Source organism: Chenopodium album, chromosome 18 (genome assembly GCF_948465745.1).
Source record: "Chenopodium album chromosome 18, dcCheAlbu1.1, whole genome shotgun sequence".
Lineage (NCBI taxonomy): Eukaryota > Viridiplantae > Streptophyta > Magnoliopsida > Caryophyllales > Amaranthaceae > Chenopodium > Chenopodium album.
In genome coordinates, this window is record NC_137851.1 from 21,382,901 (window position 1) to 21,454,989 (window position 72,089).

Below are 72,089 nucleotides of genomic sequence, written 5' to 3' on the forward strand. Positions count from 1 at the left end.
ACCAAATAATATTTGGATCAAAATTATAGGCTCACAAAATCAGTTTCTCTCGGTTTTTTGATGTGGAAAGTAAGTTATGGTTTAGGTAAATGGGCTAGGAATTGGGTTGATTTATGAAATGTATTGGTATTGAATATTAATTTAAGCACTCCAAATATTAAATACTCAACCCGACCAGTAACGTAAGTTTCGAAAACGATAATTAAAGTAGTCGATAGGGACGGAGAATGATTTAAGATGTTCCGTGATCCTAAATCACTCTTTATAGCTGATACCTGCAAAAAAAGTTAGTTCCACAGATAAAAGAGTAAAGGGATATAATACGTATCTAACACAAGTGTATCGGTGGCAAATAAATTTTGTTGTTTAATATGCCTGAAGAAACCCACCGGATGAAGAATATTGTGATATTTCCATGCTTGAGGAATGTTGATAGATGATATGATCGCTAACGGATAGCTTGTCTGATGATGAGATTGCAAGTCTCTGTGTATCGAGAACCTTACGCCGTGAATCGTCTTCGCCTGGGAGATGGTCACTAAATATTTGAAAAATGATAATGGTTCGATTGTTCCCAAACGTGGGCTGTAAATGGTTCACTTGTCCCCGAACGTGGGCCGTAAATGGTTCGCTTGTCCCCGAACGTGGGCTGTAGATGAGACTTGCAAAATGAAATCTGCCAAGGGACTCGCATATACTGTGATTTACTAGACCAACTGACTTGACCAAGCTTGACTTGACATGACATGAAATGTGTATGACTTGTGATTTTGTGTGCATAGTTTGATTGTGTGTGCAGACACAAGCAACCGAAAATGCAAAAGCAAAATATTTCCCAAAAAATTTCCATCATTTTTATCATGAGTGGAGGGTGCCGATTTTCTCCCGAAAAAGAAAGACGTGAAAAATGAAGTATTATTTTTGAACTTCCCTCGATGAAAATTTTGAAATTTTTTTTGAACTTCCCTAAAAGAAAAGACATGAAAACGGGAAGAAGTTTTAAACTTCCTCGTTGAGCAAAGCGAAATGAATCGCATGGATTTTCTTCTTGTCGGATTGAACAACTCGTCTTGAATATAATGTATGCATGATGTATGTTCTTAGGCCATGAGGCTAAGGACAACTACATCAGGTTACACGATAGAAGAATGAATTTAGGTTATGGAGCTAAGTATCGTATATGGTGTAAAGAAACGATCTTGAACGTCACTTAGGTTTGGAAGCTACACACGTATGTAGATGAAGTGATTGCTGAGTATTACATAATGAATGTTGCTTAGGTCAAGGAGCTCAGAACGATATGCGATGCATGAAACAATGAACATTGCTTAGGTCTGGAAGCTAAGCAAGTATACAACGTTTATTTGGATGTCATCTTGAAAGATGATGAAACATGCAAAATGTTGAAACAAGATTTCATGAAAAAGGGCTCCTAAAGGGAAGGACGACGATATATGGCCAAGTATGTGTGAAAGAAGTGTGTGAAAGTGATACTAAGGTGAGGCTACAAAGGCTATGGTGTTGGAAAGAGGTGTGAGAAGAGTCGAGATGGTGACTTTTTAGGCTGGGTAAGATAAGTAATGTGGGTTCAAGCCCCTAAGTCTAGCTCTAGATGGATAGGGTCATAGGGATAAGCATTGGATATTTTTTAACTCGATCATGCATGGATATGAATATGAATGTGGCTGCACCTCGATGTGAGGTTGCCTACGTATCCGTTAGGAATCAGGCCAAACGTAGCTCTAGTCGAACTTTGCACAAGTGTATGTACCCTTAAAAGAGGTCTTTCAAGGGTTGTGATGTGGTTAAGCTGATGGTTTAAGGAAGAAAGGGGTAAAAGGCTCAAGACCCGAGAGAAGCCCCCAAGATATGCAATTGTGTATTTGAAAATTTAGACTTTGCAAGTTTTATTATTTATATATTTTTTTCTTTGTTTTGAATTTTTTTTTTCATTCTTATTAATTAATGTAGGCAATCTCGGATCATGCGGTCCATCACTCACTTAGCATTCATGTTTCTCAGGCATGGTACCAAGTACTCGATAAGAAACACAATTCGGGACATGTTCATATCCAAGACATTAGAACACTTGCCTTTAGACATTGTTTTTTATTTTCTTATTCTATTTTTATATTAAAGAGAATATGCTAACAAAATTCCCGTCCCTTCAGGTGGTAAGAAGTGACAAGCAGCAATAAAGGCAAGGCGCAGGGCGAGTGTAAGGAGGGTGATCCCATCGTAGGGGGTCCTTCCTTAGATGCCCACGGCCATTTAAAAGCCTAGGACTTTATACTTGTTAGGGTGTATAAGGATTTGAATTCCTGACTATTTGGGGGACCTTGAATTAGAATTGATTCTATCATCACGCTTTTTTGTAAGAAACAAGTAGGAGTCGCCAATGAGTTTTGGGAAAACCCATAAACCTCGTTCATGCCTTTCTCCCATGTGAAGTTCATGGGATATTTAGCACAAATCATAAGTTTACCCATGCCCAAATTGGTTTACATAAACCAGAAATGAGTTTGGGAGCGAGGGTACTAAAATAACGTTCCCTTTAAAGGAGAATCGCTATTCTAGCCCTAGTGCAGCCTCTACTAGCTCTTCCTTTTTTTACAATTTCATCACCAAACAATATATGCAACGCGATACCTAAAACTAAGTTAGTTGATTTTATTTACAAGCATTAATCACGTAGGAATTACATTGCAAAGTTGTTATTCTTTATTTAATTCAAATTCGTGAAAGGAGCAAAAAATGAGCAAGATTCTCCTTGCCTTAGGTGATCAATCAATCAATTAATTATTCAATCCTAATCTTATTTAACACAAGATACTACGTAGAATCGATTAATTAAATGTCCTTTTAAAGTGGTCAAACAACACTATTTTATTGATTAAAGTTCTTTTAAACAAGAAAAATAATTGTGATTTATCTAAGTGCTCAGGAATTTACCACTTCTCTTTGCTAAATCTCCGTTTAGAACACTTATGAACTCCTTCTTGTTCGGGAACCTCCACTGTAGTAACAAAGATTAAGAGGGGTGAGTGTTTACGACGAGAGGGTTTGGAAGCCAGGATTTTAGGTTAATTTCTATGTCTTTAAGCCTCGTATTAAGTCCCTATTTATAGGGAATGGGTGCAATTAGGGTTTTAAGCATTCTGTCGCAGCAGGTGTCGCGCACATCTGGTTGAGTTGCGCGCGGCATCCCAACGCAAGTGATTTAGTTGTGCTGTTATAGGCAGCGCAACTGAATGTCTTGCGCACGGTTTTATGGTAAGATTCGATCCTATATTTTATAAACTTCTTAATCTTTCGCGAGCGCATCTATAGAAGTTGCGCTGGGTGTTGTGCGCAACTGAATTAGTTGCGCGCGCTAGACTAGCGCGACTCATTGTGATGCGCGCAGATTTTTCTGCGGCAGCTTTAATTTTAACCTAGGTGCCTCTAAATCCGTCATTATTGGGTCTTAAGCACGGGCCTAAGCCTAATTATGATCGGGTTTAGTTAATTGGACCTTGTTTTGTATTTTTTTGGGTTAGGCTAGTCTTTTTGTGTCTTTGCGGTTTAGCTAGTCATCCATAAGCATTCTTCACTTTGATCCAACACGAAGATGGTTTTATTTATCGTCATTGCGCTTCCTGTCGGGACGGGAGGCCAAAAGTAGATGTCTATAGTTAGCCCCCACTTCGATCGAGTCTAGGATAGATGAGGATCAAAGTAGCCAAGGAAATAAATCCGAGACTTATTCTGCAAAGTTCTCAAAGAATAGAGAATCTTTAAGAAATGTTTAAGGATGTCAAAACGATCCTTAATTCGTTAAGTGTTTGAAACAAGTACCTATTAAGGATAGAAAAAGTATTTTCTATGTCTTAACGCGCTAAAGAACCTAGATTGATCCTTTTCAAATGTAGAACGCTTTTACAAGTAAAGGCATTCTGGGTGATGTCATGTCATGAGAAGAGATCGGTTTAAAAAGGATTAAAAAGGGGATGATTTCCTCCCAATCATGTCATCGTTGGTGTAAAGTCCCTCAATATGTCATTGAATCTTTAGCTTGATTTTAACAATTTGAAAAGATAATAAAAGAATGTTTCGGCTTTTGCAGCTTTTCGGCTTTCACAGCCTAAAAATTTCGGCTTTCGCAGCCGGAATATAGTTCTTGACGATTCGCTTATCAAAACGCAATACTCGATGTCCACAAGATAGAAATACATGTCTCAAGACTGGAGGCATATATCAAATCCAGTGAGAGAGAAGAAAGTCGGCAACTCTCTCAGTAGTTTTGTCCACAAAATGAGTACACGTGTCTCAGGACTGGGGGCACATGACTTCATAGGTGCGACATCGTCTCGTCGCTCTTTATACAGGGGGTGGACGACACCCTAACTGTCCGGTAAGCTAGTAAGCGCACTTAACTACCGTATTTGCTTCTAATCAAGAAGTGTTTATTCCTAAATGGTTCGGCGTGCCTGTCGACTCGTGAGCTAACGCCTAAAGAAAAGTAATTCTCTACCTTTCAGTTCCGAGAGGTAGATCTCATAAAGCTGAGGAAGAAGTGAAATTTTACGCAACACCAACGCCATACAATTTTACGTTGTATGATAACGCCTTTCATTTTTACGTTGCATAATGACGCCTTCCTTTTTGTCGTGGACGTGAAAAAAGAAGAAAAGTCGGACATTTATAACGTTAGTACAGTAAAATGACAAACCTGTCTATGGGAGCTTTTACGTAAAGCACTACCACGGAACGTCTTAAGACACTTTTATGAAAAACGTTCAAAACGTATGCTTTGGGAAGGCACAAAGCATGGTGCGCATGCGAAATGATGCAAAAAACTATCAAAGAAGAAAATAAACTACCAAATGCAAAGCAATTTTAAAAAAGATTTTGATAATTTGCGCGACATTACGTCTAATAACGAGCAAAAGCCTTTGGAAAATAATCAAATAGATCAAAATCTGGATACCGGTCATTTTAGTGACCAGTATCCGCGTACAACTCAGTGGGTCGTGCTGACCTGGCGTGCGCATCGTTCTAAGTTGTGCTGGTCAGTCACGCGCAACTGTTTCAGTTGCGCGTGACATGTAAGTCAGCAAAAAGAAATCGCTAAGTGCGATTTTCATTTTACTCTCTTCTTCTTCTTCCTTCGCCATTTTATCCCTTTCTCTTCTTAAAAAGCTCGGTTTTTTTGCGATTTTCGAAGCCAAAGGAAGCAGATTTCACCCTTAATTCACATTTGCCACAATCCAATGTAAGTTTTTTGTTTAAATTTGTTTGTTTTTGCCAGAATTTGGGTGTTTTTCAAATCATTAAACCCTAATTTCGAATTTTGGGATTTTTTATTCAGACCATTATTCTTGAAATTGTTTGTTCCATGATATTATGCTATGTTTAAGGAGTATTTTGCAACAAATTTAATGAAAAATGGCTAAGTATTGAACCTTGTACGAGCATCTCTTTGTTTGAGTACGTTTTTTGCACTTTCCTTTGAATTTGGTTTGTTTCTTGTTATTTTGCTTGCTCATTTTGGCTATACTTATTGATTATGAAGTAATTATAGTATTAGAACTAGTTATATCTTCATAAACAACGTTTTGAAAATTTTGAATCTGAAAATTGGCGCGAAGTGTATACTTAGCTTATTTTTGCCATGTTCGAACTTCAAGATTGTTTGGTAGACGATAATTGCATCATTGTTACTATTATTCACCTAGGCACAGTTGATTCTTTGAGATTTTGAAATATAATCCATTGAATGCTTAGTTGAAATTGGTAGAGGATGGCTTTTATGGGTGTTAGAAGCCCCCATTTACTGAGTTTAACTGCAGGTATCGTAGCCCCCTAGCATGGGTGACATTCGATTTTTTGTGTTTTGCCCTTTCGGTAGGCGTTATGCTGCCGAAATGGGTCCAAAACATGTATATTAGCTTAGTTTAGAATAAACTAATAAAGAAACTTTGTCCATTCATAGCATGGACTCGCCTCCATTTGTTGATGTTGAGGAGATTCTAGGAGATCCCGTGCCTGACGAGGCGGTTCGCCCTTGAAAGAGGGTGACCCGTCCTCGAGAGGAGGTTCGGGAGCGACGCGTCGGAGCTGATCGTCGTCGCCAGGAGGATGTTGTTTGGGAGGCTCCTCCTTACTGGGACCCTGGGGTCTTCAAGTGGGACCCAGACCATCACGTCTCGATCAGGAGTTGACGCGGCATCGTGAGTCTTTTGCGCCTCATTTTTTTTTCTTTTTTTCTTTTTTCTTTAGAACAAGTTTTTCACTCTCTTTTGTGCTTTTCCTTTTTTAGAGTGAGCCTAGCATGCGCCTATACGGCTCTGGTGATCTACGAGGTTGTTTTAAGAGTTTGCTCGAGGTGGCAAAGGAGGTTGTGGAGCTTTCGGGGATCAGCTCCCAGCTGGCGGCTCTTCGGGATTTATCGAGTCAGCCTGCGTCGTCGGCTTTCCTTCGTGGATTGTTGGAGTTTTGGAGGGATTCCACCAACACTTTTCAATTTCCATGGGGAGAGATGACGGTTACCCCTTACGATTTCTCTATGATTACGGGTTTTCCTTTCAGAGGTGAGCCCGTGGTTATGGAGGTCGTTAAGGGGTCAGACGAGAGACTGCATGACCTCGTGGGGGATCGTCTTGCGGCGGCCCTTCAAATGTATGCGCTGTCTTGTCCGTACTCGGTTCTTGCTGATGAGTTGTCGGCTGACGAGGTTGATCGGCAGTGTACACCTCAGCAGCTGGCTCGGATATACATTACTCACGTTCTTTCCGTCACTATCTTGAGTGATCGGGGAGAGCGTTTTGCCATTAGGTTACTTGTCTGCCTTAGTGATTTGGGGCAGATAGGTAACTTGAGTTGGGCGGAGGTGTTGTATGCCCGTATGCTTACAGCTATGGGCAAGGTGACCCCGGTGATGGATTTCGCGGCAGCTGTTGAGGTGCCTCGGATCTCCCTTTCATGGCATTGTCGTATCCTTGAGGTACGTACTTATCCTTTTTTCTTTTCTTTTAATCGCCATTTTTGTTTTCTTTTTTCTTATTATTTTTTGCTTCTTATAGGCTTGGGGATATTCGTACCTGCCTTTCTTGAGCCCCAGGATGCTCGGGGCTGCTCGTTTTCCTATCGGCCATCGACCGGTCACGATTAAGAAGAGACGAGAGCCACTTCAGCCGGCGACTTTCGCCAGAGGATCCTTTCAGCGACTCGTGCGTCGGTGAGTATTTCTCTGATGATTTTTCATATGGCGGTGTTTATAGATCGATCTCCGTCCTTGGAGTTTGATCGTCAGAGTCCCTGAGGCTGTCAGGTCTGGCATGATTCATTGCCGTTTTCGGGCCCTTTATTAGGGACTTTAATCCTCCAGAGGACAAACGCTTGGTTTTTACGCGAGCGTGTTCTCTGGCAGTGTTCATTCGAGGAGCCTGTGGTTCCTGCGGATCCTCCGATCCGGATGTTGCGTCCAAACTTGCTGTCTACCGAGGATCGAGCTCAGGCGAACCTCGGTTATCCAGCGGAGCAGCTGGTGCTCCCAGATGCATCTTACCAAGCTTTCATTGCATCCAGGCTGACTCCTTTCCCATCTTTTGTTCCGGTTAGTATTTTTCATATGTTTTTATATTTTTGTTTTATTTTCGGAACCTTGACTCTCTTATTTTGTTTTCAGCGAGTTGAGCTGGGTGGTTGGGTGCCTCCCATGGCGGAGGTCACGTATACGATGCTTTTGGATCGGTAATTCACGAGATTCACCCAGCAGCGGAGGAGGAGGAGGACATACCGTATATTCCTGAGACGGTTGAGTCGGTATGTTTATTTCGTATATGTATTTGGTTTTATATTATTATTATTATTATTATATTTTTTTTTCATATACGTTTGTTCGTTAACTATCCTTGTATTTGGAACAGGTACCGCGAGAGACCGTGAACGGCATGGTGAGGACAATACGTGCTTTCCGAGCTGCTCATCGGAGAGCACTCGTGGCTTTATCATGCCGTGATCATCGGATGGTCGCGGTAAGTTTATTTCTTTTTCTTTTATCAAAGTTATTACACAGTTTTGTGTATTAATCTTTTTTTTGGATTTTGCTGGATGTACAGCAGCCGTCTGGGAGTCGCCGAGCATCCTGACTTCCTTTGTATTTATATATATTTTTTGGAATCATTTGTACATATACATTTTTTTTATTTTTTTGTACATATACACATTTAATATATATGTCATTATTTTTTCTTTTGGTTCCATGATTTTTTTTTTTTTTGTTTAAGTAAAGTAAAGGTTATCCCGTGGGAGGGAAAGGGTTCCTGACTTACCCCCCTTGAAAAAATAACAAAAAAAAGAAACAAGGAAAAGAGAACACAAAAAGTAAAGTAAAAATGAAGGGAAAAAAAAAGAAAGAAGGAGAAAAGGAAAATAAGAAGAAAATAAGAAAATAAAAGAAAAATAAAATAAAATAAAGCATAAAAAAGGACGCAAGAGTGAACAAAATTTAAGCGTATGATTATTCATAAGATTTCGTCAATATTCCGTTATTATGGAGTTCAAAATACGGAAATAAATCAAAACGAAATATCGCGACAGACCAGACGCGCGCAACTGTATGTCTTATGCGTGGCTGTCGCGCGTGGCAGGCGCGCGCAACTCCTGAGTTGCGCGCGCCACCTGCGGGTGAACTTTCCTTAGAGAAAAAAGTGCCGAAAATTTGCCCCTCTTGGGTCTATTTAAGCGTGGTTTTGTGTAGGCTTTTGATCATCTCGTATTCATTCGCTTGGTAGTGTTATAAAGAATTAAAAAGAACTAATCTTTCTAAATTCTTCCCCTCTCCCTTTTTTTTTACATTGATCAATGGCAAAAACCTTTGAATAACGGTTGAAGCAATGGGTCACTTCCCTTTCAACTGAGGATAAACTATCCTTCAAAATATACCACCTTGACCCTCTATTGAATTATATGCAACTAGTTATAAACTTTGATTTTCTCCATGCTGCTGTCAATCATTGGGACTCGAACCACCATCTCTTTCTTTTTAAAGGGGATGAAATTGTCCTATTACCTGGCGAGTTTGAGGCTCTACTAGGCTTCCCTACAAATACACACCCTGTGACATATGCCCCTAACTTATCGGATCCCAAACCTGTTTTTCAACGATTTTTTGGTTTGAGTGACAATGATATGGTTCACATTGGAAAAGAAGAAGGCGTGGATTTAGTTCAATTCATAGAACATTTCGTAGCCCCTCGTGACAACTTGACTAAACAACGCTTTAAAATTCGTGCTTTATGTTATTGTCTTGTTGTCAATTGTTTACTTACGACAGGTAAAGAATATGGAGATTATTCCATGGTGTCCATAGTAGAGCAAATAGAGGGATGTCATTCACCCGCTCCTTTAACTTTGGCGGAAACCGTTCTATACTTGAATCGCCTTAGAGGAGACCCTAACGAGAATGGTTTCACGGGAAGTCCACTCCTATTACACGTACGTTTTTTTTTTCCTTATCGTAAAGCATCGCAAGTTAGGAAGTTGCGCTGGCCTTACCAGCGCAATCTTCATTGATGCGCGCAGATGGCGCACGCAACTGATTTTGATTCGCGCACCACCTGCTCGTGGAATGTCACAAATTAATTTTCTTCATTTTTTTTTTCAGATTTGGCTCATGGAGCGCTTGCAAATTATTGAATAGCCAGAAAATTTTGGGGCTCATGCAGTGAGAACATTCCCCGGACGTCGAATTCTCTACAAACACAAGAATGAAGAAGAATGGACGTCGTTTTTCTGTCATGGGGTTCCAACATACGCTTTGTGATTCGTTGGTGGAACATAAGTAGTACGGTTGGAAATAGTTTTAATTGTCCCTATATTAGGCTTTTAGGCTTATCTAGTACTACTTACATTTTTCCTTGTAGGTTGATGAGACAATATGGAATGAAACAAGTTATCCCCCCTCAGGATTGTGATGCCCCTAAAGATGTGACTTTTAAACCTGAAAGGATCCCTCGTTGGATGGAATATTGGTCAAGTCTCCCTAGGTGGGTAGTACAATTTCCTAATGCGAGCATTGTGTTATCCTCTTTCTACAAGGCTTGGATGAATGCGGCGGACAAGGGTGAGCTAAACAAGGCTCGATCACAAAATCGAGTCGCCTCGGCTCGCAATCCACTCAAATCTTTGACGCATTCGGCCACCACTACTCCTCCTAGTGGCCAAAACAAAGGAGTGAGAAGAAAATTAGACTTCTCATCTCCTAAGGCTCGTTCGAAGGAACCAAAGAGAAAGGCTCCTCCTAAACATGCGCAACAAGGGGTGAAGATTAAAGAACCTTCACCAAATACTCGCAAGAAGGCCCCAACAATTGTTAAAGGAAAAGGAAAACAGGTTGCAAAGGCCCCAATCCCTAAATTGAAGAACAATGTTTGGGTTAAAAAGAAGAGTGAAGGGGAAAGCTCTAAGGTCGATGAAACTACTGCGATGGAAACTACTCCTCCGTCTACTGTGACAATTGAGGATATAGTAAAACCTTAGAGTGTTACACAAGATGTCATTAGTTTAATTCGAATAAAGTGTAATCACTACTATGTTTTTTTTTTCTTTTTAATTTATTATCTAGTTCAACAATGCCTCTTGTTGTTTTTTTATTATTTTTTTTAATTTTTTTAATTTTTTATTTTATTTTTTTATTTTCAAATGGAATAGAATGAGCTTTATTATGTATATATTATATGACCGAATCATAAAGATTGCCTACGTATTCGTATTCGAAATCAGGTCATTGCGTAGTTCTTTGCAATGTTTGTATTATTTTTTTTTTTTTTAAATATTTTTTCTTCAACCTCTTATGTAGAATTTGAATGAAAAAATTAATCAAACTTTGTTTAATAATTTAAATCAAAGCTTAATTTTTATTTTTCGAGTTTATGTTATTTTCGAGAAACGACCTCTTTTTTATCGCAAGTAAAAATCACAATTTTATTCTTGCACAAAAATTATGGGGTCATAGTTCGTCATCAGGTGGCGCGCGCAACTAATTAAGTTGCACGCGGCACCTGTGCTACGAGTGTTAAAATTTTTTTTTTTTGCATTATTACCCCCCCAAGTGTGAAGAGTTTTTCGTGGTGTTCGAAAAAAAATCTAAACACTTGAATGGCATATGTTTTGTTTTTAAATTACCCCCCCAAGTGTTATGAACTTTACCGTGTTATTCGGTAAAGTGCGTAACACGTAGAATCTTTTAATTGAATGCTAAAAAAATGATTTATTTAATGAATGAACGAGTTTATCCGGATTTCATATGTAATATTTAATGAATCGATCAATGTTTATTAGTTGGCGAATTTCATCACCTCTAATATCCATTAATCTGACAGCTCCTCTGGATAGAATTTCAATTACGCGGTAGGGCCCTATCCAATTAGGTTTGAATTTCCCTCTTAAATCGGTTGGTGGGCCTCTAACCTCTTTTAGTACAAAGTCACCTTCTTTGATATTTCTAGGTCGTACCCTTTTGTTAAAATGTCGTGCAATGTGTCGTTGGTAGACTTGTACATGATGCAAAGCTCTTAATCATCGTTCATCGAGGAATAACAACTCTTCATACCTCGCTCTTACCCATTCAGCTTCCGGTAGCTTACTTTCAAGTACGATGTGTAGGGATGGTATTTCCAGTTCGACTGGTTGAACTACGTCCATTCCAAAAACTAAGGAGTATGGAGTTACTCCTATTGATGTTCGTATGGACATTCTATAACCTCATAGAGCAAAGTGTAGTTTATTCGGCCAGCCTTTATAATTTTCTGCCATTTTATTAATGATGACTGTTATGTTTTTATTTCCCGATTCTACAGCTCCATTCATTTGAGGTCTATATGGGGATGAATGATGGTATTTTACTTTATAACGAGTTAAGAGGGTCTCAACTTCAGTTTTGAATTGAGATCCCTGATCACTAATTAGTTCGTGTGGAAATCCATATCTACAAAATATGTTTCTTTCGAGAAAATTTGCGACATGTTTAGAAGTGATGTTCGGGTAAGAAGCGGCCTCGATCCACTTAGTAAAGTAATCGATGGCTACTAATACGTACTGGTGTCCTCCTGCTCCTGTTAGAGATATTTTTCCAATTATGTCAATTCCCCAAGTCGAAAAAGGCCGAGGGGAAGTAAGATTATATAGTTTGGATGGTGGAAGGTGTTGCAAGTTAGCGAACATTTGACACTCTAGACATTTTTTAACATACTGTATGCAATCATGTTCCATGGTTGATCAATAGTACCCTTGTCGTGAAATTATTTTAGCAAGCATTTTTCCATTCATGTGAGGAACATAAACGCCATTGTGAGTATTTTCCGTAAGGCGTGTGGATTCAGGTTGGTCTATACACAATAAGCTTTGATTGTTAGGCCCCTTTTGCATAATTGACCATTTAATAGACCATATTGGGCCGCAAGTGTTCTTAGGGCTCGTTGGTCTTTCGATGAAGTATTTTCAAGATATGTGCCATGGGTAATATATTGGAGGATATGATCATACCAAGGATTGTCTCCTTTAATGTCATTTATTTCCTCTATTGCGCTGCAATATGCTGGTTCTTCTCTTCTATCAACGCATAATGGCATCATATTTAAATGATCTGGAATGTTGATCATTGAGGCTAATTTTGCTAGCGCATCGGCAAATTGATTATCATCCCTTGGGAGGTATTTAAAATCAATATGTTCAAAATGCTCGATGAGTTGCTCTAGGTGTGCTTGGTATAATATCATTGTGGAGTTCTTTATTTTCCATATTTATAGTATATGATTTATAATTAAACTAGAATCTCCATATACCTCTAATTTTTGCACACCTATGCCAGCTGCTACTTCTAATCCAATAATACACACTTCACATTCCGCGACATTATTAGTAACCTCAAAGTCTAGTTTGATAGAGATTGGAGTATGTGCTCCCTCTGGACTTATGAGTAACACTCCCACGCCACATCCTTTCTGATTGGATGCACCGTTGAAGTACATTACCCATTTGTCATCTTGTGTCATGAGAATCTCTTCATCCGGAATATTAGTAGTTTCTGCATGACTTGTTTGAATAGGATGTTGGGCCAGAAAATCTGAAATTACTTTTCCTTTTATTGATTTTTCAAGAATACATTTTAATTCAAATTCGGCCAACATCACCAACCACTTGGGTATTCTTCTTTGTATGGGTGGTTGTTCAAACAAATACGAGTAGTGTGTGGTAACATATAATGTCGTAGTTTTTTAATTGCCCACACTAATTCTAAACTTGGTTTTTCCAAAGTGCTATATTTTGTTTCATATTGAATGAATTTTTTACTTAGTAGTATATTGCACGCTCGACTTTCTCTACCTCTTGTGCTAGCATGGCACCTGTGGCCATGTTTGTAACCGTGAAGTATAGCCTAGGAGGTAGTTTGGGTACTGGTGGTGCTAAAATTGGTGGACTTTTGAGATAATCTTTGATTTTCTCAAAGGCCCTTTGGCATTGTTCGTCCCATTCATGATTTTCTTCTTTTTTCAATTTTTTGAATATTGGCTCACAAGTCATAGTCAATTTGTTGATAAACCGACTAATGTATTGTAGTTTGCCAAGAAACCCCCTAATTTCTTTTTCTGTTTGAGGGGGAGGCATATCAACAATTGCCTTTATTTTAGAGGGATCAATCTCAATACCGTGTGTGCTTACTACGTATTCGAGTAACTTACCAAAAGTTACTCCGAAGGCGCATTTTTGTGGATTCAATCGCATTTTATATTCTTTTATGCGAGTGAAAAATTTGCGTAAAGCTTTTATGTGTCCCATTCTATCTTTGGACTTTACAATCATATCATCCACATACACTTCTATTTCTTTATGCATCATATCATGCAAGAGAGTCATAGATGTTCTTTGGTACGTAGCTCCTGCATTTTTTAGACCAAATGGCATGACTGTGTAGCAATATGTACCCCAAGGGGTGATAAAGCATGTCTTTTCTTCATCTTCTTTTCCCATTAGGATTTGGTTGTAACCTGCGTATCCATCCATAAAGGATAACATCGCATGTTCAGCCGTGTTATCTACCAATATATCAATATGAAGTAGAGGAAAATCGTCTTTAGGGCTAGCCTTGTTAAGGTCTTTAAATTCAACACACATGCAAACTCGTCCATCCTTTTTAGGGACTGGGAAGATGTTCGCTACCCATTCTGGGTAATTACATACGCGAATGAAACTTGCGTCTAATTGCTTTTGTACTTCTTCTTTTATTTTCAAAGCGACATCAGGTTTCATTCGTCGAAGTTTTTGTTTTACTGGTTTAGAGGTAGGGTTCAAGGGAATGGTATGTTCCGCAATTTCCCTATCTATTCCAAGCATGTCCTTGTATGACCAAGCGAACACGTCTTCGAATTCTTTGAGCGTCGATATAAGAATTGATCGCTCTTCCGGATTTAAAGTTAAGCCAATCTTGACTTCTCTTTTGTTTTCATTAGTCCCTATATTGACTGTATCAGTTTCTTCAATTATATGGTTCTTTTGTTCTCGTTCATTCATTAGTTCAACCAATTTATTAATATTATCATCTTCATTAGATTGATTGTTATAGCATTCAAAAGATTCGAGAGAAGGCATATACTCGGAAATAGAGCTCATATTATTGAATTCAAAAGAGAGTACATTAAGAGAAGAATCCTTTTTGGGATCTTCGTCCTTAGAACTAGAAAATAAAGACTGAGTAATAGCCACAAGGCTCAAATTTTCAGCTTCCTTAAAGTCTAAGCTAAACTCATCATCCGATTCTTTGAACATCTTCCCTTCTCCTGTGATGATATCCAGCTTATCACCTTTATGATTAGTCCACTTGAAATATTTCCTCCATCTATGCTCAAAGGTTTTATTAGAAGGGGTAATCAATGAGGTTGGGTCAAAAGCTTCATCTTGGATGGCATTTTGATTAGTCATGGTAGCAACATGGTTTTGTTCTAGTCCAAATAGCAAGTTGAATGCTTGCCTATCATAGCACCCTGGGTTTTGGTGTTTTGATTCAACGATTTCGAGATCGTTATTCAAGAAGTAGCAATCATGAAATATCTCAAATCCAGGCTTCTTGATTCCTCCCAGAACTAATGGTTCTGGAAAGTCATAGCAAGGGTTTGTTGGTAAGATGGGAGCAAAGTGATTATCCCCTTTTTATTGTTGCCTCTACGTGCTTTGTTTTTAGCATCGTGAGACTCTAGTTCTTCCTTCTTTGGTTTGTATCCCAATCCAAAAGAGAGACTTTTCTTTGGGATAGGAATTAAAGAGATTTCTTCATTCCTATTCCCAAAGGCATCACAGGAAAGTAACTACTCTTAAAAAAGATGTTGTTTACTATCCGGGTGGAATATGGATCAAGCTTGAATGATCCTTCAAGGCTCTCTTCCATTTCGATTGTGTAGATTGGCTAAGCGGCAAAGCCCCATATGTCCTCTTCATCATTATCATGGTTTATTTCTAGAAGTGATTGGTCATTTATAGCTATTTTGAGAGGAGAAGCATGTATAGTCATAGGAAGCCCTTGATAGTTCAACCTAATCATTTGATGAAGTGAGGATGGTATTGCACCAAGCTCATGTATCCTAGGACGTCCAAGTAGAAGGTTGAATATGGGTTTAATATCCATGACATGGAATTTAACCATCTTTTGAATTGGGCTTCTAGTGACCGGTAGCTTAACAGTTCCACACACCGATCTCCTCGAGTTGTCATAGGCCCTAATGCTTTGTGTTGTTGAATGAAAATCTTTTAAGGCCTAGATATTTTGCTGTTAGTAGTGGGCACACATTTACAGCTGACCCATTGTCTACTAAAGTGAGAGGGATATTGTACCCTTTGCACCCCACAATTAAGTATAATGCATTGTTGTGGGTAGTGCCTTTTGAATGCAAATCATCATTAGTGAAAATGATTGATTTGTCGGATTTCTCGCTAGTAAGCAAGCTAACGAGATCCTAGGGGGTTGTGTCTGTACTTACAGATAAAGCCGTTAGAGTGTTCATAAGAGAATTCTTATGTTCTTTAGAAGTACTTAGGAGTTCCCAAATGCTAACATTCGCTTTGGATTGGCGAAGTTGTTTGACCAATGGATCTTCCACATCAAGTGGAGGTAGTATTGGGTTTTGTACTTGACATTGAGTTTGATTCTGTGTAGTCGAAGATCCATTTGGTGGTGCTTGGAAAACTCGCCCAGAACGAGTTAGATGATCTATTTCGTTTGGGTTAGTTGTAGGACCTGTGAACCAACTTTCTTCTAGTGGCTTTGAATGTGCCTCCATTTTAAAATGTTCCATGAGTTGTGCTTGATGCCATTGTTCATCCAAGGAGAGATTTGATAAGTCTTGTGACTTCCTTACGAAATGATCCCAATCAAGCGCTCCATTTGTCTCATTTTGGAGACAAGATGGACGTGGGACGGCGGCATACTTAGGGACATATAAGTCTTAAAAGTCGTCGTCCCATAACCCACACACTTCATTAGTTGCCCCTATGAGTGTTGTGGTTAGAGGTTTCCCTATAGGTGTGATATAGTCCCAAGGATTAAACGTATCATTTCCCATATGGTCCTCATCAATGTTAAATACCCCTAGTGGGGATACATTGTTGTTAGGTTTAGGCGTGGGAATTCTCCCATCGTCTACTAAATCTTGTACTTTGTGTTTTAAGACATAGCAACGTTCGGTATCATGCCCAACGCCCCTATGATAAGCACAATAAGCACTACCATCCCATTGAGCGTACCTTTTTTCCGGTGGAGTGAGTGGTGTTGGCCCTGTTGGTGTAAGTAGACCTTTTTCGCTCAATTTTTCTAATAATTCTTTATAGCTCACAGGAAATGGTGTAAATTTTCTTTCTTTTGTCTATAATCTTCGTGGATCATTACTGTTATTATATTGCGTGGAAGTTGTAAATACATCAATAGAGGATGAAGTATTATCGTTCCCTTTTTTGTAGTTATTCCTAGGTTGATGATGATAAGATTTGTTTGCTTTTTCTTTAGCAAGATCATCTTCAATCCTAGTAGCCACAGAATAGACCTTTTGAAAAGAGTCTAAACCAAGGTAACGTAGATGCTTGTTGTACTTTTCACGACAATTGTCAATGAACTTTTGTACTAACTCGAGTTCAGGTGGCCTTTCGGCAAGGTGAGCCGCCTTTTCTTGCTATCTACCATAGAAAGCAAGGAAACCTTCATCGTTGCCTTGCTTAAGCATTTCAAGTTCACGTAGAGTCGATTTGAACTCCATGTTACTCTCATATTGGGTAATGAAAGCCGAAACTACATCTTCCCATGTTGTTTTGAATTTTGGATCTAGCCCATAGTACCACTCTCTCACGGTTGGGTCAAGAGATAAAGGGAAATTCAAAGCATAAAGCTTAGGATCAACTCCCTTTAATGCCATGGTGCCAGTAAAACACATTAAGTGGTTTTGTGGATTATTGGTCACCTTAAATATTGGCAAGTCTGTAGCTATGAACTTTTCCGGTAAAGCAAGTCCCGGGGGATGAGCAAACTTTTCTGCGTTGAAGTACTTGTTCCCCATGGTGGAAAGAAGAACAAGCTTTTCCAACAACTTTTCTTTGACGGATAATTGTTCCATCTTTTGTTGCAAGGCTAGAGTCTCGGCATTTTTCTTTTCAGCCTTTTCAAGTTTCTTAATTCTTCTATCTTCGGCCTCTTGAGCCTTTTCTTCTCTCAAGCGAGCAATCTCTTCTTGTAGTTGCTCAATGGTTGACATTGTTGTTGGACTAGGACTAGTTGTCGAGGGAAGGTGGTTTGAAAGGGGTGGATTGTTTGATGGTAAACGTAGAATGCGAGCGCCCGGGAGTCTTCGTTCTCAAGCTTGAAAACTAGCCCTAAAAGAAGTACGAAAGGATGAGTAAATCGATATGCTTGTTTCAGAAAAAGAAGGAGAAAGAACGCAAAACATATTCGAATGGATAACATCACCGTTAAACAATTCTTCAATGAAGATATTGTTTGAACGAGCCAATTTGTTTTCGCAAATATCAAAAGGGCTCGTAACAGTAGGCGCGCGCAAGTGACTAAGCTGCGCGTGGCTGGTGCGCGCATCCGAATCACTTGCACTGGCTGGGGTCGCGCAACTCAATGAGTTGCGCGCGCCACCTGCTCGTAAAGTTTTTTTTTTATTCGAGCCCTTTTTTTTATATTTGCCATCATTTTTTCGATTTTATTTTTTTATTTTTTTATTTTTTTTATGTTACCCTTCGAATATGACTCAAAATTATGAAGAGACAACTTCGTAATTGGGAACCTAAACCATAGTAAAACAAAAAAAAGAAAGCTATCCTAACACGTTGCATATAGTCACGTAATCACATAAGCATACCATAAGCCAAGATGCACATAATGCCATTCTAAGGTCAAAGGCTTGGGTGTCTAAGGGTACAATATCTTAAGAAACGATGCAGAAATCAATCACGCAACGTGTTGACTCATGACATCGCTCTCTTAACATTTTGTTGACGACATGGGTGGGATGACTGTTATTGATTTCGGGATAGAAGCCTGGTTTTGGAAGCCCCTAGTCAATGAGCCAATCCCCAAAGGTTAAAGTGTGCTATGATTATGCATGATGCAATGTTGCTTTTTTGGTTTTTACTTTTGTGCAAAAGGAAGATATTATGCGTTTAAGTCTCGCTCTCTAACTAGAGATTATCCAAGTTAATTCCCGTTACAACCCATAGGTAACTTGGTGTTGGAAACCTTGGACCGTAACTAAGAATTAATCATGTAACCTCTAAGTCCCCAGTTGAGTCGCCACTGTAAGGAGGGTGATCCTATCGTAGGGGGTCCTTCCTTAGATGCCCATGGCCATTTAAAAGCCTAGGACTTTACACTTGTTAAGGTGTATTAGAATTTGAATTCCTGACTGTTTGGGGGACCTTGAATTATAATTGATTCTATCATTATGCTTTTTTGTAAGAAACAAGTAGGAGTCGCTAATGAGTTTTGGGAAAACCCATAAACCTCGTCCATGCCATTCTCCCATGTAGAGTTCATGGGATATTTAGCACAATCATAAGTTTACCCATGCCCAAATTGGTCTACATAAACTAGAAATGAGTTTGGGAGCGAGGGTATTAAAATAATGTTCCCTTTATAGGAGAATCGCTATTCTAGACCTAGTGCGGCCTCTACTAGCTCTTCCTTTTTTACAATTTCATCACCAAACAATATATGCAATGCGATACCTAAAACTAACTTAGTTGATTTTATTCACAAGCATTAATCACGTAGGAATTACATTGTAAAGTCGTTATTCTTTATTTTATTCAAATTCGTGAAAGAAGCAAAAAATGAACAAGATTCGCCTTAGCTTAGGTGATCAATCAATCAATTAATTATTCAATTCTAATCTTATTTAACATAAAATACTACGTGGAATCGATTAATTAAATGTCCTTTTAAAGTGGTCAAACAACACTATTTTATTGATTAAAGTTCTTTTAAACAAGAAAAATAATTGTGATTTATCTAAGTGCTCGGGAATTTACCACTTCTCTTTGCTAGATCTCCGTTTAGAACACTTATGGACTCCTTCTTGTTCAGGAACCTCCACCGTAGTAACAAAGATTAAGAGGGGTGAGTGTTTAGGACAAGAGGGTTTGGAAGCACAAGTTCACAAGTGTTTCTGCCAGGATTTTAGGTTAATTTATGTGTCTTTAAGCCTCGTATTAAGCCCCTATTTATAGGGAATGGGTGTAATTAGGGTTTTAAGCATTCTATCGCAGCAGGTGTCGCGCGCATCTAGATGAGTTGCGCGTGGCATCCCAGCGCAAGTGATTTAGTTGTGCTGCTATAGGCAGCGCAACTGAATGTCTTGCGTGGGGTTTTATGGTAAGATTCGATTCTATATTTTATAAAATTCAGAATCTTCCGCGAGCGCATCTCTAGAAGTTGTGTTCGGTGTTGCACGCAACTGAATTAGTTGCGTGAGCTAGACCAGCGCGACTCATTGAGATGCACGCGGATTTTTCTGCAGCAGCTTTAATTTTAACGTAGGCGCCTCTAAATCCGTCATTATTGGGTCTTAAGCACGGGCATAAGCCTAATTATGATTGAGTTTAGTTAATTGGACCTTGTTTTGTATTTGTTTTGGGTTAGGCTAGTCTTTTTGTGTCGTTGCGGTTTAGTAGTCATCCATAAGCATTCTTCACTTTGATCCAACACGAAGATGGTTTCATTTATCGCCATTGCACTTCCTGTCGGGACAGGAGGCCAAAAGTAGATGTCTACAGCGAGCCCTTCCCGCGAGATTTCATGATTTCTTTTTTTTATTAGTTTCCCTTTCCCTAATCCAAGTCTAGCATAGATTTCCCTTTCTGTAATTTGATAATTTTGTTAGCTTATTCACCATTTTCATCAATAAATTGAGTATTCTTTACATCTCGATCATTTTCACAAAAAAAAAAACATAATTTCTGAACTGAACACAAGGTACACCAATGATTTGAGGCACCTTTGCAACCCAGTTTTTCCACTAACCATTCAAACATACACTCCATTTCTTGACACAAACCATTTTGAGCCTCGTCTAACGTTTGGCCTTCATTTATTCATCCCACATTCACCTAACCTTGGGATGGGAAGGTGTGCAATTTGTGTAACATTCAGAATACAAATTTAAATAATAATAAAAAAAAAGAAGAATAAGTAAATAAATAACAATGTCTAAAGGCAAGTGTTCCAATGTTTTGGATACGAACACGTCTCGAATTGCGTCTCTTATCAAGTGCTTGGTACCGTACCTGAGAAACATGAATTCTAAGTGAGTGATGGACCGCATGATCCGAGATAGCTTACATTGATTCAAAAGAATGAAAAAAAAACAAAAGAAATTCAATTAAAAAAATACATGAAAAATAAAACTTGCAAAGTCAAAATTTTCAAATATACAATTGCATATCCTGGGGCTTCTCTAGGGTCTTGAGCCTTTTACCCCTTTCTTCCTTAAACCATCAGCTTAACCATATTACCACCCTTGAAAGACCTCTTTGTCGTGTACATACACTTGTGCAAATTTCGTTTAGAGTTATGTTCGGCCTGATTCCTAACGGATACGTAGGCACCCTCACATTGAGGTACGGCCACATTCATATGCATGACCGAGTCAAAGAATATCCATTGCTTATCCCTATGACCCTATCCATCTAGAGCTAGACTTAGGGGCTTGAACCCACATAGTTTTTCCTACCTAGCCTAAAGAGTCTGATAGGAATGGTGTCCTTCGAACAAGTGTATTATTCCAAAAGAGGGTTCGAAATTATTAAAAAGCTAAATATTCAGTGAGGACAAGTGATCGGAACGCCTAGGTGGAGGCCGCTTCCAATCGGTAATATTAATGAGTAGTTAATATTAAAGCTTAATCTTGACTTAACCCTTCGGGTCACACCTAAGCAACTAACGATCCGACGCGACCAATTAATTCGAAAGGAATTGATAAGTCACTTGAGTATTGAGAACAAAGATGTCGGATTCCGAGCTTAGCGCGTCGAAACCGAATCTTAAAAGTCGAGCCAAAATTTAGGAATTAGCGAGACAGAAAAATGCTTCAAGTAACAAGTAAAAACCCTAGCCACGTGAAGGCTAGGGAAGCGCACCACGTGACAGCACGCCAAGTGGCAGCACACGTGGCATCGCATGTAGTAGCCACTAAGTGGCGGCGTGCCACGTGGCAGCGGGCCAAGGTGGAAATGCAATGTGGCAACGGGCGTGGACCCGAGTGATGGGTCATGGACACGGGCCCAAAAGTGGCGGCCTAACCAAACCCAACTTGGGGTTCAAGGTTGGGTGGCACATGGTTAGCTCACAACGCATGTGAGTTGCCTTGTTACTTTATTATTCCTTGGTTTATTTAACTAAGGATTGAATTAAACATTCTTTCTATGCGGGATCTTTTTGTGAAAAAGTCCCACATTGAAAGATGAGTGGAATTCACAAGGAAGCACTCCTTATAAATAGTCAAGGCATACCTTGGGATTGTTCACTTGAGTAAGGTGTTAGAAAAGGCATCTCCATTGGAAAAACCTTTAAACACATATAATTACTCGAGTATTTTAGTCAGGTTTAGCTAACCTCTAAGCAACAGACCTTGTCGGGGTTGAGTTGTGGGTGGATACCGTTGAAGATTTTCGCCCGTGCGGGACTTAATGCTTTCTCAAGTAAGAGCTCGGGATACGAGCGAACCACGCGTCAAAGGTAATTAATCTTTCTTTAATTCTTGTTAATTAAGTTAATTATGTCTTTTGATTCTATTAATTGTGAGTGTGATCTTTGCTCGGGTTTTCTCCAGGATGAGTTGGATTGATCAAAACCTTACAGTAGTATCAGAGCCTTGTTTTTATGGCTTTATTTTTCTGGTTTTATGTTGCTAATTAGATTAGTAGCTTGGTTTTATTAATTTTAAGCCTGTTTTCGAGCTAATTATGGCCTCGAACCCAGATTTTCGACCAAAAAAGTGAATTTTTGGTGGAAAAGGTGTTATGGAAATGATTTTACCCTTTTAGAACTATGTTTTAGGCTGAAATCCGACCAGAAATGTATTTTTCGAGGGATTTTTCGTTTTGACGAAAAATTTTAAGTCTTTCTAACCTCTTTATGGTGATTATGTATATGGTTCTTTCCTAATATTTCTGCAATTTTGAACCTCTTTAAGCATGGTTACTTGGTAGTAATTAGTGCTTGAAAGATTGGTTTATATTTTCACATAATTGCAAATCCATTGCATTAAGGTTAAAAACCCGGGGATATTGCACGGAAATCGAGGGCAAAGCATCCCTTGGCGAGCCGGGCAGGCTGCTATGCAGCCCGCATGTGGCTGCCTCGAGGTGGTGCAGCCTGTGCGTGGCTGCTCCCCGTGGCTTGCTTGCGCGTGCTCGAGCCTTATGGTGCATGGCATGCTATATATGTATGTATGCATGTTTGTGCTTGATAGGGGTTAGTGTGCGTAGACATTGCTTGCGGAGAAATGTGGTGCAATGAGCTCGCGCGACATGGCCATCATGGGTCACAATTTGGTGTGTGAAAGTTTGCTGATGTGGTCGATGTAACGCGTAAGTGACATCGCAAGTCACTCCCACGTTCATTGAGCATCAATCGATTGTGCGAGTAATGAGCACTCCAAGTCTTGGTGCTAGGCACTTTGACATTTTGGACTACGCAATTTTGTATTCTTTTTCCGTTTTAATTATTTTAATTAATTATTTTGGTTTTAATTATTTAAATTAAATTTTGAGGCTAGGCCTCGGTTTTGAGCGGCATTGGCAAAATATTATTTTGGCAAAATTTTGGGTTTACTGGCTTAATCAATTAGATTTATTAAGATGGATGCAGAATTTAGTGGGAACTTCAATTTTAATTGCGCTAAATTACATAATCGGTTAAACAACTTTGACTAGTTTTAATTAGGCGTGTTAATTGGATTAACGACCTTAGTTACTAGTTTACGCGTGTTTGTGCATTATTACTTGTATATCGTTGTAAAATGCATGGGCCATTCACAAATAGTGAATAGATGAATGGAATGTATATTCTCACACAGGTTTTAAAAATGGCAACTAGTGGGGCCTGATTAGGATAGAAAATATGGATTGCGTTCTGTGATGTATTTTTGTAAATCTAAATACGGTCTGCGAACCGTTGGGTATTTTTGTACCTTAATATTTAGATTATTCATAATCGTAGATACTAGTATTTGCATAACTATGGTCATGTCTTGAAGACGAAGGTTCTTGGAAGACGAAGCCATGAAGTTGTAAAAGACGTCCCTTGAAGACTTGAAGACTCAAGGGGTCATGCTAGCCAAATGCATCTTTATTTATGTTTTTGATATATATATATATTTATGATTATATATATGTGATTTATATGTTAGATGCATGTTTAGGATTTCGAATGTTGCGATGATTAATTAAGTTCACTTAAATCAACCAACATAGAAATCCTAGGTCCCTACAATATTGAGTAAAATTGTCATTTCAAAACAACTCTTATTGACCTATTGATAGTAGTGATGGGATACGCCAAAGCGAGGCATCACTATTACTCCCTAGGATACGTAAGGCATACCGGGTATGCAAGTTGGTTTTGGTTATACTAAACGATATGAGTGATGGAGCCCTAACATGTCGTGGCAAAGTGGATAAGTTGTTGAGAGAGCATTAGATGCGACGATTTATCCAACCAAGAGTGGCTTGGAGCCATTAGCAAAGAGTTGTTTACCTTAGAAGATTGAGTGTTAAGACAAGCCAAAGCATGCTTAACCACTCATTGTTTTTTTGGATCTTGGAATCGCCTTATTCTCGCCAAATGGGGACAAATTTAATGCGTAGATAAGACGCTTAATAAGATTGAAAATTTGCATGAATTCTTTTAAATTTCAAACTTATTATGTTATTTTCTTGATAAATGGTTATACTTTGCACTTATATTTGTAGAATTCCAAATCAAACTATATTGTTTTCATGATTGGTAAAGGAAATATTTGAGAATGGTTCTCAAAGAAAGGAAAGACATTTCTAAAATACAATTCTCATAAATGACTTTTACAAGTCTGAAAGGACGGTTGGACATCATGTATTCAAAATACCAGGTAGTTTTGATAAACATGAAGTATTGTGTTGGAAACTCAAAAAAAATTGTCAATGCTTGATAACTAACATATCTTTTCACTTTATACGCTGGTGTACACAACTCATTGATGTATTAATTCAAGTACGAATTAAAGGAAAAGATGAAACTTTGTTATACGGTGCACTAGATGCTTAGTCATACCTAACAAAGTATAAATGTCAAAGACTCTTAAAGAAATGGTTCTTAAAGATTATGAGATGAAGTATGATAAGAAATATAGGAAATAAGGAACAAAGGAAAGGAATTAGATTCCATTTCTACTAAAGAGTTCATGTTAACTTAGCAAGTCATTATCTTCACAAGTATCAGATACTGCTTGAGTGATACACTTTGAAAGTAACCTCAAACTATTGAAGATAAGCTAAGTTATTGACTTACAAGCTTAGAATGAAGCAAGAAGAGCTACATCAGTTGTAAGGTCGTATGCTTTGTTTAAAGACCTTTTAAGCTAAGGCTAGAACAAATAAATGGTTATTGTGTTCCATAATCAGCAAACAATTCGTTAACACACAAAAAGACTCACATTCAAAGTAAAGAGCAATAGTTGTGAATTTATTTGAATGGCATGGTTGTCTAAACCATGAGTCAAGAATGCTTGATTATAAACAAACATTTCCCTAACATGAAAACTCACAATGTTCAAATCACAGGCATGATTTACGTTCCGAACAACTTTAGCAATGTCACATTAACAAGAACGTACCCAAGGCTATATAGGCTCTTAATAGTTGATCGATTCGAAATCGTTCTAAGACAAGCAATGTAAGTCTTACTTGTTAAAAACCGACAAAGTAAAGAGCCATTGTTCTTGGTATAGACAATTGACTCCGAAAGCTAAAGAGGATTCAATTACTTCAACATTTCATGAAGAATTTGAAAGAATATGGCTATATTCATCAAATGTGAACAAACTTGACCTTGAATAGTTCAAGAGTTCAATGAAGTACAGAATTGACTTGGCAAGATATCAAAACATCTAGATTAGATCAAGCGATGTTTTCTTGAGCCAAGCGTGACCATCACAAAGTTATGAAATTGAAAATTTCATAAATAACTCCATAGATAACATAGTGTGTCTTCACGGAGACCTCGATGCCATTTAAAAATGACTCGGAGAATGATAGATCACATCCCTTCCTATAAAGCTCTTAAAGATTTGCACAAATGACTAATGTTACACTACACAAAATATCAAATCTAAGAAAGGACACCATATTCAGTTTTGGATAGAAATAACTTCTAAACGTCTTTTCAAGTATATGTCTAAAAGTCTTAGCCATAGTGGAAGCTCACTGGCTCAGTAAGAGCTAAGTGACCTAGTGGGAGCTTAATGGCTCATTAAAGGCTAAGATAGCTCAAGTAGGAGCTAACTGTTTGTTTCACAACGATCTTTTACCCAAAGACTATATACATGTCTCTTTGTAAGCATTCAAGTGATACTACGGGAATTACCTCCACAAACTAAATGAGAACATAATGTTTGTTGCTCTAAGTGGTGTCTTTCTGGAAAGTAACACATTTCCAAAACAACAAATGGGAGGAAAATGAACTTGATGACTATCGAGCTTAGCAACAAACTAGAATTGAGAATCTCGGAAGACTCAAAAGGGCTTCATGAGAATGATTGATCAAGAATACTCAAAAGGACTTTACAAGTGCCTTAAAAGAGAATTCATTACTCACAAAACTTCTGAAAAGTTGGAGTACGATCAACATAATCAAAGGGGTTTGAAAGACCCTTGAAACTCAGTGTTTGATGCAATTACCCCGTATAGGTATAGAATTCACCAAAGGCTTGGATTGAATCCTATAAATTTTCTATTAAGTTAGAAATAAACTTACAAGCATATTATTTACTATTAGATAGTAAGGGAATAATGCCTTGTATGATAGCTACGACAAATCAAAATTCCAAATAATGGTTAGAGGCTATAAAATCAAAAACATACTCCATTTTTGAAAATCATGTTTAAAACTTGATTAATTTGCATGAGAGGTGAAAGACCCATCGATCGCAAATAAGTTTTCAAGGAGAAAACTAACAAATATGGAAATGTATATGCATACATGGCTAGATTTGTTGAAAAGGATATGATTAAATTCAAGGAGTTTATTTTAATAAAAACCTATTCACCAATCGGAATGCTCAAGTCTTTTCGTGGTTATTCTAGCAAAATTGCACATATGAAATATGGCAAAATAGATACCAAAACCGCCTTCCTGCAATAGGATTTTGTAAGTGACTATGAAAATAGTCTAAGGGTTTTGAAAATCTAAATAATGCTAGATTTGAAAGCAAGCTCAAGAAATTCATTATGGGATTGAAGGAAGCATTGCATAAAGGAATTGGAACGTGTTTTCTCATAAAGTTAACAAAAGGATTGGCTTATGAAGAAACATAGAAATTCTTATGAATAAGAAGTTTAGTGTGAGCAAGAGTCAATCTTGTAAGGTCCAACAAAAAGTTTACGAAGTCTGTTGTAAATTAACTATCAAATGCTAAATGCTTAGATTTGAAAGTATTTTTGACAATGGCCAAGCTAATGACGATACTTAGTACATATTGGGAATTAAGATTTATTGTATAGACTTAATAAAATGTTTAAAAGAGCAAAGGAATTTACCGTGTTAAACATGAATTGAAGGACTTTGAAAGCCTTTCGACCCGTATGTATAAAACTAAGTAATTGTTTGAACTAAGTATGAGCTAGGCTAAATATTAAGTCAAACAAGAAAGACTCTAGTAGAGACTTTCAAACGTATCACATGGCAAACAGTTTAGCAAGACTCAATGAAACTGGATGAGCTAAAATGTAACGTGCATGGAAAAAGATTAAGAATCATTCTACAATTAAATCAATCATGTACGCTACGATATGGAATCGTCACACGACTTACTTGCTTAGAGCATGTGAAGTATGTATATAGTACCAATCAACCTGAATCTATGTAATAGATCGTTAGATTATGGCCAAAAACATCCAAAGTACTTGGATAAGTATGAGGATGAGTTCTTGATGCATGGAAACAAATATGATTTCACTATTGATGTTGCAAGCACAAACCTTAATAAGGAAGCCGTTTATAAGCACGAGCTAACAATAAGTCGTGGCTTGAGAATGGTAACATGGATGTGCATCCATGTGTAATGTGCGGAAATTTAAGGTGAATTTCCACAATCACAAGTGATTAGGGTATCCCAAAATCATTGTGAGCCGCTTGAAGTGAAACTCAAGCAAAGCATCATCAGGAAGTATACTAAAATATATGTTGAGAATATTGTTGCCTTAAAGGAAATAATGAAGAAGATGTTCTATGGAAATTTCGTTGTTGAACGTTAATGATTGTAGGTTGTCAAGTTGAAGATCTCAATCATGAAAATGAGTGGGAACCATCACTTAGAAAATAAATCCTAAATCACATATAATCCATGACTCTCTCAAATTTATCATCTTATTATGAAAGTGATCAGTAATGAAGATGATAAGATTAGCAAAGTAATTATAACTAAACCTATGCAATAAGTGAACGACAACATTCACAATTGCATGAAAGAAATCAAGCATATTAGATATGGAAGTGATTTCTATAAATGTTTTATAAAGAGTGTTACTCTTAAAACATTCTAAAAAACCAATTATCATAAGATGAACCATTCAGGTTTTGGAGTAATTTAAATTTCATGCAATTTTATCACTTCATTTGCTATTTAATTGTGGGTTAGGATTAAATAATGATTCCATTCAATTCTGAGAATATTCAAATAGGGTTTCGAGACCAGTCTTGATAAGGAAACACCTATTAAGTGAACATTGAATATTATAATCGAGAATTATCCCTAATCGAGGTCATTTAAACCATGAACGATTAATGACCACTTGAGATTAGTGTGTAGTTTGATTTATAGCATCGTTTCTTATGCTACAAGGAAATGATTGTCATAAATCATTTACACAGGTATTGGTTTAGAACCATACTAGATCGACCTATGAAAATACTTTAAGAGATTTAAAAATCGTTATAAGTATACTTTTCATTATGGCTATCAGAACCTATTTCCTCGACCATGAGTATTGTGAGTTCTCTTGTTTGAGTACTAGTCCATTTTGATGTTAGTCAAATGTCTGCAGTAAAAGGGGATTATAACGGCAACACTCGGGCGGCTAGGTTCTCTCAGTAAGAGAAGCTACATTACAAGACTGGGAATGTCCCCCTACTAAAAAATAGGGAAAATGTCTTTGTTGTTTACAAGGCCACTCGAAGAGCGAGAGTGTGAAAATGCATGGCCGTGCTAGAATGGATTTTAGAATCATCTGTTTATCGACGGTCGAACTCGGATATCAAGAAACACTTCTGGACGTAATAAGGATGACGAATAAATCTTACCTTATAGTTCATGAAGAGACATTAAGCGACATAGGAAAAAGGCTATACACTAAAAGCACACTTGTCCGGAAGGACAAGTGAGAGATTGATAGGAATGGTGTCCTTCGAACAAGTGTATTATTCCGATAGAGGGTTCGGAATTATTAGAAAGTTAATCAGTCAGTGAGGTCAAATGATCGGAAAGCCTAGATGGAGGCCGCTTCCGATCAGTAATATTAATGAGTAATTAATATTACAACTTAATCTTGACTGCACCCTTTGGGTCACACCCAAGCAACTAACGATTTGACGCGACGAATTATTCTGAAATTAATAAGTCACTTGAGTATGGTGAACAAAGATGTCGGATTCCGAGCTTAGAGCGTCGGAACCGAATCTTAAAAGTCGAGCCAAAATTTAGGAATTGGCGAGACGGGAAATGCTTCAAGTAACAAGTAAAAACCTTAGCCACGCGAAGGCTAGGGAAGCACGCCACGTGGCAGCGCACATGGCAGCATGGCATGTGGCAGCACATGTGGCATCGCACGTGACAACCACTAAGTTGCGGCGTGCCACGTGGCAGCGCGCCAAGGTGGCGGTGCCATATGGAAACCGGCGTGGACCCGGGTGACGGATTATGGACCAAGGCCCTAAAGTGGCAGCCCAACTGAACCCAACTTGGGGCTTAAGGTTGGGTGGCACATGGTTAGCTCACAATGCATGTGAGTTTCCTTGGGGAGCAAGTGAGGAAGTGGTCCTCACCTAATCATGTGACACTTGTTAATTTGTTATTCCCTGGTTTATTTAACTAAGGATTGAATTCAACATTCTTTCTATGCGAGATCTTTTTGTGAAAAAGTCCCACATTGAAAGATGAGTGGAATTCACATGGAAGCACTTCTTATAAATAGCCAAGCCATACCTTGGGATTGTTCACTTGAGTAAGGTGTTAGAAAAGGCATCTCCATTGAGAAAACCTTTAAACACATATAATTACTCGAGTATTTTGGTCAGGTTTAGCTAATCTCTAAGCAATAGACCTAGTCGGGGTCGAGTTACGAGTGGATACCATTGAAGGCTTTTGCCCATGCGAGAATTAAAGCTTTCTCAAGTAAGAGCTCGGGATACGAGCGAAGCACGTGTCAAAGGTAATTAATCTTTTCCTTAATTCTTGTTAATTAAGTTAATTATGTCTTTTGATTATATTAATTGTGAGTGTGATCTTGGCTCGGATTTTATTCTTTGATGAGTTGGACTTTTCAAAACCCAACAGAGTCACCATCTTGACTCTTCTCACATCTCTTTCCATCACCATAGCCTTTGCAGCCTCATCTTAGAATCACTTTCACTCACTTCTTTCACGCATACATAGCCGTATCATCTTTCCCTTAGGAACCCTTTATCATGAAATCTTGTTTCCTTACCGCGCATGCTTAATTATCTTTCAAGACAACATTCATTAGAAGAAACATTATATACTTGCTTAGCTTCCTGACCTAAGCAATGATCATTGTTTCACGCATCGCATAATGCGTTGAGTAACATTTATATATCAATGATTTGTAATCATACAAAGCATATCGTGCTTAGCTTCTTAACCTAAGCAACGTTCATTATGCAATAATCACTTCATCTATATACGTGCTTAGCTTCCAGACCTAAGTGACGTTCAAGATCGTTTCTTTACACCATATATGATGCTTAGCTCCATAACCTAAGCCTCCTGGCCTACAAACATTCATTATGCATACTTTACTTTCAAGACGAGCAATTCAATTTGACGAACAAAATATCTATGCGATTTATCTTGCTTTTCTCTATTTGCTCAACAAAGGAAGTTTTAAACTTCTTTTCTTTCTTTTGAGGAAGTTCAAAAACTTTTTAAAAATTTTCTCATTGAGAGAATTTCGAAAACAAAACTTCATTTTTCAGGTCTTTCGTTTTTGGGAGAAAGTCGGTACCCTCCACTCATGACAAAACTGATGGAATATTTTTAGCTTTTACATTTTCGTTTGCTTGTGTCTGTGCACACACTCACTCAATACACATATACACACAAGCATAAGTCATACACATGTCATGTCATGGCAAGTCAAGTCAAGCTTGTTCAACCCAGTCAATCACAAAATATACGAGTCCCTTGGCAAATTTATTTTTGCAGGTCTCATTTACAGCCCACGTTTTGGGATAAGAGAACTATCTATAGCCCACATTCGAGGACAAGCGAACCATCTACAGCCCACTGTCAGGGACAAATGAACCATCTACAGCCCACGTTCGGGGACAAGCGAACCATCTACAGCCTACGTTCGGGGACAAGCGAACCATCTACAGCCCACGTTCGGGGACAAGCAAACCATCTACATCCCGCGTTCGGGGGCAAATGAACCATCTACAACCCACGTTCGGGGACAAGAGAACCAACTACAGCCCACGTTCGGGGACAATCGAACCATCATCATTTTTATTGATCTTCTCCCAAGCGAAGATGATTCAAGGCGCAAGGTTCTCGATACATAGAGACTTGCAATCTTATCATTAGACAAGGTTTTCCTCAAGCATGGAAAATTATTGGTCGTTGCCACCTCTCAAGGTAAAGAAGTCAGCGATTATATCACAACAATCTTCATCCGGTGGATTTCTTCAATCATAGAAAGCTACCGAACTCATTTGCCACCGATACACTAGTGTCAGATGCTACCGAACTCATTTGCAACTGATACACTGGTGTCAGATGCTATCGAACATATTCGTCACCGATATAATGGGTTTAGAGAAGCATTCTATCCCTTTACTATTTTATTAGTGGAACTAACATTTTTCTGCAGGTATCGGCGTATAAAGAGTGATTTAGTATCACAAGACGTCTTAAATCATTCTCCGTCCCTATCGACTAGTTTGACTATCGTTTTCGAAACTGACGGTTCTACAACTTAGTCAAAGTGGGGGCTTTTGTAGACACCTAAAAATGTCTCTTCGAAAGCAAACCCGATGATGAAAAACCTTTCACTGGCATTATTGGTCAGGTTGAGTATCTAATCTTTGGAGTGCTTAATCCATATTTCTATTCAACATATTTCATAAACCAACCTAATTCTTAGCCTATTTCCCCGCACCATAAATTGTTTTCCTCTTTTCATGTCCACATCACAAAACCGAGAGAAACTGATTTTGTGGCCCTATAATATTGAACCAATTATTATTTGGTTGGATATTCCTTGAAATAAGTTTTCCAACTATATATCATAAGCCTAATTCCGATTTAAAACGAAGAAGATATGAGAAATAAGACTTGATAAGCTTTCCAATGATATCTTATATGCCTTATTCCAAGTTCCGGATCAAAAGTTATCATAGTTTTAAAAACCGCGTACAAAACTAGAATTGCCGCATCGCGGCAATTGCTGACGAGTCACGGTGCTTTGTACTGTGACACGGTATTCTGTACCGTGTCGCGGTACACATATCGTTACACATTGCTTTTTCCGTGTCTTTTCCACGTTTTTCCTAGCGTTTCTAGAAAAGTTTTATACCGTGACACGGCGCTACGTGCCTCGCCCCGGTGGACAGAGCCGCGTCGCGGTGTCCTTTGCTGTGTCACAGTCACATACCGTGACACGGGAAATTTCTGCGTTATCTCTACGTACCATACTTCACGCGCTTTATAATTTTAGGGCAAATTCTGCACCGCGCCACGTGTAACATACCGTGTCACGGCATCTTGTGACCGTGTCACGACAGACACTGACCGTGTCACGGTGCCCCAAACAAGGGTTTTTATCTTTTCTAGGGTGGTCCCCTACTCATTTCCTTTATAAATACCCCCTCCTTTTTGCAGTTCGGGGCACCAAAGCATTCTCTATTCCTCTCTTCTACACTAAAAATTCAATCTCTCTCTCTCTCTCTACACCAACAATTGTTTCATTATGTTCTCTCTTTCTCTCTTGCTTTAGCCTAAACCTTAGCCACCTTATTCTTCCATAATACTTCCCCTAAGCACTCCAAGGAGTGCATACTTAACCCGAGGTTCCGTCCTTAAACCAAGGCGTGAAAGGTATAATTAACTGAGGGTTTCGACCAAATCAAATCTACTTTTTAATTTAAATGTTTCAATTTAATTGTTATTATTTATTGAAGTTACTAACAGTTTATTCATGATGTAGTAATTCAAAGAAACGCGGAAAGTGAGTAATTAATCACTTAATTACTCTTATTTTTATTCTTGTTGCTAGTATCATGATTAGGTTTACCATTATTTGATTTAACTAACAATATTATTCTTTAATTTCTTCCAATATTAATGTTGATTTTATTATATTTATTGATCACCATATTGCATGTTTAAAGGGAACATTTAATTAAAAATCACGCCTAATAAGATAATTTGGACGACCGGCTTAGGTTCCTTTTTAATCTTATTGTTTAATTAAAGTGATCACAAATATTTTAAAATTATGTGTGTGCATTAATATTTAACAAATTTAGCATAATTATAGTTTGGAGCAAATTGAATCTTTGTTTGCATGCCTTTGAGATTGCAGGAATCACTTTTCACAATAAGAATCGAGTAGAGGCCAATACGGGCGAATGTGACTCCATGACTCACTTCGTACCATCATCTTTGATCCTCCTTTCGTGGTTACGAACCATATGGAGTTTGTAATCTCATGGATTATGAATGGGGTGTAACCTTCACGGGTCTACTGTTGTTTCCTGTCGTTGCTCCTTCTTCGTGGTTGCCTTTTATGATCCGTGAACGGTTTAAAAGTTCCTTAAAAACTTGTTGGCGGCGCCCTAATTTCCTTTTCCCTAATCGTATTATGTCAATTCCCACTTCCTATGAGTGACAAGCATATTAACAACATGCTTAATGTAAGCGCGCTTCAAACGACGCCTACACCTGTGCTAGACATAAAGAGGGGAATGGAAAGAAGGAAGAATGAAATCATGAAATCTTGCACGATGAACTCGCCGTGTGCCTTGTCTTTATTAATTCTTGCCGCCTGGAGGGACAGGAAGTTTATTTGCATCAACTAGATCTTGAATAATGTCCTTCAAACTTCAACATTGCTCAGTAGTGTATCCCCTTCCTTGATGGAACTTGCAGTGGGCATTGGGATTCCATTTGGCACTTCTTTATTCAGGCTTTGGCTCTGGAAATGACCCAATAGGTGTGATCAATCATTGACCGTAAAGGCGATCAAAGGCCGTATCATAAGTCATTCCTAAAGGAGTATAAGTTCTCCTTTTCTTGGGCAATGGAGCATCAAGAGCTAACACTTCATTAAGATAAACTTGGCTTATATTGTTGGTAGTATTTTCGTGCTTAGAAGACGAAGAAGAAGAAAGGTCATTTTTCCAAGTATTGTTATTGTTACTACCAGCAGTCTTTATTAGCTCGTCCTCGATACTGATGCCAATGTCGTATACAGCTTCGAAAGTGTTCAAAGGCAAGAACCTAAGGTGTTGCTTGTCCATGTAAGTTAGGTTCTTGATGAAGAGGCGAACCATCTCTCTTTCTTTGGGGGATCTACCAAGAGTGCTGCCATTTCCCTCCACCTGTTCAGATAAGCGGTGAATCCTTCCTTCTCTTTCTGTTTGAGAATAGAGAGTTCACGTTTAGAAGTTCTGGGTTAAATGTTACACTTGTAACGATTCATGAAGTTGTCGGTGACATCTTGCCAAGTTGTGATGGGCTTGGCATCTAGAGAATAAAACCATTGTTGGCAAGCATGCTCTAAGGAGAGAGGGAACACCGTCGAGAAGAGTGTTACGTCCAATCCCTTAAGAGCCATGGTTGCAGAGAACGCCTTCAAATGGAATATTGGATTGTCAGTAGGCTTCAACTTTAGAATATCAGTAGTGGAGAACTTTTCAGGGAGTCTGTCCTTCATATCCAAAGGAGTGGGAGGCTACTCCACATAGGTGAAGTCTTCAGAAATTTTGCTCATCTGTTCTTTCAATTTGTCAAGGGTAGCAACATTGACCTTGTTTTGTTCCATGGTAGTGACCTTAGTGGTAAGGGTTTGTATCATGGCAGACATTGCTTCGATGGATTTGTTGATGGTCTCAATATCTTCCTTAGTAGTCATTGGCACGAACTGAAAGTAGTTTGAAGGTGATAAGTAATGTGGAGATGGCGAACATTTCTTTGAACGCCTTTTAGATCTACGAGATTGTTGCGGTAATGACTCAAACCGTACCAATCTACCCCTGCTCCATGACCAAGTACAGTGAAATAAAATAAATTCACTTAATGGTTTGACGCACTGATTAAATTCGGGAAATGAAAAGGGAAGATAGACATTTGAAAACAAGTTATATAAACTCCACTCATTATTTATGACGTAACAAAGAAAGTGCATGAACCTAGTATACGGTCATAAACAACGTGGTGCACAACTCGTGGAGAAAATAAATAAAGTGTGTGGACTAATACTAGACTCGTGAGCGATTAAGTGATGTTATAAGACATGTGGTATGATCGTATGGCTAGACATGTAAACAGTATCCAAACGACTGACGCATGGACAATAATAGTACATAAGATAAAAAAAATAAGCTACGTAGACTAAACCCTGACTTCCGTGACACGGTGCTGACTACCGTGACACTGTACTCCCTGCCGTGACACGGTGCTCCCTGCTATTACACGGTGCTCACTTCCGTGACACGGTGCTGACTGTCGTGGCGCGGTAATCAGCTCCAGTTTCTGTTTTGTACAATTTCTAGATTTTGTCAGTTTTTAGAGTTTACGCTAATTACTAAGTGAGTACGGTCCATTGGCATTCGTTAGTCATAAAATAAACCATCATACACAAAGAAAGATCGTTTAATGTTAGGATTAAAACGATAAAATATATACACATAGGGCACGTAGGCACAACGATGCAAATAAGAGTTCGCAACTTAAGGTCAAGTTCTATTGTAACACCCCAAGGGGTATTACATCTATGTTCCACTATGGTCAAGTTTATTTGGTGTCAAAAGGGTACCATGGTTAAGAGTTTGGACACGTTAGAAAGGCAACCTCCCTTGAGGGTGTATGCCAACGGGCGGCCCTGCAAGTTCGTGATCAAATCAAACTAGACTCCATAGTTTGGGTGAATTTAATAACTCAAATGAACCCTTATTTCCATGAGCGTGTTTGGGCCGATAGAGCGTAAATTCCTTGAGGCTAAGACGTATGTAGAACACACATGTTTTTTTAAGAAAAATCGAAGGAAGCTAATTGTGGTAAAAAAAATAAAGTCATTGGCAAGATTTTAGGACATCCGCGACACAGCAGCAAGCACCGTGTCGCGGTACAGAACGCCGCGTGCCGGCATTCTGTACTGCGATACGCAGTCATGTCGTGATGCGGCAGTCAAGAAATCTGACTGGTGCCGCTGTTTTCTTCGTTCGCAATCAGGTCATTCAATTTTTCCTAAGGGCGAACCTAAAAATGACGTTAAAAAACGTCAATGTAAAGGCAAAAATGCCAATTTAATCACAGAAATACGATTCAAGAATTTTTCATGTCTCAACCACTCATATTAATTCAGTATCGATCACTCAAATCAATAAATAACAAAGAATCCTTCCCAGTGAAGACGCCGAATTGTAGGTGTTGTTTGAAGTGCACCTACGTTAAGCATGATGCTTGGCACTTTTAGGAAATGGAAATTGATTTAAACGATTAGGGACAACGATTAGGGACAAGGAAAGTAGGAGCATCCATCAAGTTTTTAAGGAAGTTGTAAACCGTTCACGGATCAAAAAAGGCAACCACGATTAAGGGACAACGATAGGCAACAACAATTGACCCGTGAAGGTTACACCCCATTCATAATCCATAAGATTACTAACTCCATATGGTTCGGAACCAAGAAAGGAGGATCGGAGATAATGGTAAGAAGTGAGTCATGGAGTCACATTCGCCCGTATTGGCCTCTACTCGATTCTTATTGTGAAAAGTGATTTCTGCGATCTCAAAACCATGCAAATAAAGATTCAATTTGCTCCAAACTATAATTATGCTAAATTTTTTGAATATTAATGCACATATAATTCTAATTATATTTGTGATCACTTGATTTAATAACAACATTAAAAAGGAACCTAAACTGGTTGTCCAAATTATCTTATTAGTCGTGATTTTCAATTAAATATTCCCTTTAAACATGCAATATGGTGATCAATAAATATAATAAAATCAACATTAATATTAGAAGCAATTTAACAATGAAATCGTTAGTAAAATCAAATAATAATAATAACCCTAATCATGATACTAGCAACATTAAAACAAAATAAGTAATTAAATTAATTAATTACTCACTCACATTTTACGCGCTCCTTTAAATTGCTAGATCGTGAATAAATTGTTATTAACTTTAATAACAATATAAATTAAATTAAAATTAAATTAAATAAAAGGTAGAGTTAATTTGGTCCAAACCCTCAGTTAATTATACTCTTCACGCCTTAGTTGAAGGACAGAACCTCGGGTCAAGTATGGACTCCTGGGAGTGCGTAGGGCAAGTATTATGGAAAGATAGGGTGGGTGGGGTTTAGGTTAAAGCAAGAGAGAAAGAGAGAGGAGAATAATTTTTGGTGCCCCGAAACTGCAGAAATCAGGTTTGTATTTATAGAGGAGACGAACATGGGTGTGCACAGAACCCAAGAAAAACCCTAATTGGGCACTGTGACACGGTACGGGGCACCGTGACACAGCACTATCCACCGTGGCACGGTGAAGCACACCGTGTCGTGGTTTATAATTTTCTAAATGCGTCCAGATTTATAAGCGCGTGACACAAGAAAGCACCGTGACCCGGTGAAAATTACCATGTCATGGTACAAGGCACCATGCCACGTTGGCATGCACCGTGGCGCGGCATTTTAGCTGTTGCTCAGTAATTCCAGTTTTTTACACGTTTTTAAAACTCTGATAACTTTTGATCCATAACTCAACATAAGGCATATTATATATCGTTGAAAAGCTTATCAAGTCTATTTTCCATCCTAATTAGAATAAGGTCAAAATCGTTGGTATATTTTATAAATTGACCGATTTAGTGAAAGGGTGTCGGTTTTTGGACAAGTTTAGTGTTTTGCTCATATATTCTTTATTTCAAATCAGAATTGGGCATATGATATACCGTTGGAAAGCTTATTGAAAGGCCTATCCACCAAAATAATATTTGGATAAAAAATATAGGGCCACAAAATCAGTTTGTCTCAGTCATGTGATGTGAAAAGTAAGTTATGGTTTAAGGAAATGGGCTGAAATTGGGTTGATTTATGAAATGTATTGGGATTGAATATGGATTTAAGAACTCAAAAAATTAAATACTCAACCTGACCAGTAACAACGGTGAAAGTTTGTTCATCATCGAGTTTAGTTTTAGGGAGACATTTTTAGGTGTCTAAAAAACCCTCTCTTTTACTGAGTTATTAGAAACGTCAGTTTCGAAAACGATAGTCAAAGTAGTCAATAGGGACGGAGAATTAAGACGTTTTGCAATCCTAAATCACTCTTTATACGCCGATACCTCTAGAAAAATGTTAGTTCCACAAATAAAAGAGTAAAGGGATAAAATACGTATCTGGCACAAGTGTATCGGTGGCAAATAAATTTGGTAGTTTTCAATGCCTGAAGAAATCCATCAGATCAAGATTGTGGTGATATTTTCCATGCTTGAGGAATTTTAATAGATGATATAATCGCTAACGGATATCTTGTCTGATGAAAAGATTGCAAGTCTTTGTGTATCGAGAACCTTGCGCTGTGAATCGTCTTCGCCTGGGAGAGATTATCACTAAATATTTGAAAATTATAATGGTTCGATTATCCCCGAACGTGGGCTGTAAATGGTCACTTGTCCCTGAATGTCGGCTGTAAATGGTTCGCTTGTCCCTGAACGTGGGCTGTAAATGGTTCGCTTGTCCCCGAACGTGGGCTGTAAATGGTTTGCTTGTCCCCGAACGAGGGCTGTAAGTGGTTCTCTTGTCTCTGAACATGGGATGTAAGTGGTTCGCTTATCCCTGAATGTGGGCAGTAAATGGTTCTCTTGTCCCCGAACGTGGGATGTAAGTTGTTCGCTTGCTCTCGAACATGGGTTGTAGATGGTTCGCTTGTCCCCGAGTGTGGGCTGTAAATGGTTCGCTTGTCCCCGAATGTGGGCTGTAAATGGTTCGCTTGTCCCCGAATGTGGGCTGTAAATGGTTCGCTTGTCCCCGAACGTGAGCTGTAGATGAGACCTGCAAAATGAAATCTTCCAAGGGACTCACATATACTGTGATTGACTTGACCAACTGAATTAACCAAGCTTGCCTTGACATTTGTATGACTTGTGATTGTGTGTGTATAGTTTGATTGTATGTGCAGATAAAAGCAACCGAAAATGTAAAAGCAAAAAATTTCCCAAAAAATTTCTGTCATTTCTATTATGAGTGGAGGGTGCCGACTTTCTCCCAAAAAGAAAGACGTGAAAAATGAAGTTTTGTTTTTTAACTTCCCTCGATGAAAATTTTTAAATTTTTTTAAACTTCCCCAAAAGAAAAGACATGAAAACGGGAAGAAGTTTTAAACTTCCTTGTTGAGCAAAGCGAAATGAATCGCATGGATTTTCTTCTTGTCAGATTGAACTGCTCGTCTTGAGTATAATGTATGCATGATGTATGCTCATAGGCCAGGAGCCTAAGGACAATTACACCATGTGAAACTATAGAGGAATAAACTTAGATTATGGAGTTAAGTATCGTATATGGTGTAAAAATACGATCTTGAACGTCACTTAGGTTTGGAAGCTATGCACGTATGTAGATGAAGTGATTGCTGAGTATTGCATAATGAATGTTGCTTGGGTCAAGGAGGTAAGAACGATTTGCGATGCAAGAAACAATGAACATTGCTTAGGTTTGGAAGCTAAGAAAGTATACAGCGTTTCTTTGGTTGTTTTCTTGAAAGGTGATGAAACATGAACAATGTTGAAACAAGATTTCATGAAAAAGGGGCTCCTAAAGGAAAGGATAACGATATATGGCCATGTATGTGGGAAAGAAGTGTCTTGAAGTGATACTATGGTTAGGCTACAAAGGCTATGGTGATGGAAAAAGGTGTGAGAAGAGTCGATGTGGTGACTCTTTAAGCTGGGTAAGCTAAGTGATGTGGGTTCAAGCCCTCAAGTCTAGCTCTAGATGGATAGGGTCATAGGGATAAGCATTGGATATTCTTTTACTAGATCATGCATGGATATGAATATGAATAGGAATATGGCCGCACCTCGATGTGAGGTTTTGTACATATCCGTTAGGAATCAGGCCAAACGTAGCTCTAGTCGAGGGGCATCGTGACACGATACAGGGCACCGTTACACGATACGGGGCACCGTGACACTGTGAAGCACTTTGTGTCGTGGTGTATAATTTGTCTAAAATGCGTCCAAATTCATAAGCGCGTGAGAAAAATGCAAAATGGACATGGGAAAGCACCGTGACACGGTGAAAATTACCGTACCGTGCTACGTTGGCATGCACCGTGGCGCGACATTTTAGCTGTTGCGAGGTAATTCTAGTTTTTTACGCGTTTTTAATACTATGATAACTTTTGATCCGTAATTCAAAATAAGGCATATAATATATCATTGAAAAGATTATCAAGTCTACTTCCCAACCCAATTAGAATAAAGGTAAAATCATATGTAGATTTTAAGATATGGCCGTTGTAGTAAAAGGGTGTCGGTTTTTGTTCGAGTTTAGTGTTTGTTTTAAATCGGAATTGGGCTCATGATATATTGTTGGAAAACTTATTTTAAGGCCTATCCAACCAAATAATATTTGGATCAAAATTATATGGCCACAAAATCAGTTTCTCTCAATTTTGTGATGTGGAAAGTAAGTTATGGTTTAGGGAAATGGGCTAGGAATTGGGTTGATTTATGAAATGTATTGGGATTGAATATGGATTTAAGCACTCCAAATATTAAATACTCCACCCAACCAGTAATGGTGGTGAAAGGTTGCTCATCATCGAGTTTGATTTTAGGGAGACATTTTTAGGTGTCTACAACATCGATCTCCTTGAATTGTCTAGGCCCTAATGCTTTGTGTTGTTGAATGAAAATCTTTTTCTAGATTAAGGCCTAAATATATCGCAATATCTAATTGGCATACATTCACGGCATACCCGTTGTCAACTAGAGTAAGAGGGATGTTGTATCCCTTGCACCCCACATTTAGATATAACGCATTGTTGTGGGTAGTGTCTTTTGAAGACAAATGATCACTAGTAATGATGATTGATTTGTCGGATTTTTTGCTAGTAAGCAAGCTAACGAGATCTTGTGGAGTTGTGTCCGTACTTACGGACAAAGCAGTTAGAGCATTCATAAGTGAATTCCTATGTTCTTTAGAAGTACTTAGAATTTCCCAAATGCTAACATTCACCTTAGATTGGCGAAGTTGTTTGACTAATGGATCTTCTACCTCAGGTGGAGGTGGTACTGGATTTTGAATTTGATTTTGATAAGTTGAAGATCCATTTGGTTGTGTTTGATAAACTCTCCTAGAACGAGTAAGATGATCTATCATGTTTAGGTTAGTTGTGGGACACGTGAACCAACTGTCTTCTAGAGGCTTAGATTGTGCCTCCATTTCAAGATTTTCCATGAGTTGTGCTTGATGCCATTGCTCGTCTAAGGAGATATTTGATAAGTCTTGTGATTTCCCTAAGAAATGATCCCAATCAAGCATTCCACTTGTTTTGCTTTGGAGACAAGGTGGAGGTGGGACGGCGGCATACTTAGAGACATATAAGTCTTGGAAGTCGTCATCCCATAGCCCACACACTTCATTAGTTGCCCCTATGAGTATTGTGGTTAGAGGCTTCCCTATGGCAGTGATATAATCCAAAGGATTGAATGTATCACTTCTCATATGATCCTTATCAATGTGAAATATTCCCAATGGGGAAATATTATTATTAGGTTTAGGCGAGGGAATTTTCCCATCGTCTACTATGTCTTGAATTCCTTACAGAAGCACATTCAATCAACAACATAAGGAAGGATTCATGAACCATCAAGAATTAACAATGAGCAACAACATTCCACACTAGCATCCATGACCATTTTCAAGGAAGATGACCAACAATGGTGGTATCTAAATTGTAGCTCAATCAAGCAAACCATGGCAACATAAGTTCATATATGCATCAATACCAAATTAGGGGTCATGAGATAAGCAAACTAGAGACACCATTAAAGCATAAAACCAAGACATTCAAATCTAACAAGACAATTCAAGGTAAGAAATTTATCTTGAAAATAAAGAGAAATAGAGAATTCATACCTTGAATGAGTGGGAAATTCAAATGAAATGGAGCAAAGCGCACAAGTACTAGCTTTCAATCCCAAATTGCAAGTTTCAAAACCCCAATTTATAATACCCAAAATCCCATCATTGGAGAGAGAAAATCAATTTGAGAGCATAAAATTCGGAATTTAGAGTGATTATGAACTAATTAAAATGAACAATGATGATTCTATGATGAAATATTGTAGTAAAAATAGGAAAATTGCTTGAGCACAACATGGAAGATGTAAGAGAATAGATGAAGAATTAGAGAGAAATGAGTGAGGTGCGCATAAAAATGCACGCAATAGCTGTTGCATACCCGCACACAAAGGATGCGCGCCCGCGCAGGGCTCGTGCGCGACCGTGCATGTAAGGGTTGCCTATGCTCCAGACTTCTTCGAGCGCACATCGGTGCGCATAACACCTTATGTTCATGATAAAGTCGAACTATGGCAGTTTGTAAACCCCTTGACGGTGGGTTCAACATCTAAATTTCATGAACCCACCATATTAAACCCACCAAAACTCAATTCTTACTCATGACTTCCAGTAAGCACAAAAGCATTTCATCTTCAAAATTTGATACCAAGATTGTTGGCAATCTAAATTCCATCATGTCAAAACTACCTAAAATCTCAACAAAGAAAGAAAATTGATTAGTCCATAAGCATCAAAGAAGAAAAATAAATTCAAAGAAAAAATGAAAAGAAGGTTAGAAAGTGGGGTTGCCTCCCGAGAAGCGCTTGTTTAACGTCATTAGCTTGAAGTTCTCCACCCTTTCTCAAGGTGGATCATAAAGAGTCATCTTATGAACAAGGCCTACAAAAACACCATCGTAATAGCACTTGATTCTATGGCCATTGACTTTGAAAGATCTTGAGGAATTCGAAGGAGCAATCTCAACAACTCCATTAGAGAAAACTTCTTGAACTATGAATGAACCGCTCCAATGAGACATAAGCTTTCCGGCAAATAACCTCATCCTTGAATTATAAAGGAGCACCTTGTCACCAACATTGAACTCTTTCTTCTCAATAAGCTTGTCATGCACTTTCTTAGAACGGGATTTGTACATACTAGCACAATCATAAGCATCCAAGCGAAGCTCTTCCAACTCTGAAGCCGACGTTTTTCTCCCGCACTAGCCAAATAGAAATTGATACTTTTAATAACCCAATGAGTGTGGTGCTCAAGCTTAGGTGGGAGATGACATGATTTCCCATAAACCAAACAGTAAGAAGTGGTGCCAATAGGAGTTTTAAAAGACGTTCTATATGCCCACAAGGCATCATCAAGCTTATCTAACTAATCCTTCCTATTTTTTGCAACCGTCTTCTGAAGTATTACCTTGATTTGACGATTAGACACCTGCACTTGTCCACTAGTTTGAGAATGATATGGGAGACCGAAATGTTGATTAACTCCATACTTCCTCAACATTCTTTGAAAGGCATTGTGCACAAAATGTGAACCATTATCACTTATCACCGCCTTTGGGACACCAAATCTCAGGAAAATAAACATATTGAAGATCTTCATTGCCACCTTGTGATCATATTTTGAGGAGGTAATAGCCTCAACCCATTTTGACACATATTCAACCGCAACAAGGATATTTTAGTTCCCATAAGATGAAGGAAAGTGACCCATGAAGTCAATTCCCTACATATCAAAGACTTCTAATTCAAGAATGGGTTGTTGAGGCATCTCATTCCTCTTTGAGATGTTCCCGGTTCTTTGACATCGATCACATGTCTTGACAAATTCCCATGTATCCTTGAAAATATGTGGCCACCATAAACCACATTGAAGAATCTTGGAGGCGGCTCTAGAGACACCCATATGACCACCACTAGGATCCAAGTGGCATATCTTAAACACCCTTGGAACCTCTTCATTTGGCACAAAACGATGAAGCAAACCACTAATGCCCCGTTTGTACAATATGGGCTCATCCCACAAGTAATGTCTAGCCTCCCTCTTGAGCTTCTTCTTTTGATTCTTAGAGAATAAAGGTGGAAACTCCCCACATGCAAGATAGTTGACTAAATCGGCAAACTATGGGAGTTCCCTCACATCAATAGCATACAAGGAATCATCTAGCATTATATCCTCTATGGGAGACCTATCATCTTCGATTGAAAATCCTCAACACGAGATAGATGATCCGCTACAACATTCTCCGCTCCCTTATTATCTCTAATTTCAAGATCAAAAGTTTGAATTTTAAGCACCTAACGGATCAACCTAGGCTTTGATTCTTTTTTTCCAAGAGATACTTAAGAGCCACATGATCCGTGAAAACAATGTTTTTGGAACCCAACAAGTAACAACGGAAGTTCTCAAAAGCATGGACATACAATTGCCAAAAATTTCTTCTTGGTTGTCGTATAATTCTATTAAGCACCATTAAGGGTCGTCGACATGTAGTAGATGACATGAAACTTCTTATCCACCCTTTGACCTAGAACACCCCCAATGGCCATGTCGCTAGCATCGCACATCAACTCGAAAGGTAAATCCCTTCTCGGGGCTTGGACAATGGGAGTAGAGATCAAAGCTTTATCAACTTGTTAAAAGCTTCCAAGCATCTATTATCGTATACAAACTCGACATCTTTTTGAAGAAGATCATTGAGAGGTTTTACAATAAGAGATAAATCCTTGATAAATCTTATATTAAACCAGGCATTCTCTAAAAAATATCTCTTACCTTTCACATTAATCGGAGGTGGAAGCTTTTCAATCTTCGCCTTGTCCACCTCTATGCCTTTGTGGGAGATATTGTGACCAAGGACAATGCCTTCCTTAACCATGAAATGACATTTCTCCCAATTCAAAACCAAATTCACTTTTTCACATAGAGCCAAACACTTCTCAAGATTCTCAAGGCAAGCTTCAAATGAAACACCACCTACCGAAAAATCATCCATGAATGCCTCCATTTCTTCTTCCAACATATCTCCAAATACGCTCAACATACGTCGTTGGAAAGTGGCGGGGGATTTGGACAAGTAGAAGTTGTTTTCTCTTGGTCATCCAGATGAATAAGGAATCAGAAAAACCCAGAATATCCATCAAGAAAACAATAATACTTGTGCCTTGTTAGTCCTTTAGGCATTTGGTGAACGAAGGGAAGGGGAAAATGATCCTTTTTATTTGATGTGTTTAGACGTCGATAGTCTATACACATCCGTTATCCCGTGACCGTCCTTCTAGGAATAAGCTCACCTCTCTCATTCTCTAAAACGGTCATACCTCTTTTCTTTGGGCTAACATGGACCAGGGAAACCCATCTAGAGCTAGAGATGGGGAATATGATTCCTGCATCCAATAGTTTAGTGATTTCCTTCATAACTACCTCCCCCATTTGAGACTTTAGCTTCTGTTACCTTTCAATGCTAGGTGAGGCGCCCTCCTCAAGAATGATATGGTGTGTACATAAAGACGGGTTTATACCTTTGAGTTCATCAATTGTATAACCCAAAGCACCTTGGCGCCTTCTTAAAACACCATATAACTCTTGAGCTTGATTCTCACTCAAGGAGGAGCTAACAATAACGGGATAAGTAGAATTGGGGCCCAAGAATTCATACCTAAGGTGTGATGGTAGAGGTTTGAGCTCTTCTATTGGGTCACCTTTACCTTCCTTAGTTGAGGCCACTTATAATGCATCTTGAATTGAGATTCCCATGCAAAAATGATCATTACTCTCTTCCATGCTCTCATCAATGACACTTTCAAAGAACGCCATTTCCTTGCCATGCTCACCTATCTTTTTTCTTATTCAATAAAACACACTCGAGATCATTAGAGGCGAGCAAGTGCTCATGAAAGGAATTCACAATATTATCCAAGACTGCAACTCTCATGCACTTTTCAAGTGAAGAAGACGGATATTTCATAATTTCATTCAAATCAAATTCAATGACTTCATCTCCATCTTGGAGAGAAATCGTAGCACTTTTAACACCAATCATGGCACCCGAGGTAGCAAGAAAAGGTCTACCAAGTATGACAGGCATATTGGCATTTTCATCCATTTCAAGAACCACAAAATCAAACAGAATCACAAACTTCCCTACCCTCAAAGGAACATCCTCTACCTTACCTTTTGGAAACTTAATTGATCTATTGGCTAGTTGCAAGGTAATCTTGGTAGGTAAAAGTTCCCGTAACTCAAGTCTTTGATAAACCGAATATGGCATAAGGCTAACACTAGCTCTTAAGTCACACAAGGCATTATCAATTCTTATAGATATCAAAAGGGATAGAAACGTTTTCGGGTAGCCTTCAACATGGGCGGCATCTTGTTCATTATGATTGCATTACAATTCTCGGTCAAGCTAACCGTTTCCGCCACATCACAAGTTCTTTTTCCACTCAAGATTTCCTGAAGGAATTTTGCACAATTCAGCATTTGGTCAATGACATTGGTAAATGGAAGGGAATATGAAGTTTCTTAAGCATCTCTATGAATTTTCCAAATTGTTCATCTAATTTGTGCCTATTGAACTTTTGGGGATATGGAAGCTTAGGTTTGACAACTACTCTTACTTTCTCTTTTATTTTTTCAATTGGTTTCTCACCTACATCCTCACTCATAAAGCTTTTTCCTTTCCTCATCCTCAACAAAAATTTCCTTAGGACTCTCCTTAGCCTCACTCTTCTTAGGTACTCCATCCTCAAGAATCCTACCACTCCTTATAACTATGGAATTTATTGGTCTCTTAGAATCTAAACCTTGAGATGGTAGAGAAGAAGGGCTAGCATGCTCTTTCAAAACATTGGCCAATTGAGAAATTTAATTCTCCAACATTTTACTATGAGTCATCATGTCATTACACTTCTTGTCAATAGATGACATATAAGTGTTCAACACCTTGATTTGATTTTCAATGACATCCTCCAAACTACCTCTAGAAGAAGATTGTTGGGTATAATAACTATTACTTGGGCCTTGAGCCTTTAGAGTGAAATCGGGTGTGGGACCCTTTAATTGCTATTTCGAAAATTGCACCGAATTTGGTTACTCCAATTGCCCCGACCTTTATTTTTGCCATTTTGGTTGTGATTACCATAATTTTAATTATGGTTCTCATATCATTGGCCTTGGTTTTTACCACCATAACCTTGGTGGTTATAGTTGCCTTGGTTTCCTTGGTTTCTATAACCCCCATTGTGGTTATAATTATTAAAATTCCTATTATGATAGTTCCTATTCCCATTATTCCTTTGATTATCAAATCTAGGTCCAACATTGTTATTAGACACATAATTCACATGTTTATTCTCATTGCTAACATACACATCACATCCATCAAAAGAAGCATTGGGACAATAAGAAGCATCATTATTATATGAATCACATATATCTCAAAACATATAGCAACTAGACATGTTGCTAGAAGGGGGAAGGGGATTTGAGTTAGGAAATGTACTTCTCTCCTTATTTTGGGAGGGAAGAATAGGTGCTTGAGATGAAAAACTCTCGAGTTTGGCTTTGATGGAGGTCATTTCCTTCCCTAATTCCGAGATTTGTGAGGGCAAGTTATTGATGGCATTGATGTGATCAATCGAGTACACCAAAACACCGCTTTTGCTTGTTTTTTCACGCTCATCATCTTTCCAATCCATAAAATACCTCACCACGTCTTCATGATATCCACTACTTTATCTTCTGTCTTGTTCATTATTGATCCTCCGACTTTCGCATCAAGGAAAGAATTTCCTCGAGGGCTTAAATCGCCACAAAAGATTTCGATGACTTGATAGGTAGAAATTCCATGGTGTGGGCACTCTCTTTGGTATTCCTTGTACCTTTCTTATGCCTCAAAAAGACTTTCATTGGGTTTTTACTTGAAGCTTTGAATGAGAGCTCTTGCTTCGGCCGTTTTCTTTTAAGAATAGAACCGAGATAAAAACTCTTTCGTCACCTCCTCCCATGACCTCAAGGAGTTTGGTTTTACCTCCTTGTCCAACAACTCCAATGCATTTCCAATGAGAGAAAAAGGGAAAAGCTTAAGGTGAATAAACTCTTGAGAAACCCCACTCACTTTGATAGTGTTTCAATAATTTTCAAATCCCTTAAGATGGTTGATGGGACTCTCATGCTTTGCACCACTAAATTGACGCCTTTCTATCAAGGTAATCATTGCTGGTCTAATCTCAAAGTCGTTTGCCGGTGTCGTAGGTGGAGTAATCCCACGCTCATACCTATAGGCTCCTAGAACTCCAAACTCCTTTAATGCCACTCTTTGTTTATCTCCCATGATGACTTTCTCTTCTTCTTGCCTTGGAGAACGTCTAGCAACTCTACACTTTGTGATTGCCCTTTCAATTTCCGGATCGAAGGGCAATAGAGAACGAAAGATCTATGCATACAATCTCAAAGAAAAAGTTAGTAGCACCGCTATAAATGTAGCCTAAAAGAAAGAAAATCTTTTTCTATTTTTCAAGTAAGATTGAATACACTCAATCAATTATAACAAATAACCATACCATTCCCCGACAACGGTGCCTTTTTTACGGTGGGTAGATTTAATGAGTGTCATTTATGACACTCATTTAGCTTCTTTTAGGATGATTTTTCATTGCTTTTACATCTCTTTTACCTTTTTTTTCTTTAGTTTTACTTGTATTTTCTCTATTTTGCATTTTCCTTAGTTGTTTTCTTATTTTCTTGCATTTCTCGGCTAATTTTGCCCTTTCTCCTATAATTGTTTGCTTCTTTTTGTTTTTAGGAGAATGGTGATGTTTGAGAATCTCATTGGCATTCTCGCAGGGCATGCAAATATTAGGATGTAACCTGGTTCTTCCTCTTAAGGCTAAAAAGCGTTGGAGTGTAAGAGCCAAGTTTTCAAGGCCATGCTCTCATGCTTCGTGGACATCAAAGTCGGTGTTGAACCCACCGTAAAGGCCTCTAGTGACTTCCTCCCCCAACATGTATCAACTGGAGCGCACGGGAGCATCAACGACTGCATAAGAGGGAAGTATCCTGCTCCCTGGCGCGGGCGCGTAGGCCCTGTGCGCGACCGCGTACCTCCTCTTCCCCTGTTCCGTAACCATTTTTGAGCGGCCGCGCAATGGGATGAGAGGCTGAGCCATTTGGGGTTCTTTTTGGACGTTCAACTAATTCTTCCATTGTGAGTTTTACTATATATAGAACTTCTTCAATTCTAGAGAGAGAATTACATTAGAATAAAATTAGAATTAGATTTTGATTAAGAATTCTAGAGAGAGAAGCTCAAGATTTTGGGGAAACTTTTGTTCTTAGATTTTAAAGTAAGAAACTTAGTGACGTTGATGAATGCTACTTTCAATCTTCTTCCTCTTTGATTTTGATCAAAGTTTTGTAAGAATTTCTTACTCTTTAATGCAATTTCATGTTTGATTCTTGAATTTTGATTAAATTACTTGTTGTTTGGTTAATTTGATTTTTGATAAGTTTGACCATATTTTGAATACAATGTTGATGATGAAATTTGTGATTAGATTAGTTTTGTTATTCAAATTTGCAATGTGTAGTTAGTAGATCACTTGTTAGGGATAGGGTGAAGCATGTATGAGTGATAATTCATGGCTAATTAGGGGATTTTGATTGATCATCATTATGATTAAATTGGTTGGTGAAATTTGTGCATGTGTTTGATATCTTGATTAGTGATCAACCTTAACTATCAAGCTAGATTGCATAATAGTTTTCATTATTACGAAAAATTGATTTGGAAGCTATTATTATCGATTGATCTTATTTTGCGATTTTCCTTTGAAACCATTTGTAGAGACATCTAGCTTAACCCTAGAAAATAGCTCTTTGAGTGATTTTGATTGCATTTTTTGCTTTCCCTCACATTGTATGCTTGGTTGATTTCTTTCCCAATTAGTGTGATTGTCATGAGTGCATATGGATCCCAATTCCCTACCATCCTTTATATCATTCTTGTGTTTAGTTTGTTAGACCAACCTTCACTTAGGCTTCGAAATAGCTTAGTTTTAGACCTTAGTGAATACCACATTCCCTTGGGTTCGACCTGGACTTACCCCTATACTTAGGGTTGGGTTTGGATTTATAAATTTGGTTTTGATCGGGGAATCTAGAAATCAACGACCTAGGTTTAACGCGCGTAAAAAATGGCGCTGTTTTCGGGGAATGGCATGGTTATTTGCTATTATTGATTGAGTCTATTCCATGTATTTGAAAAAATACAAAAAGAATTTCTTTCTTTTAGGCTACATTTGTAGCCGTGCTACTAATTGATTCTTTTGAGATTGTACACATAGAGCAAGTAGTCGTTCTCTAGTGCCATTTGATCCGGAAGTTAAGAGGACAATTAAAGGATAAGAGTTGCTAGAAGTTCTTTGAGTTCTAGCCAGCCAAGTGACAAGAACAAGCAAGCATGGGAGAAAATCCTATAGTGGCATTGAAGGAGTTAGGATTTCCGGGATCCTATAGGTATGAGAGTGGGATTGCTCTACCTATGACACCGGTAGACGACTTTAAATTAGACCGGCGATGATTACTTTGATAAAGAGGCGTCAATATAGTGGTGCAAAGCATGAGAGCCCCTCAATCATCCTAAGGAGTTCGAGAAGTATTGCAATACAATCAAGGTGAATGGGATTTCTCAAAAGTTTATTCGCCTTAAGCTTTTCCCTTTCTCTCTCATTCGATGTGCATTGGAGTGGTTGGACAAGGAGGTGAAACCAAACTCCTTAAGGACATGGGATGAAGTGACTAAGGAGTTTCTATCTCGGTTCTATCCTCAAAAGAAGATGGCCGAAGTAAGAGCTCTAATTTAATCTTCAAGCAAAAATCCAATGAAAGTCTTTATGAAGCATGGGAGAGATATAAGGAATACCAAAGAGAGTGCCCCAACCATAGGATTCCTACCTATTCAATCATCCAAATCTTCTATGGAGGTCTAAGCCCTCAAGGAAAATCTTGCCTTGATGCGGGAGCCGGAGGACCAATAATGAACAAGATGGAGGAGGAAGTGGTGGACGTCATTGAAGATGTAGTAAGGCATTATATGGATTGGAAAGATGATGAGCGTGAAACAACAAGTAAAAGTGGTGCTTTGGTGTACTCGGTTGATCACATCAATGCCATCAACAACTTGTCATCACAAATCTCGGAATTAGGGAAGAAAATGACCTTTATCAAAGCCAAACTTGAGAGTGCTTCATCTCAAGCACCGATTTTTCCCTCCCAAAATAAGGGGAGATATACATTTCCTGAATCAAATCCGCTTCCCCCTTCTACCAACATGTCTAGTGGTTATGTGTTTTGTGATTTGTGTGAATCACATTACCATGATGCTTCAAATTGTCCTAATGCTTCTTTTGATGGATGTGATGATTATGTTGGCAATGAGAATGAACATGTGAACTATGTGTCTAATAATAATGTTGGACCTAGATTTGATAATCAAAGAAATAATGGGAATAGGAACTATTATAATGGGAATTTTGATAATTATAACCACAATGGGGGTTATGAAAACCAAGGAAACAAAGGTTTTCGAGGCAACTATAACCACCAAGGTTATGGTCCTCAAAACAAAGGGCAAGGATATGGGAACCATAATCAAAATTATGGTAATCATAACCAAAGTGGCCAAAATAAAAGTCGGGGCGATTGGAGTAACCAAAATAGGGATTTTCAAAGCAACAATCAAAGGATCCCCCACCCGGTTTCATTCCAAAGGCTCAAGGTCAATATGATAGCTATTATGCCCAATCATCTCCATCTAGAGGTAGTTGGTGTTAAACACTTACATGACATCTAGTGATAAGAAATTTAATGACATGATGGCTCATAGTAAGATGTTGGAGAATCAAATTTCTCGATTAGAAAATGTTTTGAAAGAGCATGCTAGCCCTTCTTCCCTATAATCTCAAGGTGTAGGTCCCAAGAGAACAATTAATGCCACAGGACAAGGAGTGTTAGTATTCTTGAGAATGTTGAGCCTAAGAAAAGTGAGGCTAAGGAGAGTCCTAAGGAAGTTTTTGTTGTTAATGAGGAAGGAAAAAGCTCTTTGAATGAGGATGTTGTTGAAAAACCAATTGAAAGAAAAAAAAGAGAGAAAGTGAGAGAAGTCATCAAACCTAAATTCCCATACCCCTAAAAGTTCAATAGGCACATACTAGATGAATAATTAGGCAAATTCATAGAGATGCTTAGGCAACTTCATCTAACCTTTCCATTTACCGATGTCATTGACCAAATGCCGAATTATGCAAAATTCCTTAAGGACATCTTGTGATATGGCGAAAACGGTTAGCTTGACCGAGAATTGTAGTGCAATCATTATGAACAAGATGTCGCCCATGTTGAAGGATTCTGGAAACTTTTCTATCCCTTATGTTATCTATAAGATGCAAATTGATAATTCCTTGTGTGACTTAGGAGCTAGTGTTAGCCTTACGCCATATTCGGTTTATCAAAGAGTTAATTTAGGAGAACTTTCACCTACCAACACTACCTATCATACTTGGTAGACCTTTTCTTACTACATCGGGTGCCATGATTGATGTTAAAAGTGCTAAGATTTCTCTCAAAGTTTGAGAAGAAGTTATTGAAATTGATTTGAAAGAAAGCATGAAATATCCTTCTTCTTCACTTGAAAATTGCATGAGAGTTGAAATCTTGGATGATATTGTGATTTCTATGCATGAGCACTTGCTCACTTCTAATGGTCCACTTTAGTATGTTTTATTGAACAAGGAAAAGATAAGTGAGCATGGAAAGGAAATGGCTTTCTTTGAAAGAGTCATTGATGAGAGCATGGAAGAGAGTGATGATCACATTTGTATGGAAATTTCAATTCAAGATGCATTGTAAGTGGCCTCAACCAAGGAAGTTAAAGGTGTTCCTATTGTAGAGCTCAAACCTCTACCATCACACCTTAGGTATGAATTCTTAGGCCCCAATTCTACTTATCCCGTCATTGTTAGTTGCTCCTTGAGTGAGAGTCAAGCTCATGAGTTATGTGGTGTTTTGAGAAGGCACCAAGGTGCCTTGGGCTATACAGTTGATGGTCTCAAAGGTATAAGCCCGGCTTTATTTTCACACAATATCACTCTTGAGGAGGGCGCCTCACCTAGAATTGAAAGACAACAAAAGCTACACCCTCAAATAGGGTAGGTAGTTAAGAAGAAAATCACTAAACTATTGGATGCGGGAATCATGTTCCCCATCTTTAGCTCTAGATGGGTTTCCTCGGTCCATGTTGTCCCAAAGAAAGAAGGAATCACCGTTGTAGAGAATGAGAGAGGTGAGCTCATTCCTACAACGACGGTCACGGGATGGCGAATGTGTATCGATGTCTAAACACATCCACCAAAAAGGATCATTTTTCCCTTCCCTTCATTAATCAAATGCTAGAAAGACTAACAAGGCACAAGTAATATTGCTTTCTTGATGGATATTCCGGATTTTTCAAAAGTCCTATTCACCCGGATGACTAAGAGAGAACAACTTTTACTTGTTCATATGGAACTTTTACCTATAGGAGAATGCCATTTGCGGTTTGCAACGCCCCCGCCACCTTTCAACGATGTATGATGAGCATATTTGGAGATATGATGGAAGAAGAAATGGAGGTGTTCATGGATGATTTTTGGTAGGTGGTGTTTCATTTGAGGCGTGCCTTGAGAATCTTGAGAAATATTTGGCTCAATGTGAGAAGGAGAATTTGGTTTTGAATTGGGAGAAATGTCATTTCATGGTTGAGGATGGCATTGTCCTTGGTCACAAGATCTCTCACAAGGGAATAGAGGTGGACAAGGCAAAGATTGAAGTGATTGAAAAGCTTCCACCTCCGGTTAATGTGAATGGAGTGAGATCTTTCTTAGAGCATGCCAGGTTCTATAGAAGATTCATCAAGGATTTCTCTCTTATTGCAAAACCTCTTAATGATCTTCTTCAAAAAGATGTCGTATTTGTGTTTGATAATAGATGCTTGGAGGCTTTTAACAAGTTGAAAAAATCTTTGATCTCTATTCCCATTGTCCAAGCCCCAAGCTGGGATTTGCCTTTTGAATTGATGAGCGATGCTAATGACACGGCTATTGGGGGAGTTCTAGGTTAAAGGGTGGATAAGAAGCTCCATGTCATCTACTACATGTCAAAGACCCTCAATGGAGCTCAAAGGAACTACACAACAACGGAGAAGGAATTCTTGGCAATTGTGCATGCTTTTGAAAAGTTGTGTTGTTACTTGTTGGGTTCTAAGACCATTGTCTTCACGGATCATGCAGCTCTCAAATACCTCTTTGCCAAAAAGGAATCCGAGCCAAGGTTAATTCGTTGGGTACTTGAGATTCAAACTTTTGATATAGAGATTTGAGATAAAAAAGGAGTGAAAAATGTTATGGCAGACCATCTTTCTCGCCTTGAAGATTCACAAATCCAAGATGGTGATTCTCCAATTGAAGATAGGATGCTTGATGACTCCTTGTATGCCATCAATGTGAAGGAACTTCCATGGTTTGCCGATTTCATAAACTACCTTACATGTGGGGAGTTTCCACCTTCATTCTCCAAGAATCAAAGAAATAAGCTCAAGAGAGAGGCTAGGCACTATTTATGGGATGATCCCATCGTGAACAAAAGAGGAGTTTGAAGATTGATCCGTGCCATTTATGGCACCTTTAGGCTATGTTTTCTTTATATTTCTATGCTCGTTTTTAGTCGTTTGTGTCGTGTTTATAGAGAATAATGCTCGATTTGTGTTATTTTGTGTTGGTTTAGAGAAATGCATGCTTTTAATGGTTTTCTTATCATTTTATTCATTTCTTGGCTATTTCTCTTGCTTCTCCGTTTCTTTGTCTTGTTTTGTAGGTACGTCGCGGGCTATATGCATGGGAATTGAAAATAGAACCCACTAGGATCAATATGCACTTTTCGGAATTGAATTTGAGTTTGAAACAAAGGAAAACGAAGGATTGCAAAGTATCAAATAGGACCTTTGTGCATTGTTTTAGTCATATCTCAAATTCTACAGATCGGATTAGGGTGGAAACTAGACTTGAAGACCTTTCCAATGATAGGTCGCACGTCTTCATACGATTCTCAGATCGGAAGTTACAGCCTTCTGAAGTTGGCCCAGGAAAACTTCCACGGGCGCGGGGTTGCTGCAGCTCCAAAACTGCCGTTTTTGGGCAGTAAGCACCCGCGGTTGTCCCGAGGGGTCCCCGAGGGCGCGGGCCTTGGCCCCGCAGGCGCGGGCTTGGGCCGCGGGCGCGGCTATCGGGATTTCCGTCTTCCTCCGCGGGCGCGGCCGAGTTCTCCGCGGGCGCGGGTTTCCGGGTCTTTTACGATTTTAAAGCTTCTTTTCTCCTTTTGTTTATATAGTTTTTTGTTTCCTTTATTCTTGATTCATGTAATTCTTTAGTTTTAGAATAGTTTTCTCTCTCTTAGGTTGAGAGCTTCTCTCTCTAGTTTAGGCTAGCTTAGGAGTAGTTTTAGAGAGAGAAAGTGAAGAATTTCAATGGTGATTGAGAGATTGAAGATGCAAGTGTGACAATTGTGTTGGAGATCATCTTAATTATCAATGAGCATTTCTAAAATCTATCTCATTCAATTGCTTTGTTTAATTTGATGGTTGTTTGGTTTGATTTTGATATTTGATGTTTGATTAGAGTATTTGTTCTTGATATTTTGTTGATTCTTGTTCTCTATAGTTGATAGTAGATTTAATCATGTTTCTTGAGTAGTTGACTTGCTAGGGTTTGGGTAAACATGTGTGATTGATGGATTGAGATTGATTTGGCAATTTGAGTAGTTCTTGTATTGTGATTAAATTGATTCTTAGAGGTTTGCATGTTGCATAAGTTTGATTGGAATAGCTAACCATGATTGCTAGCATTTATTGCATGATTGAATTGATTGACATGACCACTTGATATCGATTTGATCATAATTAGTTGAGTATTTGATTATGTTTCTTCATATTGTTTAGCACTAGAGAAATCTATGTTAGAGAGTGTGAGGATGATTAGTTGAATGCCCCTAATTGCTCCTACTATTTGTCTTTGCATTGCTTGGATTTCTTGACTCCCTAATTAGCTTGGTTATCATGAATTCATGTTGAACCCCGTTCCCTAGTATTTCATTTGTTTGGTTTTTGATTTAGGAAGTAGAATAGCGTTACCTTTCACCTTAGACTTTGACCTAGCTTAGGCGCAAATTAGAAATACTTGAACATAACCGTTCCTAGTGGTTCGACCCTTGACTTACCTCTATACTTGTATTTAGGTAGTTGAGTGATTATAAATTTGTTTGACCGTAGGGAGGATTAGTTCAACGACATAGTTTTCCCCACGTCAAAATGGCGCCGTTGCCGGGGAACGGTGTCTATGTTTGAGTGTTTTTAATTGCTTGAGTCTAGGTATTTGTGTATACTTTTCTTTTATTTCTTTTTGTTTGCTTTAAAAAAATGGCATGTCTCTCATTTCCTCAATTTGACAATGAGCCTTGTTGTGAATATTTTAATAGACTAGAGGGATTTCTTGATTGTAATTGTTGTAATATTTGGGAGGCTTGTGAGATTTGTTATTTTGGTTTGAATGAGCAAACTAGGGATGAAGTTGAATGCATGTATAATGGTGAATTTAGAGCATTGTCAATTGATGATGCTTGGGATTTTTATGTTTGGTTTGCTAGGGATGTCTATAATAGGGATAATCATGTTCCTAATATTGATGTGCAATGTCTTGATTCTTCTAATGTTAGCATGATTTCCCATGATTTGTCACATGATCCCATTAGTGAACCTAGAACGCATGATTTCAACTCTATTTCCCCTTTTGTTCATGATGATGAAGTACATGCTCAAGTTGATGCTAATGGTGTGTTTCAATATTCTTCATTATTTACCATGCCTTCTTGTGATGTGCTTCATTCCCTTAATGATGAATCTCATGTTCTTGATTTTGCCCCCACTCCCCAATGTGATGTATATGCTCATGATCTTAATGTTGATTCTTCCAATCTTGGTTGTATTTCTTCTCCTCTTGTTGAACCTCAACCTTCTACATCTTTTGAATCTCTTGTTGATGTATTTGAATCTCAAATTAGGCACATTGAGCTTGATAATGAGTTTGGGCCTAGTAAGGAGATGATTCTTAATTCTATGAGAGGTCAATTAGAGATAATGAAAAAGAGTGAGGAGCGTCTTGAGGAGGGAAAGAGAAGAAAAGAAGAGTTAGAAGGCCAATTGTCATCCTTGATGCTTATTTGTGAAAAATCCCAATTTAATGTGTGTGTTGAGGATGATGATGATGATTTTGAGCGACCAAGAGAGTGTGAGGATCCCATTTGTGAGCTTTGAGTGATGGTGAAGGAGTTGAGAATGAAGAGAGTATTGATTTTGAAAATCCTATCCCTCTTTCCCATCTTGACGAGTCTCTAGTGCATGATTGTGATTCTTCTATCCATGAGTTTTTGGATTCACTTGAGGTTATGTCTAATATGTTTTTTGAGTGTCAAATGAAAACCCATAACCTTTTGAGTGAGTTTATTAAGAATGCTTCATGTGAGAGAGATGAGTTTGAAATGAATTTACATCCATTCATGCATGGCTTTGAGACTTTAGGCTTTAAGGAAGTTGAGGGAGTTGTTGTTCATGGTTGTGATGGAGGGGATTATGTAGTTCCTCTTGGAAGTTGGATGTTTGAGGGAGATGTTGATCATGAGTGTTCTTCTTTTGAGGATTCTATGATTGATTTTCATGCTCTAATTGGTGATTTGAGGCATGGTGGTGAGGAAGAGTTCATTTGCGAGACCATAGCTCCTATTCCCTCCTCACATGTCCCTTTTTCAAGGAATTTCAACCATATCCCCTACACTCCTATGTCCCTCCCTTCCTTTGTTAATGAGCCTATTGGGGACCCTCTTGTCTATGATGGTTTTTATGTGGCTCATTTGTCCCCGATTGAGGAAAGGGGTGATATTGTCACCCAAAAATATTCTAGTGAGGAGGATTTGCCTTTTTCTTTTTCTTTCCATTCTTTTATTTCCCCTTCTTCTTCTTATTTTCTTGTTTTTCCTTTTGATCCCTCTTCTTCTTTCTTTTGGCATCTCCCTTCTCACTTGCGTGCAACAATCTTGTTGCACGTCCTTATCCCGTCATTTGCCTACCTTCTATCATATGAAATGTGTAGTAGTGCATTTGACAAGCTCTTGCGTGCGTTGAATTATTATTTTCTAGAGCGGTCAAGCTTGGACCTTAAGCAAGCCTTTCTCGGGAAGTAACCCGTGTTTTATTGCTTTCATTTTATTTCCTTTTTAGAATAGATTTTATCTCATGGAAATGTTTGTGTGCCTTTTTCTAGGTACATGACTTGATATACTTTGGTGCTTCAATATGGATCAAGAATCAAGGAAGGTTGACTCCTATTTTTGCTAGCATAAGGAAGGCAAATTCAATATTAGAGGTTGTTAGCCTTGAAAGGGTAAAATTGGGTCATTTGCGGGTACTTACACCCACCTAATATCCGGTAATATCCTTCCTTGCTCTTTCTCTAGTGGATGATGACTTGTTCGACATATGTTGGTTTGTTTGGATTAATCTCCTTGTTTTCCCCTCCCTTGGTTTGTTTGATTTATGTTTGAGTGGAATGTCTCATTCAAGCTTGGGGGAGGGTATTCTATCATGTTTGGTGGGATGTTGATTCATATATGCTATGCACCTTTGTATATGCTTTTCCATGTTCTTATATTTTGAAAAACTCCAAAAAGATTTTTGTTTCTATCAAGGCAAATTTGCAATGTGTTTTGTTTTGTTCTTGCTTTGGACATAATAACATTTGGACTTGTATAATTGAATGCTTTTCTTCCTAAATGGTAGTGGTGTGCACGGTTTGAGATTACGTTTGGTTGATTCTAGGATAAAGCATGCTAAGGTAGTTGTCTAGAACTAGGGGGATCATGAAGCCGGATTCTACTTGTTTGTGGCATGTTTGGTAGTTGCTCCCTATCTTCGATTTGACAACCTTAGTGAGTTTTTGCTACAACCATGTGAGATTTATATTTGTTCAAGCTTTCATCATATTCTTGCATGAGCGGCATGGTATCCTTGACTTTGCAAGCCTAATCTATAAAGCTTGATGTATGATTCTTAAACCCGAGACCGAGCTATCTAGGGAGGACAAAGGCACCTGTTTCTTGCAACCATTTGAGCCTATTTCCTTCTTTTCAAGCCACATCTTTAGATCTTTGGCCTTTTGTTTCATTTTCTTTCTTTTCTTGTTTTTGTGAAGCAAATTGATCATATTTGATGGAGTTTGTGGTGGTGAAGTTGGATGTTTGGTTTTTATGAGTGCAAGATTGTGTTAAGTTTTCTTTGTGAATAATGGCAAGTGTATATGAGTAAAAGCCGTCCTTAATCATAAAAGGCATGGACTAATAAATTGCATTATAGAAAAAGCCGTCCGAATTTAGCAAAAGGCGAGGACATTGCAAGTTTAAGTTAAAAAAAAAAAAAAAAAAAAAAAAAAAAAAAAAAAAAAAAAAAAAAAAAAAAAAAAAATTGGTTGAAAAAGTGAAAATTGAAAAATATTTTGATGTATTCTTTTCTCCTTCTAAGCATTGAGGACAATGCTTCATTTAAGCTTGGGGGAGAAGCGTTTACGCTTTTTGTATATATTTCTTGTGGGTATAGCTTCAAATAAGCTTGGGGGTGTTGCTTTTGTTTGGTGATTTCTTGATCGTGTTGTTAAGGATTGATCACCCTTTTGCTTCACTCTTTTTAGGAAAACCACCAAATTTTAAATTTTAGCCTACCTTCACCCTTTATGCCTTACATTACAACCTTGGGGAAAGACCTTTCGACCTAGAAAGTTGAGTCGCTATTTGGGGGAGGGAATCATGGGTCATTGCCTAAGGAAAGGGGATGCGAAGTCAAGATGTCGAGTAGCCAAAAATTTGATTTTTTTTTTTTCCGGTTCTTTCGCGGAATCTATGAGATGCTCACTAAGGGGAGATATGAGATTAGTAGGGGGAACGCGGTAAGACCGTTTGGGATGAAAGTGGAGTGTGATAAGTAGTTCCTATGCTTAGCATATTTATGTTTCAATCAACTTTAGGTATCTTATAGCGGGCACTCCCTTACTTGTTTAGAAAGATTTGCATTCACTTATGCTTGTACATTTGCAAAAGTCCTTTCATGAACATTTGTTTGCTTTTCTTGTATTTTGTTTTCTTTTTCATGCTTTGCCTTGTTTGTATTATTATGAGAGTTATGGGTAAACTCTTGGGATACCCTTACGAGAGCATCACTCGTCCTCTAGGGCGATCTAGGGGTTTAAATGGCTTGTCTTTGGTTGCTAAAATTGACCGTGATTGCTACGAAAGTGAGTTAGTGTATATTCCCATCTTCTCTAGTTCTCTTGCTTCTTTATTTTGTTGAATAATGTCATCATTTTTCCCTTGGGTTGGATTTTGTTTTGCTCGAGGACGAGCAAAAGTTTAGCTTGGGGGAATTTGATCCGTGCCATTTATGGCACCTTTAGGCTATGTTTTCTTTATATTTCTATGCTCGTTTTTAGTCGTTTGTGTCGTGTTTATAGAGAATAATGCTCGATTTGTGTTATTTTGTGTTGGTTTAGAGAAATGCATGCTTTTAATGGTTTTCTTATCATTTTATTCATTTCTTGGCTATTTCTCTTGCTTCTCCGTTTCTTTGTCTTGTTTTGTAGGTACGTCGCGGGCTATATGCATGGGAATTGAAAATAGCACCCACTAGGATCAATATGCACTTTTCGGAATTGAATTTGAGTTTGAAACAAAGGAAAACGAAGGATTGCAAAGTATCAAATAGGACCTTTGTGCATTGTTTTAGTCATATCTCAAATTCTACAGATCGGATTAGGGTGGAAACTAGACTTGAAGAGCTTTCCAATGATAGGTCGCACGCCTTCATATGATTCTTAGATCGGAAGTTACAGCCTTCTGAAGTTGGCCCAGGAAAACTGCCGCGGGCGCGGGCTACAGTACCCGCGGGCGCGGGGTTGCTGCAGCTCCAAAACTGCCGTTTTTGGGCAGTAAGCACCCGCGGTTGTCCCGAGGGCTCCCCGACGGCGCGGGCCTTGGCCCCGCAGGCGCGGGCTTGGGCCGCGGGCGTGGCTATCGGGGTTTCCGTCTTCCTCCGCGGGCGCGGCCGAGTTCTCCGCGGGCGCGGGTTTCCGGGTCTTTTACGATTTTAAAGCTTCTTTTCTCCTTTTGTTTATATAGTTTTTTGTTTCCTTTATTCTTGATTCATGTAATTCTTTAGTTTTAGAATAGTTTTCTCTCTCTTAGGTTGAGAGCTTCTCTCTCTAGTTTAGGCTAGCTTAGGAGTAGTTTTAGAGAGAGAAAGTGAAGAATTTCAATGGTGATTGAGAGATTGAAGATGCAAGTGTGACAATTGTGTTGGAGATCATCTTAATTATCAATGAGCATTTCTAAACTCTATCTCATTCAATTGCTTTGTTTAATTTGATGGTTGTTTGGTTTGATTTTGATATTTGATGTTTGATTAGAGTATTTGTTCTTGATATTTTGTTGATTCTTGTTCTCTATAGTTGATAGTAGATTTAATCATGTTTCTTGAGTAGTTGACTTGCTAGGGTTTGGGTAAACATGTGTGATTGATGGATTGAGATTGATTTGGCAATTTGAGTAGTTCTTGTATTGTGATTAAATTGATTCTTAGAGGTTTGCATGTTGCATAAGTTTGATTGGAATAGCTAACCATGATTGCTAGCATTTATTGCATGATTGAATTGATTGACATGACCACTTGATATCGATTTGATCATAATTAGTTGAGTATTTGATTATGTTTCTTCATATTGTTTAGCACTAGAGAAATCTATGTTAGAGAGTGTGAGGATGATTAGTTGAATGCCCCTAATTGCTCCTACTATTTGTCTTTGCATTGCTTGGATTTCTTGACTCCCTAATTAGCTTGGTTATCATGAATTCATATTGAACCCCGTTCCCTAGTATTTCATTTGTTTGGTTTTTGATTTAGGAAGTAGAATAGCGTTACCTTTCACCTTAGACTTTGACCTAGCTTAGGCGCAAATTAGAAATACTTGAACATAACCGTTCCTAGTGGTTCGACCCTTGACTTACCTCTATACTTGTATTTAGGTAGTTGAGTGATTATAAATTTGTTTGAACGTAGGGAGGATTAGTTCAACGACATAGTTTTCCCCACATCAAAGATGTGATGTGGGATGTTACAAATGAGGAGGTTCCAAGTGTTTTGAAGATGTACCATTCTGATCCTAGTGGTGGTCATATGGGTGTTTCTAAAACCGCCACTAAAATTCTTCAAAGTGGTTTATGGTGGCCTCATCTCTTCAAGGATACATGGGATTTTGTCAAGTCATGTGATTGATGTCAACATACCGGGAACATCTCAAAGCGCAATGAGATGCCTCAACAACCTATTCTTGAGTTGGAAGTATTTGATGTGTGGGGAATTGATTTCATTAGACCATTTCCTTCTTCTTATGGGGACCAATACATTCTTGTGGCGATGGAGTATGTGTCAAAATTGGTTGATAATCACTTCAAATGCTCAATTTTATGCTTTGTAATTGATTTGCTCTCTCCAAAAGTTGAGAATTTGGGTATTGTTGATTGGCGTTTTTGGAACTTGCAAGTTTGGGATTGTTTGCTAGTAGTTGTGCTTTCTACTCCATTTCATTTCAATTAAACCATCATTGGTATGAATCCTCTATTTTATTTGATTTTTATGATAAATTTCATACCTTGTATTGTTTTGTTGGATTTGAATGTTATGGTGTTCTAATGGTTTTTCTACTTTGCCTATCTCATGTCCCCAAATTTTGAATTCATGATGATTATTGGTGAATATATGAACTTGTGATGCTATGGTTTTTCTTGATTGTGCTACTATTTTGTTACCACCATTTTAAGTCTTCACCCTCTTTGAAATGGTCATAGATGCTTGTAAGAATATTGTTTCTCACTCTTTATTCTCATATGGCTTGTGACTCTTTGCTTAAATTGTAGTTTCAATGTGTTTACATACTTGTTATATGACAAATTATTCATTCTAGTTCAATGATTAGTTGTGGATTCATCCATTTTGGTTATGCAACTTGTTATGAGCAACATATCTTTCTTGCCTTTGAAATATTGTCTTGGTTTGTTTGTGTAGATGGCTCCCCTCCGATGTCCTAAACGAGCCCGAGGCTCTAGCTCCCGTGAGGTGGTGCCACCCTCGCCAAATGTGAGTGAGACTTACGGAATTGAATTTGCAAAGAGGGAGCATTGGGAGAACTTTGTCCGGCTTTCTTCCCGGAAACTTCTATCAAAAAGGTTTTATGATCGTTCAATGACTACAAAGCTTGGTATTGATGAGGATGTGAGGCTTTTGGCCCTGAATCTTGGGTTGGAGGATTTCATTGGCTTAAGTCCTCCGATTTACGCCAGTCTCACTTTTGAGTTCCTCTCCTCTCTCGAGGTACATGAAGTAAAAGTGGATGGTGGGCTTGTTAGTACATTGAAGTTCCAAATGTTTTACAATGACCATTCCATCCCTCTCTCCTTCCATAGTGAGATTTTCAAACTTTTCGCCCCTTCGGAAGATTCCGAGTTTATCTACCCGGCTTTTGAGGTGTTGCAAAACGATCATGGTTACAATTAGGGTCGTTGTGTAGGAGTTTATAGGTACAATTGCGGAAAAAAAACATAAATCATATTCATATAGAACCTAATCCCAAGATCACGCATAACACAAAACAAATTAGAATTAATACCTTTGTAGCGTGATTCCACGTGTGATCGAACAAGAACAAGGGAGACAAAGAACCTCAAACGTGATTCCTCTACTTGGTCCACCGGCACGGATTAAGACCTCCACTAATGCTAGTTAGTTGCAATTGAACCCTTCAATTGACCTTTTAAGGAGAAGAACGAGCAATGAACCAATCACAAACCACCACACGCGCCACTAGGGGTGGCCGGCCGTAAGTCCAAGGGGAGAGGAGAGAGAGAGCCATGGGTTAGAGAGAGAGTGTGAGGGTTTTGGGATTTGGTTGCCTTGATTCACAATCAACTGCTAATTGTGTTTCAATTGTTATATCATACAACCCTAGGCTGGATCTTATTTATAGATCTCATCTATAAATAAGAGTCTATGACAAAGCCCAAAACCTAACTTTAATCTAACTATGCTAGCTTAATCCAATTCATGATTAGTTACTTACACATGAGGCCCATAAATGGGCCTCTAACTTGATTAACCCAATACCCTTGTGTGTGACCTCATAGGATCCATTCTAGTGGGCTTTGGACTATTTGACAAGCCTAAAGATCATTGATCATAGTCTAGTAATAGATAATGACGACCTAAAAGAACGAACTTATTATCTCCATAATAGTAATCCTTGATATATCTAGTAATTGCACTTATCGAAGACATAACTCCTTCACGTTGGTGGAGGCATATCTCGGTTGAGGGATCATATCAACCTCAATACTCCAAGGCAGCTTAAATCATTCATTCGGCCCTAAGGTACTTTAATAGGTTGCTTACCTATGCCTTTTTCTCAAAGGAATCCCTCGGTGCCATCTCTAGGAAGGAGCTTAGCTGGTTGTGGTTAGTGGATCATCCATCTGAAGAGATCGGGGTTATTAATTTTGGGACTCAACTGATTGATCGAGTTGTTGATATTCATGATGGTGTGTTTCTTTCCGAAAGCATTCAATTGGGTGGTTTGATCACCATCATTGCTCTTTCTCTCAAAAAGAAGTATGAGAAGATGATCTTGTCTCTCGAGCCCATCCGGGACCGTCGGGAGAAGTCCCCCTCCTGTCTCCTCAACACATATGCTTTGATCAACCAAAAGTTTTTGGAGCGGACTTCTAAAAAGGATTTATTCATTTGGAAGGTTTCTCAGACTACCGATTGGTGCCCTATCCCTCATCCGGAGGCCACCGCTTGGTGCTTAGGCACTCCTCTTCCTTGGCGACCCAACAAATGGCCTATTGATCCTTCTCTTAAGCGAACTCCTCCGCTAAACCTTCGCATCAACCCATGTGTTCCCGTTCATACTCTCCCTCATGATTTGCCCCTGGTGTCCCGGGGAGGTACTCCTATGATCTCTTCCTCTTCATCTTCTTCTTCTAATTGTTATTTGTCTATTTTGCACGCAAAGATTGATTCCATTGCCAATGTGTTGAATTCTTCGCCTTTGGTAAATGACTTTGTGCTAGGATATGACCATCATGCTAGACACATATATGACTTTCATGTGATGAGAGGGGAGATTGAGCCTTTTGTGAATTACCCCTACCTCCCGGTGCAACAAGGACCCGTACCCCAATGGGTCCCTTATGACCCGGACCAAGGGCCTTCTTTGTGCTACCCTTATTGGGAGGGGCCCCATGTGCCCCCCAATGCAATTAGAGGAACAAATCCGGCCTCCTATGACTATTAGAGGCCCGGAGGTTGTGATTTTACCTATGACCCGGCTAACCCAAACCCCTTCCCTAATCCCGAAACCTTTGGTCGATGGGGGCTATCGGGTGAGCCGACTCTTGATGATTGGTCTCATTATTTTGCTAGGGATAAGGCTCAGAGGGAGAGTAGGTTGAGAGGTAAGGGCCCGATGGTGGTCGATGATGTTGTTAGCCAAGTCTTTTCTGTGGTCAGTGAGGGGAGTACCCATTCTACCCCTTACCATAGCGCCTAGTGATACCATATTGGCTACCCTCCCTTTTATGCTTGTTTTGCATTGATGTTGATTCTTTTGCTTGCTTGTTGCTAGGTTTTAGCTTGGGGGGGGTAGCTCACTCTTATTTTGGGGGAGTATGCTTATGATTTGTTGTGTTGCTTTGGTCTCCCCTTTGCTTCTATGGTTCACTACGGTTCTGTCTTTTAGTTTCTGTCTCATTTCTGCTGATGATTTATGATGATGATTGCTGTCTAATGAGATTGTTTTCTAATGATGATGATATGATGTTGGTATGTTGATTGATTGTTGTTTTCCTACTGATTGATTGTTTTCTGGTTGGGTGAGTTTTCACTGTGCTATTTCATTTTGCTTCTCCGATTCTATGATCGTTTCTTGCTCAGTTTAGATGTTTTGATTTTTTGTGTGGAAGTTACTAACAATTTTTCTTTGTATATAATATTTTATTTCTCACTTGGAATGTTACCCTTGCTTTTGCTTTTGGAGTGTCGTTACGATTTATGCTTCTTCTTATTTCTCTTCATTAGCATTGCTTGGAGTACCCGGTGAGATCTTTCTATTTCTTCTTTTCCTATTTCTTTCTTACTTTCTTAGAAAGGTTTAGTCTAGGATGAGTTGATTGTTCGAGGATGTTTTCCTTGTAACACCTTAGAGTATTTTTGGCCATTGGCGATATTTCCAAATGATCTCTTGTATGTCGATTGGGTTTTACATGTCTTGCGCATTTCTTTTTCTTTTCCTTTCCTTTTCTTTCATTTCTTTTTCCCTCTTGTTTTCTATTTTTCAACCAAAAATGAAAAAGACAAAAAGATTTTGAGGCTTTATTTTCATCTTTTTAGTTTTTTAGCTTTTGTATTTGGACATAATACCATCCGAGCCTTTGCATTTGAATGAATAATATCCTATGTCGTATCGGTGTGCATGTTTTGAGAGTATCTTTGGTTGATTATAGGATAGGGTATGCTAAGGTAGCGATTTAGACCTTTTAGGGCCTTGTAGCCGGATTCCATTGGTTTATGGTAAGATGGAGTTTCTCCCTTTAGTGGATTTGAAGCTAATAGTGAGTTTTTGCTACAACCATGTGAGGTTTTATTTTTTCTTACTTTCAACATTTCTTGATTGAGTGGCGCATGGATCCTTGACTATTGTATGCTTTAGCTAGAATTTGATTTTCATCTCCCGAGATCACGACCGAGCCATTTAGGAAGGACAAAGGCATCTTTTCGGGGTGGTTATTTTCCCTTTTCTAGGATAGTTTTCTTTTCTTTGTTTTGGGTTTACATTTTCCTTCTTTCTAACCATTTGAACCATATACCTTTCTTTTCAAGCAACATCTTTAGCTTTTGAGCCTTTTGTTTCATTCTTGTTCCCATTATTGGTGTTTATGAAGCATTTGGTCTCTATTGTTGGAGTTTTGGTGGATGAGAATGATTGTTTGGTTCTTTTAATGTAAGCAAGTTTGTGTTGTAAATATCTTGTGAATAAAAGCAAATGCAAAGTTGAAAAAGCAGTCCACAGTTAAAAGAGGCGAGGACAATGAAATAAAGTGAAAAAATGAAAACAATGAGATAAAGCAAAGCAAATTCAATAGGCTTTGGCAAAAAGTGAAAAAATGTGAAAAATGAAAATATTCAAAAATATTTTGATGTGAGTGTTTTCTCTTTAAGTATTGAGGACAATGCTTTATTTTGGCTTGGGGGGAAGCGTTCTTACGCCTTTTGTATATATGATTGTGATTTTGGCTTTGAATAAGTTGGGGGCGTTGGTGTTTTTTTTTGGTGATTACTTGGTTTTGGTGTTGAGATTTGGCCACTCTTTGCTTTACAATACAGGTATACCACCAAATTTCAAATTTTAGCCTACCTTCACCCTTTTCGCCCTTATATAGAACCCTTTTGAAGACCTTTTAACCTTTATGGTTGAGTCACAAGTCGGTGGAGGGTGATGTAGGTCAAGCCTATATAGCAGTATGCAATAGTCGAGATGTCGGGTAGACTTAAAACTCTTTCTTTTCCGATTCCTTCGAGGAACCATTGAGTTGCTCACTAAAGGTGGGTGTGAAGCTAGTTGGGAGAACGCGGTAAGATTGCTTAGGATGAAGGTGAATTGTGCCTCATTATTTCTCTACGCTTAACATATCTTAGGTTTCAATCAACCTTGGATATCTTGGAACATACATACCCTTATTGTATAGACAATTTTTTATTCACTTGAATTTGATTATTTGTAAAAGTCCTTTTTCAAAAGCTATTAGTTTGAATTATTTATTTTACTTTCTTTCAATGATTTTGCCTTATTTTACCAAGAGTTATGGGTCAAACTATTAGGATACCCTTACGAGACCTCACTCGTCCTCATTGGCGACTTTGGGGTTTAAAGGGCTTGTTATAACTAAAAACAACCGTGATTCCTATGAAAGTGAGTCTTAGTGTAAATTCTTATCTCTTTGTTCCCTTTTCTTGGTTTGTATAAGTCTTTCATCCTATTTCTTCTTACTTTTGTTTTGCTCGAGAACGAGCAAAAGTCTAGCTTGGGGGAGTTTGATGAGTGTCATTTATGGCACTCATTTAGCTTATTTTAGGATGATTTTTCATTGCTTTTACATCTCTTTTACCTCTTTTTCTTTAGTTTTACTTGTATTTTCTCTATTTTGCATTTTCCTTAGTTGTTTTCTTATTTTCTTGCATTTCTCAGCTTATTTTGCCCTTTCTCCTCTACTTGTTTGCTTCTTTTTGTTTTTAAGAGAATGGTGATGTTCGAAAAGCTCATTGGTGTTTTCTCAGGGCATACAAAGCTTAAGACGCAACCCAGTTCTTCCGCTTGAAGCTCAAAAGTGTTAGAGTGCAAGAGCCAAGATTTCAAGGCCGCGCTCTCATGCTGCGTTGACATCAAAGTTGTTGTTGAACCCACCATGAAGGCCTCTAGTGACTACATGTATGAGTGATAATTCACGGCTAATTAGGGGATTTTGATTGATCATCATTGTGATTAAATTGGTTCGTGAAATTTGTGCATGTGTTTGATATCTTGAGGAGTGATCAACCTTAACTATCAAGCCAGATTTCATAATAGTTTTCGTTGATACGAAAAATTGATTTGGAAGCTATTATTATCGATTGATCTTATTTAGCGATTTTCCTTTGAAGTCATTTGTAAAGACATCTAGCTTCACCCTAGGAAATAACTCTTTGAGTTATTTTGATTGCATTTGTAGCTTTCCCTCCTAATTAGTTTGATTGTCATGAGTGCATGTGGATCCCAATTCCCTAGCATCCTTTATATCATTCTCGTGTTCATTTAATTGCGTTGTTTAGTTGCTAGACCAACCCTCACTTAGGCTTCGGAATAGCTTATGTTGAGATCTTAATGAATAGCACATTCCCTTGGGTTCGACCCGGATTTACCCCCATACCTAGGGTTGGGTTTGGATTTATAAATTTGGTTTTGATCGGGGAATCTAGAAATCAACAACCTAGGTTTAACCCTTGTCAAGATTCTAGGTCGTTGAGTTCTAAAACTCCCCGGATCAAACAAAATTTTTAACCAACCCAACTCTAGTATAGGGGTAAGTCCGAGTTGAACCCAAGGGAATGGAGGTAAAATCTATGGTCTTAATTCAAGCTATCCCAAAGTCTCGGTAAAAAGTGTGGTCTAAAACAAAGTAATCAACACTACTATTTGAACATGAAAAACGATATCAAGGATGCTAGGGAATTAGGATCCACATGCATTTATGACAATTATGCTAATTGGATAGGAAATTAATCGATCGAATAATGCGAGGGAAAGTAGTAAATGCAATCAAAAGCACTTGAAAAGCTATTTCCTAGGCATCAAACTAGTGGTCTCTACGAATGACTAACATAGGAACATCACGAGACAAGTTCAATCGATAAGAGTAGTTTCCAAATCAATGTATCGCATCAATGAAAACTATAATGAAATCTAGCTTGATAATTAAGGTTTATCACTCCTCAAGACATCAAACACATGAACAATTCCTACCAACCAATTTAATCACAAAATCAAATCAATAAAAATCCCCTAATTAGCTATGAGTTATCACTCATACATGCTTCACCACATCCCAAACAAGCAATCTACTCACTACACATTGCAAAATTAAATAGAAAAACTAAACTAATCACCAATTTCATCATCAACATTGTATTCAAATTATCAAAAATCAAATCAAACATGCAACTAGAAATTCAACCAAATATAAAGAATCGTACACTAAAATTTCATTAAAGAGTAAAGATTTCTTACAAAACTTTGATCAAAATTAAAGAGGATGAAGATTAGAAGTAACAATCATCAAATCACCAAGTTTCTCTCTCTAGTTACTAAGACCTAAAGTTTCCCCAATTTTGAGCTTCTATTTCTAAAAATCTAATCTCAATACAATTCTAATCTAATTCGCTCTCTCTCAAAAGGAATTAAAACTATAAATAGTAAAACTAACAAAGGAGAAGTTAGTTAGACGTCCAAAAAGAACCTGTACACGCGTGCCCTCTACTAACAATGCGTGGCCGCGGAGAAATTGGTATAGAATGGGGGAAACAGGGCTGCATGATAGGAATGGTGTCCTTCAAACAAGTGTATTATTCTGATAGAGTGTTCGAAAATTTTAGAAAAGCTAATTATTCAGTTAGATCAAGTGATCAAAATGCCTAGTTGGAGGCTGCTTTCGATAAGTGATATTAATCTATAATTAATATTACATCTTAATCTTGACTGAACCCTTCGGGTCACACCTAAGTGACTGACGATCCGATACGACGAATTAATTCAGAAGAAATTAATGAATCGCACGAGTTTTATGAACTTTGACGTCGGAAATCGAGCTAAGAAAGTCGAGACCGAGCGTCGCAAGTCGAGTCGAATAAATAAAAGACGAGACGGTAAAATCAGTAATTAATCAACAATACCAAAATACCCCTAGCATCGAAATTCCCCGAGAAAATCGAGTGCTAGGGGCAAATGGTGCTAGCACGCACAACGCTAACCCGCGAACCAAGCTAACAGCTAGCATAGCGCTAACATGTTAGCACGGCTAGCAGTAGGCCTCGACCGTGGCTTGCTAGGCCGAGCCTTCGACCAGCCAGCAAGCACGAAGCGAACACAACAGGCCCAGCTGACGCGTGCCTTGGTGCGCAAGGCTGGCGCCACGCGGCGTGGCGTGCTTTGTCCGTGTGGCATGAGTATGGAGGCTAAGGAGAAGCTTGGGGAGGAAGGAAATGGTCCCCTCCCCTTGTGGTCCTCAACTACCCTCTCCCTCCATGTTGCCACTTGTTGATTAATTATTGCCTTGATATTTTCTTTTTGTTTTTGATTTGAAAATAAAATGAGAAATTGATTTTACCAACTCTCCTATGTTGATGGGAGAGTGGAATCCTCATATGACATTCTTTATAAATACCCACCTTGGGAATAGGAGAATTTCACTCGAGTAGTAACTCAAAAAGGCATCTCCACTTGAGAGAAAACCTTTAAGTTCACACAATACTCGAGTAGTTGTTTTGGTCCGACTCGGCTAAACTCCGAGTAAGAGACCGTTCGGGTCGGGTTGCGAGTGGATACCATTGGAGGTCTTTGCACTTGCAAGACTCGCCTTTTCAAGTAAGAGCTCCGTAGTGTGAGCGAAGCACGCGTCAAGGGTAAGATGGTCCTTTCACTCTATCTTGTTATTTATGTCTTTTAGTTAAATTGTGAGCAGGTCTTAAGGTCGGGTTTTGTTTCACAGAAAGTCTGACTTTCCGAAACCCAACAACTATATCGGAGCCTTGCTTATTTATTTTTGTAACTAAAATTTTCAAGTTGTTTAAAATAGATTTAATTTCTAGTTGTTGTTGCTAATTAGATTAGTAGCTCGATTTTATTAATTTTAATCTCGTTTTATTTAGAATTTTGGCTCCAAAACCCAGATTTTCGCCCAAGATTAGGGAATTTTTGTTGGAATCGATATTTTT

At 38.5% G+C, this 72,089-nt stretch overlaps 1 protein-coding gene, 1 non-coding gene and 1 pseudogene across 2 annotated transcripts; 1 reads left to right on the forward strand and 2 right to left on the reverse strand.

The window, feature by feature from the left end:
* Positions 1–43,178: 43,178 nt before the first annotated feature.
* Positions 43,179–43,936, reverse strand: LOC145591983 (uncharacterized). The gene is made up of 2 exons (XM_081648458.1): positions 43,745–43,936; positions 43,179–43,538 (listed from the first exon to the last, which is right to left on the reverse strand). The coding sequence occupies exons 1-2, from the start codon at positions 43,934–43,936 to the stop codon at positions 43,179–43,181; spliced, it is 552 nt and encodes a 183-aa protein (XP_081504584.1).
* A 4,241-nt stretch (positions 43,937–48,177) lies between these two features.
* On the forward strand, positions 48,178–48,275 carry LOC145593331 (small nucleolar RNA R71; annotated as a pseudogene).
* Positions 48,276–51,173: 2,898 nt separating this feature from the next.
* LOC145593330 (small nucleolar RNA R71) lies at positions 51,174–51,283 on the reverse strand. The gene has a single exon (XR_014102677.1). It is a non-coding gene; the product is annotated as a small nucleolar RNA R71 (small nucleolar RNA).
* Positions 51,284–72,089: the final 20,806 nt, after the last annotated feature.

Bases quoted from the DNA above. Each gene is read 5' to 3' on its own strand.
- LOC145591983 (XM_081648458.1), bottom strand. From the start codon at position 43,936: ATGAAGATCTTCAATATGTTTATTTTCCTGAGATTTGGTGTCCCAAAG. The intron at 43,539-43,744 runs GTAATACTTCAG...CTATTTGGCTAG, and splicing joins TGTCTAATCGTCAAATCAAG to TGCGGGAGAAAAACGTCGGC.